This window comes from Cydia strobilella, chromosome 20 (assembly GCF_947568885.1).
Source record: "Cydia strobilella chromosome 20, ilCydStro3.1, whole genome shotgun sequence".
In the NCBI taxonomy this organism is placed as follows: domain Eukaryota; kingdom Metazoa; phylum Arthropoda; class Insecta; order Lepidoptera; family Tortricidae; genus Cydia; species Cydia strobilella.
The window spans coordinates 8,621,458-8,686,707 of NC_086060.1; the positions used below are offsets into that span (position 1 = coordinate 8,621,458).

General features: G+C 37.9%; 1 protein-coding gene across 1 annotated transcript; it reads left to right on the forward strand.

Annotated features, from left to right (window-relative positions):
* The first annotated feature begins 23,198 nt into the window (after nt 1-23,198).
* On the forward strand, nt 23,199-59,263 carry LOC134750645 (probable sodium/potassium/calcium exchanger CG1090). The gene is made up of 17 exons (XM_063685865.1): nt 23,199-23,848; nt 43,866-43,964; nt 44,375-44,465; nt 45,007-45,158; nt 47,394-47,450; nt 48,378-48,519; nt 50,421-50,531; nt 51,227-51,404; nt 52,440-52,586; nt 53,260-53,354; nt 53,923-54,032; nt 54,461-54,592; nt 55,027-55,114; nt 55,693-55,857; nt 56,967-57,069; nt 57,828-57,958; nt 58,477-59,263. The coding sequence occupies exons 1-17, from the start codon at nt 23,837-23,839 to the stop codon at nt 58,674-58,676; spliced, it is 2,013 nt and encodes a 670-aa protein (XP_063541935.1). The 5' UTR covers nt 23,199-23,836; the 3' UTR covers nt 58,677-59,263.
* The last annotated feature ends 5,987 nt before the right edge of the window (nt 59,264-65,250 follow it).

Genomic DNA, 65,250 nt, shown 5'->3' on the forward strand with positions numbered 1-65,250 from the left:
GTATACCGCCTGTACCAGTCGTATTTTCATTTACCCTTAAAATAACATCAACCTGTATACTGTATTCGCGATATCCTGTGTGGTCCCAAATTCATTCACCACTTATCGCCCAACTCATAACCAAGAACAAACGAGCCCATAAATCCAAAATGGCTGACACGCATTGTTAGTTTCATTCATTCGCTCATTCACTCACCTAGACAAGATGACGCCACGGCGACAATGCACTTCGGAAGGCATTTGGGTCATGTTTGAGAATTGTAATTTATAGTGTATTTTAAAGTGTTTGGGTATGATTACGATGTTGGTAGTGAGTTTTTTTATGCTTACAAAAGTTAACTCGCATACCCACCTCCTACGAGTGCGTATACTTTGACGTACCAAAAACCGAAGCATTTGAGTTTCTAAATTTACGATTAGTTTTTTTTTTTTTGGTAAAAGTTTTTTACTTACTAATAAAAGTCTAAAATAAAGTTCAAAATTATTTTTAACAGTGCTGGCCTGTGTGGATTGTTTATTTGAGTACCAATATGTTAAGCACTGTTAAGAACGTAGGATCCATGATTTGGTTCCAATGATTAAAAATGTTGTCCGTACCAATGATATTATATAACAATAAAAATACTTCCATATGTATTTCTATAACTACGAAAAAATCTATTATTTTTGATTAATTTTCGCATTCCATTCATCTTTTGTCATACTCGTTGTTAAACACGAGCTTGTCTCTTTCTCTTTCGGTGAGCGGGAGCTCGTTAACACGTGCACATTTCTCGCTTGCCCAGGTGCGAGTAAAGGCAACTTGTACAATTTTTCACAAGGTAAGCGCTTCAATTTTGAAACGCCTATAACATATCTTGAGTTATAATAAATCATTGGTCCGCACGGGAAGTAATAGCGTACCAAATGATATTGTATCTAAAAGCCTTACCTACTTGTAAGATCATAGATGTTTACATTATTAGCAATATCCATTTAACTCCACTTCTACGTTTAGTAGTAAATGGAGTAGGTAGGTATAGTCACGTCTAAAAATATCGGTACCATAAAAGTGCCAAAAATATGTATACCCGACCTTATCGCCCATATATAAGGTGTATACATATTTTTGGCACTTTGTTATCCGTATCTATATTTTCAGACGTGACCGTACAATCAACAGAAGAATTATTTAGCTAAGCGGGTTAATGTTAAAGATGATCTGATCTTCTGATTCTGAGCTTGTTGTAATTCTGTGTAGATCATTTCGACCACCACACTCGCTTAGCTATTTCTGCAGAAAATAGAGCCGGTAAAAGGCGCCATATCTGTCTGTGTTGACTGTTGACATTTTAAACCCATCATAGTGTAAAGCCGACCTAGTAGCGATCCATCACGTAACCCTTCCCCAGACAAATTGTGATGGAATGGAGATCAAATAATACGAGTAAATATACCTGACATAATGGCTAATGGAATGTCACTTTAAGTCCTGGCTAGTTATTTAATTTAGATACGTGGTAGCGTCTCCAGCCAAGTACAATGAAAAAGGAACTGGTGACGCAGCAACCGTGCACATGAACCAATTTGAGCTACTTTTGACCCCTTCACAACTTGAAACCTATTTAACTTACACACATGAATTTTGGCACATTTATTCAAACTACTTAGCTTGTCTAAAACACAAAATTTCATTAACGTAACTCAAACAGTTATTGATAAATTAACGTTTGAAAACCGGCATTTTTGTAACTGACTGACTTATAGATCTAAAACCTAACTCACTTCCAGATAACCTAGAAACTTGATACTTGGCATCAAGGTAGATTATTAGGTGTACATAGAGGAAGAAATCTGAAAACTGAAAATTATTTATAATTTGATGAAAAAAAAATTCATATACCTATTTATAATTTGTTAGATTAATTAAGACTTGTAGACCAAAAACCTACCCCACTTCTAGATATTTGGTATGATGGTAGACTATTAGGCATATACAAACGAAAAAATCTAAAAAAAATTGACAATTGACCGCGCATTAGCGATGGTCTCCTTTTTAGCTTGGGCAAAACTGATTTCATGATGAATACTATAGTAATTTTTGTACAAAAAGTAATGATATTCCAATTAAAACATAAATGTGAAATGAGAGCCAAGTTCAATATTAAGAATATGTGTCGTTGTTAACTCGCCGACAAAAGAATTGAGATCTACCTATATGGGTTCCAAGTTCTATGCTGTGTAGAAAATCCCTAAATTTGCCTTGGCTAGTTTTTACGTATATTTGTCTATGTTACTTTTTCTAAAATTTGGTTTGTTGGTAAAAAATAGCCAAAGTCAAATCCTTTATAATTTCAGGATTTTCTACACAGCACAGAACTGGGCACCCATATAATCGTAGATCTCAATTATTTTGCCGGCGAGTCAACAACGACACATATTTTTAATACTGAACTTGGCTCTCATTTCACATTTATGTTTTTGTTGGGATTATTTCTTCTTCTTCTTCTTCTTTTAAAATTATGGCTTCAGCCCAGTGGGACTATTTCGCCAGTATCAAGGTATTGAGAGGTTTACAAACGACAAAAATTGTACGGTTGTACAAGACAGTGTACGGTGATTTGTTAGCTCTTGTAAATCGATAGCTAGTCTTTACAAGAAGCACGTGGACTACCGGCCGTTGACTCCAAGATGGTGGTTAAACGCGCTTCAAAATTAATTCTCCATTCACTGCACACTACCACATTAGTTTACTGTATAATAAGCTATCGATATTACACTTTAAACAATATTAATAAGCAAAAAACAAAGTAATTAATCACGATGCTAACTATCAAGATGGCGCTCGAACCGGAAGTCCCGTTGGGATTATTTATACAGGCAAAAATTTTGGACTTTGACATTTGACAGTACGTCGACAGGCGGGGTACCTACTTGTAGACGTAACGACGCTTATTAACTCTGTTACTGTCAGCGAAAGTGTTGTTTTGGGCTCTTAGTGTTTATGGTATGGATGGTATAGAAAGGATGCCAATCTCTTATGGCAGAATTGTTGCAAAAGTGACCGCTTTCAGCTTTAAATAATAGTTCCTAATCTCTCCGGTGGCGCTAGTTAGGCTCTGGGACATGAGTATAACATGAACCAACAAATAACCCGACCAAATTACGTAGGTTGTTTTTGGTAGTATTTCGGTGTATGGTGGCGCCGCCTAATTACTGTTTTTTGATGGACACTTTTCATACATAGAGGGCTCCTTTATACAGTCTCCATGGTTTATGGATTATGAAAATGTCAAACCGATATGTTATAAGGATAAAAAATATTAAATAACGTCACTACTTTTGCCGGTTTTCACGATCTCTGTGGAATATAGGTATGTGGCTTTCCATCAGAGATCAGATCTTATGCTTCATGTGTATAAGGACTCTTCTCTGATGGAAAGCCACATATTTTCAGCAAGAAATAAACTTTGTCTTCTGTTTCTGTATATTATCGTGCCACGTGCTTTAAACATTGCATTTAAAACCACTTTATACCTACATAAATATTCCAACTATAAAGTAATAATAATCTCAGAAGTTAACCCTCCTGCTGCGCCCCCCTGGCTCCTCCCCCAGATCGATGCGGTTAGTTCGGCGGTGACGGTTAAATCAGGGATGAGCGGCGGTGGAGGGTTAAACGTTTGAATAATCACAATGTTTATCAATGGGCTTATCAAAAACTAGCTTCTACCCGCGACTTTATTTGTGTGGAATGAAGATGATGATAGATAAAAACAATACTATTGACTTCCCCGGGCCTCCATGCCGAATTTCATCGTAATTGATTCAGCAGTTTAGGCCTGAAGAGGTTAAGACAGACAGAGTTGTTTTCGCATTTATAATATGAGTAGGGATAACGATATCCACTTTATAAAGAATAATAATAGGATGCGTAGGAGTGTCATATCTGTTATAACCAGTCCAGTGGTATTGAATGTGTGATATCATTTATTAGGTTTACGAGGAGTTATCAACTTTGCAGATAGCTAATCAATGCCGGCAAATAAGTATTAACTTTAGTATCAACAGACGCGGCGTGTTTAGTTGGAGTTAAAATAGTTAAATGGATTTATAATTAATGTTACTTACTTATATTATGTGTGTGTGTATATATATATGTGAGTTTAGTAGATTTAAAGTTCAGTTGGATTAGTGTTTGTGAATATTATACTTATATATTGAAACACAGAGCGCTTGGCGCTCTACAGAAGGTAAGCTCTACATACTAATACTTTGTACAAAGAAAATTGATATTATAATTTTCTTGTGGCAAGGAAGGTCACTATAATAGTATGTCTAAGTATGTATGATAGATAAAAATACCTTTAACGCGTTGTTACCCGATAAAAGGTAGAGAATACCTATTAATTCGACTGTGTTTTTTAATGTTGTAACATTTTAATTCCATCATAATATATTAATATTAATCAATTTAAATAAAATGATTTCAATAAGTTTTAAGGGGCTCACTGACTATCAGTCCGCCGGACGATATCGGCCTGTCAGTTGTTCGGAACTGTCAAATTTTTGTTCTAACCGAAAGGCCGATATCGTCCGGCTGACTGATAGTCAGTGGGCCCCTTTAGGGAATATTACGCGAAACTCTGCGTAGGGGGCGCTAGGGCGCCACTACCACAATCTGTCACACTTGCATATTCGAGCGATAAAGAGGCAGATAGAAAATTTTTGGATTCGCGTTTCCCGGTAGGTCCTCTGTAAGCAAACCGCCTTGATGCATCAATGTCATATTTTATCATCTCTGAAAACTTGTCAAAAACCTGTTAAAGCATTGTTAAAGGTACAGTATGTAATAAGTTACTCCATGGTTTACTAAAAAGGCTAGTCCTGCACTCTGGTGGCAGAACATAGCAGTAATATCCCCTATTATGCATCGACCTTGACATAACAAACTGTGAAAGTGTCACTATCAGCGACATATCTATATATATAGCAAGTAATAATTTAGATAGTGACTTTTATCGCTCTGTACTGATTTTCTTTTCCGCACCAATTGTAAGTTTCTGTTAGGTTGACTAGTAGAGAATGCCTTATGGCATTAATTCAAATTCAAATATAATTTATTTCGGAAACAATGTCCATAGTTGTTAGTAACAAAAGTTTACTTAGAGCTAGTATTAGTAGGCACCTTAAATTAATATATACATAATAACACACTCAAGAACAATCATACATAACCTAGCGAGCAATGCAAAAGGTTCCAGTGCTTCTGGAAGCGCCTCTCACATCGCTCTGCAATGGTGTTCAGTATGCTGTTTGGGCTGCCCCGCAACCTCTTCACTAAGGATGCCACTCTTTTGCGCAAACACTCTTTTGGCATTAAGTATGCCATTTGTACTTTCTTGTATTGTGCAAGAAAGGTTAAATAATTAAATAAATATCTTCATAAAAATTTGACGTTTACATTTCCACACGTCATTGTGCATTATAGACCGCGGGCCAGGAACAGATTTCCATGACCAATCGCCTCTCGGGCGAAAACTCGTATAGTGGTTTACGGCTATTTATGATGAACCCTCGTGAACGTCAGCTGCCGCTCCGTTGGTGGGTTGAGGAATGGCAGCAAATAAATTCTATAAAAACAAATTTAGTCATCGCCTCCCGCTTGATACTTTGTCAGATGATAGTTTAGATGCTATTGTGAATAAACAAAATCGTCAGCCGATTTTATCGCTGTGGAAAGACCGTCAGCTGGTCACATGAACATGTAAAAAAGAAAATTCGTTTCAGTCATCGGCGTCATCGCCTCCCGTTTGATACTTTGTCAGATGATAGTTTAGATGCTATTGTTAATAAAACAAGTCGTCAGCCGGTTGTATCGCGGTGGAAAGACCGTGCTACGCGTTTCGGTGGCTGCCATTCCTCAACCCACCAACGGAGCGGCAGTTGACGTTCACGAGGTTTCATCAAACATAGCCGTTAACCGCTATACGAGTTTTCGCCCGGGAGGCGATGACTGACGAAATTTGCGCCTGGCTCGCGGTCCATTAGCTATTGTAGATAGGTATGTTAGCTTGGCTTACTGTAGGATTGTTGTCAAGCCCACTGTAAGGTTAGCATTAACACAATCAGTTTATTGAACATATATACCTGTAGGTACATGATATATTTTTATTGATAATTGGTTTTTATTTTTGAATAATGCACGGAATTATGTAGGTAAGTATATAGTCATTTATTAATGTTGATCGCCAGTTTAAAGTCAAAGTACACTGCAATATGTATATACAATTTTACATTTACAGTATGCTATGATTGACTTCTCAAGTGCCAACCACTCAAACAGTTTCAACACACATAACGCTCCACCTAAAAAGGAGCTAAGAAATGATCATACAAACACAATCTTTTTTTGTAGCAGTGACAAAATCAGCCGCGCGAATTTACCGCGATAACCACATTTGAAAGCTCATTCAAATGATAACCTTAACTTATTAGAATATGGTTTGAAATTGCATGATCCTTTAGATGGCTGCGTAGTGGTAGAATCACGCATCTTTCCGCTCGGCTGGGCGGACATCTGTGTAGGTGTGGAGAGACTGAAGAGAACAACAGACCCACAGACGCCGTCAATCGCGCCGCCGCTCCGCCCCTGTGGCTGTCGGCGTGGTATCTAACAACTAAAAGTCTTGGTACTTGTACACGTTAACTGAGCGAAAAGGCGGAGAAAGTCGGGGACGCTAAAGACTAAGCGAAAAGGAGAAAGTTGGAAAGGTGACCATGTTGGGTTCCTAAGAAGCTGAGGATGCAATCTAGATAGGTACTTTGATACGTAGTTCGTGAAGGAACACGCTGTCGCTATACCAATATTGTTGTGCCTAGAGTAATGATAGGATCCGGTTCAAATCAAATTTTGGAAAAACAGTACCTTACCGAAAGGGTTTACTGTAGGTGACAATTGTTTTTTAGTAGGTAGATGGTCTATCTAAAGATGGCAACGTATATACCCGTCTATCCATTCCATTGCCCGTATATACACGGTGGCTAAAAAATAAGTGCATTCCCGTTGCCAGGGAGGTTTTGGGATTATACTGAGCAACTTTTACTACAGGACCAACTCCGAATTCGCGGAAAAAAATTTGGCTGTTTCATACATTTTGGCTGGTTCATTTTCTATGGGAGGGTAAATTTTTTTTTCGCGATTTCGTGGTTGGTCCCATAGTAAAAGTTGCTCAGTTAATTCCAAAACCTCCCTGGCAACGGGAATGCACTTATTTTTTTGCCACCCTGTAGATTACGGTAGGTAACCGTTTACCATTAGGCACTCCATATGCATCTTCGCATTATCATTAAAAGCATCAAGAAGTATCTGTCCGAGTAGTCGCAAAATGTCAAAGAGATTGGTTTCGCAATAAAGATAACAAACAATATCAAGGGCACAAAGCAAAGGGCCGACCGCTATACACGTCAGCGCGACGTCAGTGTTGCGTGACAAGTCAAAAAATTAACCCTTGCCAATGCGCGCGCTTATATACCTAAGTTATGTGAGCTGTCAAAAATCCTGAGGATGAGCTGAGTTTATCACATGACACTTACTCGTACGCTCAAAGATAGGTATTTGAGGTGTGCAAAAGGGGAGCCATCGTGTGTATGAACATGTCATGAGTGCTACAGAAGCTGTACCACGAAAAGCTGTATTCAGGAGGTACGGTGGGCGATTATGTCTTGAAATAATATATTGATACTAACGCAAATAATTTACGCAATCACATATTATTTCTAAACTTCCAATGACACTTGACATCAACAACGATTTGAGTACATTTTACTTTTATTTGAGTACGTTTTGATGTCAAAAACGATTTGAGTACATTTTACTGAGACTGATCATACAATAACCATAACTTATAGCCTCATACTAATAAAAGTTTTTGAGCCATTAGATGATGAGTGAAGGGGCCCTCTGACTATCAGTCCGCCGGACGATATAGGCCTGTCAGTTAAGGGGCCCACTGACTATCAGTCCGCCGGACGATATCGGCCTGTCAGTTAGAACAAAAATTTGACAGTTCCGAACAACTGACAGGCCGATACCGTCCGGCGGACTGATAGTCAGTGGGCCCCTTGAACAAAAATTTGTCAGTTCCGAACAACTGGCAGGCCGATATCGTCCGGCGGACTGATAGTCAGTGGGCCCCTTTTGTCTCGAGGGCATTTTGTATCCAAATCCATCCTCAACGGACTTCATTCTGCATTCGTGCACGTAGCCAATAAGTTTCAGAAATCAGCCCTAGATACCGTGACGAGCGTTCGCGTTTGCGTTAGGTATAGCTATTTTTGTATAGGATTTTGAACAGCGCGCCAAGCTTGCTTTTGTGGCTCTCCTTCTTAAAATTTTGCAAACCCCTGCCCTAGACCAGTATATTTTTTATACGTAGGTACCAGATATGCTGAATCATATTAGGGGTAATACAGTAGATGAAAATGATTTTTTCAATGATTTTTGAATTATTTTATTAATTTCCATTTTTGTACCCCACTTACAAATTTTACGAACAATTATCTGATTTGAAACGTATTTTTAAACAGCGATCAGTTACTGGATCTAATCATTTTAACTTATTTTTAAACAGCGATCATAATATAATTGGGCCGTAATGTTCTGTACCTCATAAGAGTCATAAGGTTGCAATAAGTGCTGCCCTAGGTACATCTTTTTGACATTAGTGGTCCGCAGGAACAGAAAATGTGCATTGCAGTCTCCTACGAATCCTAGCAGTAATTTTAACTAAGTCCAATTGAAGTCCAATATTTGCTCTCACGCGCATTTGCAACGCCAATATCACACCTCTATCAACCCAAGTGTCCTTTACCCAATACACAAGCTGCCGACAACACAAACCAAACAAAAATTCGCCACATCAAGGCACCGACGATCTAATTTACAAACTCAACTGTCACTTCACAATAAAATAACTTACAATGTAACAAACTTATCGATGTAACTATAGACGCCGCTTCCATCAAAGGATACGCTTGAAATTTCTATCCAGTGGTGTGAAAATAAAGTTTCGCGTATCGGTAACCGTAACTTGGTCAAGCATTGTACTTATTATGTCTTTTTGACTCTTGAGCCATTGATAGTATGGACTGGGCGGGGCCGGCGGCATGTCATAGAGTCACTTTATTTGTTGCAAAGGCACCGCTCAGGTGTCGGAGGTTTTGAAGTATTGTGATGGCACAATTTCGCAGGCCTTTACGTGTAACGAGATCGTGTAGTTGTTTGGTAACTTTTTGATTTGCGAATGACAATGTATAGTCGCCATCAGATATATCGGAGCGGCCAAGGCGCTTACAAATATCTGAACGCGTCTCTATTGTCAAGGCGTTAGAGTGCGTGTTCAGATATTTTTGAGCACCTTGGCTGCTCTGATATATCTGATGGCGACTGTACCTATGCGAAATTGTAGATCAAACGAAGTTTTCATATGATTCTATCATCACTTACTTGTTCCAAGGTTTAAGTATCAACTTATGCAAAAAATTGTAATCAACATTATAACCCGCCGTTGAAATTAAATATTATTTTAACATAAGACATTATACAACTAAGACAAACTCCTTAAGGAATCCAAAATGTTGCAATATTTACAAAAAAACAATCAAAGCCATCTGAAAAACCGAGAAATCTATCTAACCATCATCCTGCAATAAATTTACCATCTGCGCCAGTTTGTGGCCAACGGACATTGATTATTGAGCCGCCCAATATAACTTTAACACTAGAGTTATACAGAGATAACCAGAATGACGGCTAGGTGCATGGACGACGCGAAGCATAAACTGCCACTTTGCTGGCTGCTGGCTGGCTTATATGGCAGGCATATGTTATGTGTGATTGAACTAACTTGTCATAAGTATTTAAAAAAAATCGTTGCTTTTGTACCCGAAATTTATGGATAGCCGGGGCGTAATTTCTGGTTTTGACTTATTTCGGCCAAAACCGGACCTGACGAAGCTTTGGGATGTACAAAAATTGTGGTCATTTGTTTCATATTATATGTTCCTAACTTTCGGGAATAGGAAAGACGAATTAGCACCGAGAATTGTGTATGGCCGTACTGTCTCTCGGTTGGTTTCTTTTATCATTATCATTATCATTTATTTAATGCAAAAACCATGGTTATAAAAGGTGTTACATAGAGATTTGGTACATGGTCACCCTGCAAGGGCGTAGCAATGTCTTAAAAACGAGTTAAAGCTAAAAAGTTAATTTATACAAAACAAGATATGTTTAAATTGGTATCATACAGTTGCGTAGACTCTGATGATTTTAACTGCCTCACTTTTATCGGCGCGATTTGGCTGTAGATTCTGGTGGTATTTTTTGATTACTCAGCGAGTGGGTGGAAACAGATTTTATTGATTGTCAGCCACTAAATAGTATACTGTCACTTGCAATACCTGATCAATCTTACTCAAGACGCAAAATATAAGACGCGCTATTACAGCTCTACATCTGTTTCATGCTAGTGTGTGTGTGTGTGATTTTTCCGCAGTCTCTACATAGCGAAAACTAGATAAATTGAAGAAAAGAAAATTCAAGAGGACAGTCTTGATCGAGGTCCATATTACCGCGAAGTCGTCCTAACCATGCAGGTATGCAAGCCGCATGTTTTGGCCCGTGTGGTTTTTTCAGCGGCAGCTGCGGCTATTGTCCCGTGCGTGGCCACATGTGCGTATATTATGTAGTTTATCAAATGATTTCCACTCGATTTAACAGGTTTCAGAAGCGGTCAGCAGCTTGGTTATAAGAGACTTGTTTGTGGGGTCAATTAAAACTTGGTTAGATGATGCTTGATTTATTAATTATTAGTAAGTTGATTTGGCAAATGGTTTCGTTGTTGAAATAGTTAGGTAAAGACATTCCTAATCTCATAGAAATAACTTACCTGTTTACTTGCTAGTGAGAGGTAGAGTTAACTAAAATTTCTTCATGTTTATTATTTTTCATTTCCGAATATAAACTACCTATTACAGAATATTTACCATTAAATAATTGCACGCAAGTACTATTTAAAAGGACTAAATAAATAAAAATATGTATTGCGACACGACTTGGTGGTAGTACTTAAAATACATACTTGTAATTCGTAGAATATAGCTAAAAATGTATAGGTACCTAAGTAACGATAACTAGGCATTTTGCATCTAATCAACATTTTTAACTAATCAAAAAGTAACTATATAAATAGGAATGTTTATAAACTTTACTAAACCATCTCCAGTTTAAGATCTGTGCCAAACTAAACTTCTAATCCGTTTAAAATCACAAATAATATGATATGACATTCTTGACAAGGCCCGTTCTAATATCAGTTTTTATTTTTACCCAAAAACCAATCTCACTTTCAACAAAAACAAATACACTCGAATCCCGTTGGCCAGCACACCTGTTAAACCTGATTGGCACAACAAGACAATACAAAACGACATACAAACAAACGCGTAAACACTCATCTCATCTCTAAGCCGACATAATGCCTTTAAAATCCTAACCCAATTTACCGATCACGCAAAAAAAACACCCTTTGTAACTTTCACCGACTTAAACGTACCATCCATACAAACGTTATTCTTAACTTAGTAAGGATTATTTTCCAACGTTTTGGGTAGAATGATATAAAGGTTGTTTCCTTTTAGCATCGTTGACATTTACCATTTAAGATGCGTCTTTGTATTGCAGTTTACAATAGCTAATGCACTCATGATCTTTTCAACATTGTCATCTATACTAAGTACGAGTAACCGCACATTTTTATTTGCGCTTCCTAAATTCAAATTGCACTTTATTTGTAGTCTAATAAGGTGGTGTAAAGAGTTTAGTAAGTTGGTATAGTGTGTTGGCAATTGAAATTTTGACTTATTTAATGTGTGACGGGGCGAGGTGGTGTGGCGAATCGCTGATATTGTAATTGGCATTTTGCCAGCTCAGCTGGTGACAGAGAAAGTCATTGTCGCAATTTTGACGAATATTAATGTCTGTTACTTTAACACCGTAGACTTCAATTTCTGCTATTAGAGCCTACTTTTAAAACAGATATTGTAATAAACATGCCTCCATTCCGGCCCGCTGTCGGGTAACAAATATCTCAATGACTTCCCATTTGATCATATGATTAATATAGTACTATATTGAGTCCTTCTATACATCTGGCACAGATGAAAAGGCCTATTATATATAAGTAGCAGGGTCTACTATAATTCAAAGCGTTTGTGTAATTCTCATAAGGTATTGTAAGAACCTACAACGTCACATAGATAGTGAAAGCTAAAATGGCATGTAACACACCTTTCTAACCATAGGAATAAGGTTAGAACAATAAAAACCGGCCAAGTGCGAGTCGGACTCGCGCACGAAGGGTTCCGTACCATTACGGACACGAACAGCAAAAAAATCACGTTTGTTGTATGGGAGCCCCATTTAAATATTTATATTATTCTGTTTTTAGTATTTGTTGTTATAGCGGCAACAGAAATACATCATCTGTGAAAATTTCAACTGTCTAGCTATCACGGTTCATGAGATACAGCCTGGTGACAGACAGACAGACGGATAGACGGACGGACAGACGGACAGCGGAGTCTTAGTAATAGGGTGCCGTTTTTACCCTTTGGGTACGGAACCCTAAAAAGGAAGATATTACATACCAGATTGGATTCATAACTTATTAAAGAAATATGTATCTGTAATATCTGTATTGCGATTAAACGATTACAGTAAGGTTGGGTAAGACTATCACCGGGACAAGACTATCACTTGTATGGAATTATCATTGTAAAATTATTTTGCCTTACAAATTAAAAAATCAAATAAAAGTCACACCTAAACGAAGATATTACAGTTAAATTTGGACCATAGTTGGGAGCTTTCGGACTATAGTTGTGAGGTTTTACGGTACTGTTAGTCTTGCCCCGAGAAAAACAACCTATGTATCACCCCACCTTACCTTATAGCTAAATTACTGTCACTGAATGGATCGTTTTTCACGATTACAATAAAATAGATTGATTAATTAACTTTGGCTTAGCCGCGATAGCTAAAGACGCCGGATCGTATCCGGCCTTCACCACTGGAGGGCTTCGTCACTTTTTCTTTAATATATGACATCTATTACAGTTTTTAACTTTGGCTTATTTAAATTAATTAAAGCTTTGTATTTTGATACTCGATAGGGTCACGTTATAAGGACCTTTCCGTACAGTAGGTACCCTTTTTTTTGGTCTTGACCCGAGTACTACAGCCTCTACGAATTAACCTTTCACTTGACTACTAACTGTCATCATTTATATTTGCTATAGGTCCCCTTAAAATCCACGAGTGTAATAGGGTCCCAGGTCCCAGCGGTACCGTTTCGACACGGAACACAGAAACCGTGCAATGCCCAACCCCAGCAATTCCAAATTTGAAGCGAAAACTGTCATCAATATTTTCCCCACTTAATAGAACAAATAAATAAAGAAAACAATTATTTATGGCCCCGCATCTGTTCCGCCCCACCCCACTGTCCCCTTATCTAGCCAAGGCACAATACTCCTTATTTCTATAGCCTTAAGGTCCTCGTTGTCAATCATCGGTAGTTTTATAAAGTCAAATGTAACAATTGGTATCAACCGCAGGCATAAATGGTGAATATGTCTTTTGTGGCTTTGTTGACTTCGATGACGGTACTATAATGAATTCAATTATTTTTTGCGAGAATAATAAAATAGATAAGTTCACCGGTGCCGCTGCTGTTATTGTGAACACACAGAAAAACAAAAGTTGTCTCTTCTGTTTCAGAAAGATGCTAAAACTGGCCCGGAATCAGTCTTAGCCTAAATACTCGTATATCCAGTCCAGGCTGTGGACATTTGTTTCACCAAATTCCTTAGTTTTTTGGGACAGGAATGACAAGCTCCAAATAGTACATTTCGATGCTAGTGCGGAAAGAAATGAAGAATGACATTTCCGCGCGTGTATCGAAGGACGTTTTTTAATACAGTTGCGAAAAAATAAGAAAAACAACACGTAAGGAATTCGAAACTTTTATATTATTAATTCTGTGACATCATTGACATTGACATTATGAAGAGGTGTTTTTTAGCTGGGTGTTATTATTATTGACCCCACTTCAATGAAAGTTTTTTTTAAATGCATGTTCTATAAGACAAAAACAATTGTAAATATAAAACATTGTACTATTATTACCCAAATATGGTAATATTTATAAAAACAATATCGAATGTTGCCTTTGGAAACTTAAAGCAGAAAGGAAAAACGCCTCTTCTTTGACAGGCGTTCCGTTCCATTCAGACAACTTATTAAGAACGGTTTTTCAATATTCAATATTAAAAAAATAGACGTGTTATAATGATGAAGAGGTAAGTAATAAAATATGAAATATGTATATTTTTCGTATTCTTACATTAACAGTAGGTTTTTATGTTGATTACGACGTTTAAAGGAAACTAATATTAACACTCATCAATAAGTAGTCATGAATTGGCACAAGAATAAATTTTTCCCCTCACTAGCTCGGAAAGTTGTCGGTTATCCTTCAATACAAGCGGGGAAAAACGCGTTTTATCCACTAGTGGGGAAAGTAATTTGACCTTGGATGGAGCGTGTTTAAGTAGCTTGACAGATAACAAAAGGTAAAACGCTCATGATAATGGTTCGTTCGATATTAATTATCATTAAATAAATGGTTTGAGAATCTAACAAAAAATACCAAATTAGCTTTATTTAATGATTTTAAGTCACAAACCTTAAAATTCCATAAATAACGTTTGTTTTTTAATAATTATGTTAAATATAATTCTGAACGCACAAGTTAAGTCGATGCAATTTCAAAACGCATCATTAACATTTCATAATAATTTCATACGTCAGAAATGGCAACATTGTCAAAAATTTTTTACTTAAAAACTTCTCACGTTCCAGTTTTTTTGTTATAATATCGTAAAAAAAATGAGTGAGTCCAGTTGATGAAGATGATCTAACGCCTGTGGATGTTGCACTTTCCTCGCTATAGTGAGGGGAAAAGTTTTGTGTTACACACGGGTGCAAATGTATTTTACTTCTCGTGTGTTAAAATACAACTTTGCACCCTTGTATAACAAATAACTATTAAAAAATTGGAAAAGTAAAAAGCACTAGTTCGCGAAAACCAACTTTCCGCACGCTAAACAGCTACGTAAAGTAGCACTTTTTGAGCAACTGTATTAAAAAGATAAGAACAGCTCTTTTTACTCCCCGGTGAAATTATGAGTATTATGACATTTTATGAACAACAAATCATGTTTTAATTTATTGACTCTTACATTTTTAGCTATTATATTTACATAATTTAGACTTATACCTTAACCTTTCTTTTGGTAGGATTACAGGCCGCTTTATTACTTAGCATAGCTAGCTAGTTAAATTTTCGTTAAATTATCATAGACTTATCTTATAATTTGTAAAGTTCCAATATGTTTCAAAACTCATCAAAATTTCATTTTAGAATAACCTCTACTCATCATCTTCCTCGCGTTGTCCCGGCATTTTGCCACGGCTCATTAAATAATTAATTGAAAGTACCTACGCATCAAATTAAAACCTCACTATATAACTGGGAAAACATTCTTGTAAAGCTGCTCATAAAAGTAACGACTGTAAATTTAGTCAAACCAAATAAAAAAGCATTGAGTAGGTTCAATGTGTACACATTTCCAATTTCATGGTAGAACGGCATATCAATTACATATTCAATAAAACGAAAGCCAAAAAAGGTAAAAAGAATAAAGCTCTGGTTACAAAACGTATATTACATTTGGTGCCTGCATGGCAGTTAAATTTAGATGTAATTATTTAACCTTTTAACCGCCAAAAACGTCAACTGACGCGCGCAGCTCAATATCAACCTTTGTTCATTTTGACAAGGTTTACGATGACGCGACGCACGTTTACTAATCCTGCCACTGCCTGCCACGGAGTTTAGCACTTCATTGATATGATAAACGAATTAACTAACTGCGACTGCTAACGACATCTACCAACCACTAGCAGAACTAAACACCCAGCTTCCACCCACCCCTCCACAGATGGCGCTATGTCACGTTCGCGAGAATGTAAGAGGGAGTCATAATATCTGTGCTTTATACAGCATTGAGTTCCAATGAGAATGGAATGCTAATAAGACGCGACAGACGTCTGATAAGATTAGATTAATCCAGTTTGGGTGATTTTACAATATCTTATCAATAAAATTGGTTTCAAATCTGCTATCTGATTAGGCGATATATATATATTTTTTAATTTTTAATATTAAGGATATCTGTTATGTATGGCTTATAAAATAGGTAAGATAAAAAAAAGGATATCTGTTAAAATATGTGTTAAATTGTTAATTAGATTTTGGTTGCCATACTTGCCATCGCATGACTGATGGTCATAATTCGAAGATTAGGTTTTCAAATGTACAGAAAAATGTATTTTATAATTTAATATAATTATTAGAATCCATTCAAGGTTTCTACAATATTTCGTACGTAGTCAAAATTTGTCGAATCAATAGTAAAAATGCCATGTGGTAGTACTATGTAATGATATGATTTAGGTAAATTGTTAAAGCATATAATTCACAACAAATATAATACAATTAAAAACTAAACTAAAATAAGACAAACTAAATCTAAAATAAAGTCACCTGCAACAACATCTTGCACAATAAAGTACACAAAAATATCTAACAAAATCATAGTATTTTAATCCATAATAGCGAGGATACACGTCCGTTCATTTTATTTACTTATAACATAACATAAATCCAAATTCATAAGAAATTTTATTTATAAATATCTGAATCTGAATCTGAAAACTTGAAATAAAATGGCACACCTACTATTCGATATTCTATGATGTAATTTTACCAGGGCCGGCAGTGTTTGTCCGGGCAATCAGTGCCGCCATCTTGAAGCTTCCTTTATCTTATACGTGCTGTACCAACTTACGTTGAGTGAGGGTTGCATTAGATAAGTAACCGAGTAACGTATCTAAATGAGATATAAGAGGGCCGATTTTTGAATTTGGAGCGCTCGATTTCGTCACTCGAAAACGGCGAATTGATATTTTTGAAATATGAGCAATAGAAATTAATGGAAAAGGTAGTTTGCATGCAAATGACGGACTACCTTGAGGCAAACAACATCTTGCCGAAAAAACAATCAGGCTTTAGGAAGTCTCGAAGCACTGCAATCGCTCTCCTAGATGTTGTAGATGATATTTTGGCTGCACAAGATGCTGGCGAGACTACATTACTGGTCCTGCTTGATTTCTCACGCGCATTTGACACAATTGATACCTCTCTCCTCCTATCTAAAATGGCTTTCTACGGGTTTGACAATTTATCATTGAAGTGGTTTCACAGTTATCTCAGCGGTCGTAAACAGTATGTTAAAATTTGTAATGATGATGGCACAGAGATGGTTTCTAGAACCCTGCCGGTCACCAGAGGTGTTCCTCAAGGCTCGATCTTCGGACCCATCCTGTTTAGCTTATATAGTGAAGATGTCATCAATCACATAAAACACTGCAACTATCAAATATATGCGGATGATATACATTTGTATGCATCGTTTAAAGTAAATGATACCAGTGCGGCTGTACAAAACCTAAATAACGATTTAAATAACATAAACTGGTGGTGTGGCCAAAATATTCTACACTTGAACCCATCAAAATCAAAATTCATGTTGCTAGGCACACGGAAGCAAATTGATAAAGTTGCAGCACTTGATCCTGTAGTTTCTATAAAAGGCGCTCCTCTGGAAAGAGTCGTTGAGACTCGAAACCTGGGTCTTGTGATGGATGAATGTCTAAGGTTCGAAAAACATATTTCTGAAACTATGCGTAACTGCTTCTATCGGCTTAAAGTGCTGTACGGGATTCGCGAGTGTTTGTCTGTTGATATGCGCATCAAATTATGTGATGCCCTTATTTCTGTCGAAATTAAATTATGCTGATGTAGTGTTTGGCGAGTGTTTACTAGCTAAGACAAAAAAGGTACTGCAGCGAGTACAAAACGCATGTGCACGGTTTTGTTTCCCTGTCCCACGACGAGCACATGTTTCGCCGTTTTTAAACCAGCACGATTTCCTAAATATGAATTCACGTAGACATCTACACTTTTCCACATTGTTGTTTGGAGTCATAAAAAATAAAGAACCCTCGTACCTACATGACAAGCTTAACTTCTCGCAGCGCGCCATAAGACACGCATCACGACTCACTTTTCCTCCACACCGCACGGTTGCCTTTCGTGGCAGCTTTCGTTTCGCTGCCACCAAGTGTTGGAATGATTTGCCACCACCAGTACGTAATTCGAAAACGTGTCCACCTTTAAAATTCACCTCCGTAAATTCATACTGGCTAAGCAAAAATGCAACACTTAGGCAACCGTGCACACTCAGTCACACACACAAATCGCATAGACACTTACATACATACATACATACACACGAACATTCATAAGACTTAGGTATAGGCTAATTTTAATTAAGTAATTTGATTGTTATTTGTATTTAAGCTTTCCCTTATTTCTTTTTCACATTGTGTTTACTAGTCCACCTACTGGGCCTTACTGAAAATCAGCGTCGCGGAGTGTGCCATGTTAGCTCACACAGTGACACCAAGCTGAGTAAGGACCATTTAGCGCAACCTCATTCTGTTTAATTATTTCTAGTTTTAGTCTTGTTATGTTGTGCTAATAAATGCTTTTTCTTTCTTCCTTTCAAATTAGGAGTCTAGAGTTAGACCAAGAAAAGTCTGCAGAGATTTTGACATCACACCCACACGCAATGTCAGTGTTATTTATACGTCATAATTTCATAGAAGTTTGCCATTTAAAATAACACCTGCACTGCGTGTGATGTCAAAATATCTACTAGAGTACTCTATGTAAATTCTAACACTGATTTAGCAGTGAAAATCGATGTTTAATTGCTTTTTTCCAGAATCAATAAAAAATTATGTAACACGTACTATGTTATATTGAAATTCAACAAGTTAATACATGAATATGGTGAGTCTTACCAAAAAGTTGTATATAACCTTTTTTGTTTAAAATTTATTAAGGATCATTTCATACCTTGACATTTTTTTCCTAATATTTTTCTCAAAAATTAAGAAAAAAACGTCAACCGGGTCATCGGGTCATATTTCATCCTAAAAGGGGGGGTTGCGTCAGGGGTAAGGGAGGGGACGCTAGTGTGCTTAAAGCATCATACCCAAAGGTATCATACCCCATAAATTAAAACATAACTTGACCGAATCAATCACGAATCTATAGCATAGATATGATATATGATTAATTTATTTCATATTTTATCATATAATAAAGTTGTCATCTTGTAAAGTAGTAAATATTCCATTGTCTGGCAACCCTAGAACCGCTTAAACCGGCGCGTTTCAGGCAAATGAAACGAAACATAAAAGGGAAATTGCTACGAGCGCAGCGCGTAGCCGCAGCCGCTACGGCGTAGCGAGCGTAGCCATTACTCTGCCGAGGGGCGAGTTACGAAACTTACATTTTAATACCTACTAACGACGCGATTAGGGAAATGAATTAGAGATTCACTATATATGAAATAGTAAAGGTATGTGACGTCCCACGGGTAAAGGTACCTTATGGCGGTTGGCGCTTACGCTATTATTAACGCCGCTCCAATTAATATTTGGACGGCGCTTACGTCGCATAGCGCCGCAATAATTAATATTTGGTGTATGAAAATTCAAAAATTCCACAATAATTCCGGTCTCTGTTCATAACCATCAATGGCGCAATCGCATACGTATTATATTGAAATGTAATTTTCGTTTCTGAATAACTCGTCGAGTGCCAAGCGGCACTTGTTCCATTCGTTTATCTGAATGAGAATAAACTGAGAACGACATAAACTAGAAAACTTGCTCTGAATTATTTAAACCGCCTTGTTTATTTAATCGTATACAAACCTTTTGAGTTATTTTACAAGGTTTTTTATTAACTTGCAATGTATTTATGTATGTTTGTAATGGTCAAATCTTGCAAGTAAAATTTGAACCACTTCCCGACTTCTAATGAAACTGAAAATTTGCATGCATATGTAAGTCGGGTGACAATGCAATGTTATGGTATCATCGAGCTGATCTGATGATGGAGACAGGAGTTGGTCATAGGAACTCTGTGATAAAACAACGAAATCTAATTCTGTTTGGGGTTTTTAGAAATGTCTCGATGAGTATTGGTTGCTTGTGGAAAGAAGAGTACAGTCAGCGATGAAAGCTTCTACCAGAACTTAAATTTTTGACAAAATCTACATAACAAAATAACATTCATAGAATAACAGGTCAATTCGAACGTACACTGGCAACAGAATGATATCTACTGAATGATGTCATTTAGATATCATGCGCGTCGATCACGTCAATACATGTACGGTCAAGTACCTACTAGCAAAGAGAATTAAGAAGACATAGAGTGCTCACTCCATACATCAGTTTTGTTACCAAAACGACTATTATTTTCGTAGTCTACATCTAGCGTCAAGTAGCGGAACTATCAGTATCAGTATTGATACTAGCGGAACTATTTACACCTAGTCGTGACGGTAATAGGTAAGTAATTCTTATCATAGAGTAACTTATACTAGAGCGTTACTGTCATAGTAAATTTTATAACCCCAGTAAATTTACTGCCATCTGTCGACACACTTTAAAACTAAAAATAAATATTTATAAAAATACGATAAAATGTATTTAAATATGGATAAATGATTTTTTTATTTGCATTAATTATTTTTATATGATTTTGACCCATGTTCTTTCACTGGTATGCGTTTAAATTATAAATAACAAACGAAATAGTCAACGCCCTCTATACGAGTGTAGGCCAAAACTAGTGGCGCCATCTGATCGAAAATCAAATTTTCGTGATTATCGAGGCACGTTTTTTCCTTAGACTGTATCCATCTATTACGGAGTTATATCTATCTTTGTTCTTATTGATTTATTGTTAGCAACTGTCGTCTTTAACAATAGGTTTGTGTGGTTGTTATCCACCCACGTCCCACTACATTAAAAATAAACTCATAATTGACGTCACCTGTACGGCTACCATCAGTTCGGCACTGACATAAACGCTAGCGTGAACGTAACTTACTTTCCATGCATCTCGCTCGTACTGACATATTAGTGCGAGCGAGATGTATAGAAAGTAAATTACGTAGACGTTAGAGTATATGTCAGTTTTGACACTGTCAGTGACTCATGGTACGGGTACTGTTCAGACGTCAGAAAATAACTTCACTAACAGGCTATTCGAACGTACACTTGGCATCAGAATGATATTTGAATCATGATGTTATTTATTAAATATATTAATAACGGGTCACTCACGTGTTTTCAGTCGAAAACGTTCGACATGTTTCACTCCGTACCGAGGAGCGTCATCAGGAGCTTGCGTCGACGGTGACGGACCGGCGCAGACTGCGGGCCGCAGCCCTCCGCGCCCGATGACTAGGCGCGGGCGCCGGTGGCGGCAGGGGGGCGAGAAACTACCCTCGTTTACGGCATTATTGTCAAATAATGGGTTGCACACAACACTCACTACGTCATTCGCTAATGGTTCGTCCACACTGTCCACCGACGTAGTACCCAAAACAGTTTTCCAACTCGGAGGCACTGACCAACCACAATCACGGTTAAAATTCGGATGACGACCAATTTCGATAGCCTCCCGTACTTTTCGCTGAATCACAAACTTTTCTTTCGCCAGCACAGTTACCTTATCGAAACGTATATATAGGTAGTGAGTCGAATCCGAATCCAACCGTGTTCCGTCACCGCAGAACCCCGGCTATCCCTGTTCTTCATACTACGTATGTGCTCGGACAATCTGGTGGAAATGTTTCGGCCCGTCTCTCCTATGTAGTTTTTCCCACAGGAGCAAGGAATCATGTATACACCCGGACTGTTCAAAAGCTCCCTATCCTTTGGCGAACGCAGCACCTGTCCTAGCTTCATATGAGGACGGAAAATCGTCTTAATGCAGTATCTCCGGCGTAATAAGTGTCCGATTTTATCCGTCATGCCCTTAATGTGAGGTAGGTATAGGGGCAATCTCTCTGCCGTAGTTAAACGGGGACGCGCTGATGCGTTCGCAACACGATAACTCTGCCTCCAGTTATAGCCATTGCATTCCAATACCCGCCTCACGTGACCCAGCTCATGGTCCAAGTACTGTGGATCACAGAGGTTCAAGGCCCGATTAAACAGTGTTCTGGGCACAGAAGATAAGTGGCACGGATGATGGTGCGAATCTGCCCTCAGATATCGATTTTTATTTACGATTTACGATACACTGTGGTTTGTATCCGCCCACAAGGTTTACGCATAACCAAGACATCCAGAAACGGCAGCTTTCCTTCGTTTTCTTCCTCCACTGTGAACTGGATCTTGTGATGCCTGGTATTGAGGTGCTCCGTGAGATCCCTTAGGCTGTTTTTCGAGACAATAGCGAAGACGTCATCAACATACCATGATGTTATTTAGTTAGTTCGCTCGTATTTCTTTGTACATGTATTGGCGCGGGCGAGACGCACAATAACTAAATTACATGATTCTGATATCGTTAGTGTAAGTTCGAATTAGCCTGTAAGCAAACGTTACGATTGTTATTTAAAGGTCAGTTTTAATCGCGCTCTGACGCTGTTTAACTCATTTTACCCATTTAAAATGGATAATATTCATATTTATTCAACAAATATATGTGACGTTTTCAACCAAAAGGTACCACATTGTCGCTTGGCGATAAGATTGATTTCAAATTGAAGCTATAAGGAAATAGCGCCTTATTGACAAACGACAATAAGTACCCTTTTGGTTGAAAATGGCACATATGGAGATAATTTAGTTGATTTGAAAAGGTATTGGTTTTAACTGTCAAATTTTAGCTGATAAAAGCTTCGTCCATATCTATAAAAGCTTTGACCTAAAACAAGTAACATTGTAATATAAAGGTATCGGAAAATTTTCCTTAAATTGCCGTAAAAAATTTCACTATCAGATGACAAGCTGATAAAAGCGTTGACCATATTCGTAAAAAGAGAATGTAATCTTTGACCTAAAACACGTAAAATCATTACCCACTGTAAAACCAGAACTATTGCTTCCCGTGACATCGCAGACAACGCTCGCTTCCGTCACTGTTCTATAAAACACTTCATACTATCATACAAACATAAAACGTAACTTATACAGGTCAATATAGACTTTAATCGTCTTGAAATAAGTCAAACACATGCGCAGTACAACTTTGCTTACTCATATTCAACTAAACAATCGATTTTCAGTCGTAGATGTAATGTGTACGGTTGAATTTACGTTAAAAGGGCAGAAAAGGTTGTATGTGTGAGGGGACGCCGCGCAGCCGCCCGGCAGTAGTCCCCGGACGCCGAAGCCGCTTGCCGTGCTAACCCACAGTGAAAACCTTTTAAAAAAACACCCTAAGTCAATTTTCGCCTTCCATTTACAACCAAAAACACCTAACGTGCCCCTTTGAAAGCAGTATAAAAAACTAAAAAAATATAAAAATATAAAAAAAGCCATTTAAAACGATTAATTTAATAGTTAACTGTGTATAAAAACAGTTTAAAGTTGAAATGTGTGTTCAGTGAAACGTCAGAAGCGCGAAACCTTTGGCAGGTCTGCGTTACATAACTGTTCCGGGCAAGATCGATACCCTGGGCGTATTAATAGCGACCTACGGTTGAGAACAGCTGGCCGGCCGCCAGCATGCAGACCACGGTATGCATTCGTTTCTAAATATACTTAAGATCAGCCTTTGAAATTATCTACTGAGTGCCTTTTTTTGACAAAAAATATGTCCCGCTGTTATGAGTCTAACAGACATTCTTTAAAAAAGATAACCATACATCCAAATAACTATAAAAAATAATAATAATGATTTACACTCAAAAGGCCTCTTTAAGATTCAAAACAGGACTGAAAACCATCAGCTATTGAAGATGGACTATGATTCTCATACTCTACATAGTCTACATATCTCATAACATTTTCCTTTGACTGTTGAGTAGACTCTTTAGTCGTAGGAAAATGCAGAACAACGAAAAAAAAAACCTTAGTAAAAGGTAATTGGCCCTGATTTATACCTACACACCTCAATAACTTGTATACAACCTTTGTAATCGGTATCGATTAAGCTCCTCCTACGGTAAAGGTTACGAGATACAAATAGGTACAAATACAAAATAGTTTGTTTGGTTTAACTAATGATACACTTCACATTAAGTATAACAATACTTGTGAAGGGAGAGCCCGCTCTTCCATTAGGCAATAGGGTAAGAACCAACAAACTGTACTTAACTTAATTAATATAATATTAACAAGTTTGGGAACAAATCAAATTATTTTTTTTATTAAATATTTTGATTTGTGTTTTTTTTTTTTTTAAGCAGTCACACTACATGGGTTCATGGCGTTAGCCGCGATAGCTAAAGACGCCGGTTCGAATCCGGCCTTCACCACTGGAGGGCTTCGTCACTTTTTCTATAATATATGACATCTATTACAGTTTTTAATATAATATTTACAAATTATTATACAATTTACAATTTATGATCAGTTTTAATTCTGTAATTACAATTAAACATCTTTAGTAATCGATAACAAAATTACAATACCTAATCATATTTCAGGTGAAAATGCGTGGGTGTGTGTGTGTTTGTGTGTGTGTGTGTGTGTGTGAGATCTCAGTGAAAAATGAACAAAATGTGCAGAAACCACAGGTTAAGTAAATATCGCCATTCATGGTAAATGTAACATGTCGTAGGATCTCATTGACTCGGTTGTTGAAATAGGCTAGATGACAAATTTTCATTAATGGTATCAATAGATCGGGTTTGTTTTTAGGGTCAAATGTCTATATGGGACTCATTGCATTAAAGCGATACAAAAGCCAGAAATTATAGTCAAAGTCCGACAGTCTATGCTTCTTATGCTGATTATATATGATTATAGCTGATTGGTGCGTGCGAAACGAAGTGTAGTCGTGCGTGAGCACAGCAAAGCCAATTTAAAACCATAACAACCCTTTAAAAACCTGTACACTCCTTTTTTGAAGAACCCCATACTGTAGCCCCTCGGGAAAACCTCGGCTCATTCCACAGCCGAAGCGTCCGCGGGAGGAAATTCCTCTTAAACCGCACAGTACGCGACCATTTAGGTGCTAGGGTGTGAGGATGAACGCCCTGCCGATGGCGAGCGGTGCGGTGATAGAAAGCGGCCGTTGGCATCATGTCAAACAATTCTTCAGAGCACAGCCCATTGTACAAGCTGTAGAACACACACAAGGAGGCGAAGTCTCTCTTTAGACTTAAAGGTTCAATACCTGTTATTCTTCAAATTGTTCACTTCAAAACACTAACTCACACACTCAACACCCCTGCTGTAAGACTCGACCCAGTTTTTCAGACTCTAGCTATTAAGAGTCCCCAGCAAGCTCGGCCGAACTTCGCCTTCCCATACGAATGGAGTTTCGTTTTCATTTTAAAACGACGTGACGGATTGTAATAAAGTTTTCCACATACAATGACGAGGTATATCTAGGTCTGTAATTAGTTTATATAGCTCTAGTATATACAACAAACGAAATAGAGCAAAAACTAATTTTGTATGAAAAATTTATCTTCGCTGTATTTTTTTTTACTATTGTATCTGAAGCTACTTAACTAATTCCAGACCTAGATATACCTTATCCTATTGTAAGGACAAAGCTCAGAACAATCTAGCTACTCGTTTTAAAATGAGAGCGTAACTACGTTTGTATGGAGAACCGAGCTTGCCGGGGACCCTTAAGTCTAAACTTGAGTTCTTGTCGAGACCTGAATCTTTTGACCCTTTTGCAAATATTTGAGTCCTTTTGTAAAGGTTTGAGAACTCTCAAATTATGTACAAAAGTTTTCCAAAACCCATTATCTCCACAACAACGACTACTTTACTTAGTTTACTTAGGGCCACTTGCACCATCCCACTAACCCGGGGTTAACCGGTTAAACCTGGAGTTACCATGATTACCAGTACAATTTGACACTGGGTTAACCGTTGAACCGTTCATTTAGATAAAATTTACAAAATTATTGACGCAGTCTATCTGAACTCTGAAGGCTTGAGTCATTTTAATTTGCGATTGCGCTCTTAATCTTATCTTAAAAGACTCGATTTTTTTAAAGTCCAGAGTAGCGTTAAAACGAGTCGAAACTTTTCAATATTAGGCTCAAAAGACTCGTTCCTCCAATACTATCTAGTATGAGTGGATAGTGGATATATGTACCTATGTGTGAGAAAATATATAATAATCTATGTAAATGCGGAGTATGAGCACGTACAAGGCATTTATAATCGGAACCCCTCAATATCTTCACATCCCGAGCATTCGCCGACTCTTCACATTTTCATTTTCTGCGACTTCTGATAAATTAGAGTTTTGAATGATTCACGGTTAGTTTCACTAGACTTATATTGACCGGGATATAGACCGTGATTACCTTTTGTATTATTTGTGAGCTCCCGATATTTCGACGCAGTTACATGCATCATGTTCACGGGTGACTGAAGATAGCGGGTGGGCGCGACCGGACCAACAAGTGTGAATGCGACCGTTGGTAACGTTGAAAGTGAACGCAGCCGACGCGCAAGAATGAGGGTAGACAGAGCGCTGTCTACACAACTTTGACACCCACCCGCTATCTTCAGTCACCCGTGAACATGATGCATGTAACTGCGTCGAAATATCGGGAGCTCACAAATAATACAAAAGGTAATCACGGTCTATATCCCGGTCAATATAAGTTCTGATAAATTGTTCTCAAAAAGTAATATCAAACGGGTCTGGGACGAGAGCCGAATTTCTAAGTGTCTAGACCATCGTCTACGTCTTGGTCAAAGTTTGTATATTACATAAGTTACATAAAAAAGTGTTTAAATACCCTTCAACAATAACATACAATCAATCATTAAATTACAATCATTTATATGTACATATTTATATATGTTATCACTTATACATTATATGAGGTGGATTGTAGTAGCTACAAAGGCGGGGTAATTCTTAAAATTGTAAATATTTGTTAACAAAATGCGATTTTATTATATTACTTAATGACTCGTATTAATAATAATAATGTGGTGATCTTGGACACGGCGCCGATAGTCCGCCGGCCCTGACCACCGGCAGCTTGGGCCTTGCCCCGCTGCTGGCGGCACACTAGGTTAGTTTTTTTTATAATATGTTTATAGGTTTATGGATATGTATTGTATATAGATTACAGGTTTTAATTATTTACGTTTGTAATAATTGAACCATAATTTACTTTCTGTTCATAGTATTCGTTTGTCTATCTTGATCTGTTTATTGTTTCATTCTCAATTGCTCAAAGGTTGACTGGAAGAGATCCCTTATAGGGATAAGTCCGCCTTTGTAGATTGTATATATTTTTGTTCTTTTATTGTGTTTGTAATCTGTCTTATGTACAATAAAGTGTTTACATACATACATACATATGTATTTTTGTATTATTTTTGTATTTTAATTTTTATCCATATTATAAAAACCTAGCCTAAAATGAAAGATAAATAAAGAGAATAATAATAATAAAATACTCTATTGTGCACTACAAAGAAAATACATGTTACAAACAAAGACAGGACATAAGTGAGTAGGTAACAACAGGCGGACTTATCGCTAAAAAGCGATCTCTTCCAGGCAACCTTCAGATAGAGATTCAGTGGCTAGAAATAAGTTATACTCGTACGAACGAAGACATACGAACGAATTTACAAATTAATAATCTTTTTAAATAATGATTTTTTTAACCTTCTATGCTCATAAATCGATTCAAAATTGGGTTGCTAACATCGTTGAAAGTGTTGAAACAAATCGAGCTCACTCATCGCATCCTAATTGAATTGTCATCGATTGTTTGCCTCGAGCCAAATCGGTTCCGAACTCCTTTTGCGCACTTCAATTAATCAAATGTTCAAGCAACTTTTTACCGATTCTCACAATTAAATAGTATTAGTGGATCAATACGATCACGGGCGTTTTTGGACGTATAATTTCTTTAGACATCTCGGCGGCCGATTGTAAGATCAGGCATATCGTGAAATTCATCGTTAATCTTTGTCACGTTGAATGAGTCGACGGACAGATTTCTGGACATTTGCCCTTCGGACATCTCAAGCAACCTAACGAACCTATCCTACTTATCTATTTAATTGGTTTAATTTATTGTGACTATAGCTCAGAAGTCCAAACTCGGGGTTTGCCAGAGAGCTATGGAGCACAGCATATTAGGTGTAAAATAAAGGGATCGAGTCCGAAACACCACGCTGCGCTCTAAGACTCAAATAATAGACGTAGCTCGGAAAGCGGCCAAGTTGAAATGGGACTGGGCTGGTCATGTCTGCCGAATGCCGGATGACTTGTGGGCCATGTTAACCACGGAGTGGGAGCCCCACGAGTCTAACCGGGGATCCGACAGACCTCGTCGGCGATGGCGGGATAACTTGGACTCCTTCTTGACAGGCTGGCCAGATATAGCATTAAACAGAGACGAGTGGAAAAAGAGGGGGAAGCCTTTGCCCAGCAGTGGGACACAGTGGGCTCTGAATAATATACCGTCAAAGTGTTTACACAGGAACATTACGATCTGCCTGATATTACGATCGGCCGCCGACAGACACATTTTTATATTTTAATGAATATTCCGAAGGCGGATTCCAGTTGTTGTGTCGTGTGTGTTGTGTATGTTGTGTAATTGTTCTGTGATTGTAATAACAGGTTATGAATTTGATCTGAATTTGTGATAGTAAGTATCTGTCAGTGTTAAAAATGACGTTTGTGGTAGAAATTACGTTTCTGGTTGAAAAAATGTCACTTCTGACATTGACAGATCATATTCCTAAGTGACCCTAACAAATCCAGATCAAATTCATAACGTTATTACAATCAGAACACGCCTCCTGGTTGTTTAGTATAGTCAGGGAGTTCTACCAAATAATCAAAAATATCAACAAAATGTAGAAACGGTGGTGTGGATGTGGTGCGGTGTGTGAACGGTGCATGGCGGTGTGATGTGGAGCTTAGGGTCACCGGCAAGCTGCTCCATACAAACTTAGTTACGCTCTCATTTTAAAACGAGAAGCTAATAAGTTTGCACTGAAACTTTGTCGTACAATAGGGTAAGGTATATTCTATGTCTGCAATTAGTTTCTGTTACCAAAGTTTAAAAAATACAGCTAATTTAATTTATTTCGTTTGTTTCATGTTATTGTATGCGCAAAGTTTCATTACAATCCAACACGTAGTTTTAAAATGAGAACGAAACTCCGTTTGTATGGGAAGGCGAAATTCGGCCGAGCTTGCCGGGGACTCTTAAGTTACATGATTGGAAGCTCATACAAATATACGCATTGAAGCTAAATAAACGCGTGTAAAATCACATTCCTTCTTTCAATTCAAATAATTTTGTTCAAACAAATCGAGCACTCGCAAACGTGACGGTTTATCAGACGCTAATATAATTGTTGTATTGAATATTCCAGTCCAATTTGAGGGCTTTACGAAATTCCGAATGTCTTCATTTCCATATTGTCGTCGCTTGAAAATGAACCTTGTTTTAATAAAGTCAAGGTCGCTGTTACAATAAGTGCTGGAAATGAGAGCTGTTTCAGGGAGAGGATAATGTCTTCCAGGCCAATTTGAGTTTATGTTATTCGATCTGTTTTCGATATGATACTGATCTGTCAGTGTCAAAAGTGACGCTTTTGGTTGAAAAAATGACACTTTTGACACTGGCTGATTATATCGGAGACAAATCGAATAAAAAAACACAAACGAATTGGCTTTTTCGATTTTCTGGCGCGGCTGAAATGTTAATCCCTCCGTCCACTAAAATCCGTTTGGTAGGATCCATTACGGATCCAAGTGGACGTTTTCTGCATTCAGATCTATCAATGGATTTGAGTAGACTTTATTGAGGACTAGGATCCAAATAGATTATGTTCAACCAAAAAGTTTCCTTAAATCCATCAATGGATTCATGTGAACTTTTAGTAAATACATGTATAAATTTAAAAATTGAAATTGGAATTTCTCATTACTTGTAGGTTATCTGGTTAGGTTATTTCCTTCTTACCCTAAATCGACGGAGCTCCGCTTCGCGGGGCTCCTATTTCTGGGCGGTTTGCCCTTAGGGCATCTGAAGCTACCTAACGAACCTAACCTACCTACCTATTGACTTAGTGTGACGTCCGTAAAAACATTACAGTTTGGGGAAAAAAGCGTAGGTAGGTAGGTAGGTTAGGTTCGTTAGATAGCTTCAGATGACCGAAGGGCAAAGCGACCAGAAATAGGAGCCCCGCGAAGCGGGGCTCCGTCGACTCAGGGTAAGAAGAAAATAACCTAACCAGATAACACAAAATAAAATAATAAAAAGTATAGGCATAGTGCGAAGTTTCTCAAAATCCACTGATGGATCCAAAGGTACAAAAAGTCCACTTCAGCACGTTGTGGATTCTAGTGTCCAATAAATCCGTTCAAATCCATTGATAGATCTGAATGTACAAAACGTCCACTTGGATCCGTAATGGATCCTACCAAACGGATTTTAGTGGACGGAGGGATGTTAATGTGTTCATAAATAGCGTCGTTTGCAGGAGTTTATCTGTTTAACTGTATAAGGACTAAAGACAAGGTCATAATGTGAATACACACTATAAGTATAAATTAAAAATACTCTACTGATATTCCATTATATACCTGCGTTAAATCCCTATTCCCATTCTGTCCAGTAAACTTATGACTGGAGTCTGAGAGGCATTTTGAAATAAACATGGAATTTTAATTAAAAGAGTCCGGCGTTCATTTTAAATTATAATTCTCGTTTAATCGAGATTTGAATAAGCTCGCAGCCCGAAGAGTTATCATGTTTAAAACATTAAGTAATATAATATGTACCTACTTTGGATTTTCTTTGTGGTCTAACCATACTAATTTTCCTGATTGAACCCTTATCTCGATAAAGGGGTATTTCTATTAATATGTATCCTGTGTAATACAATTGTTACTTATATGCACATAAGCCGTTAACTTATTATCTACAGGACTGATAAATTCAATTTAATTTAGGATTTATAAATAACACATCTGTATATGATATAATATAACGAGAGGAACTGAAAAATCAGCACGCAATTTTAATTCAGCTTTCTTAGTTCTTTTCACGTCATCTTACAAATGGCTTCAGCGAAAACTCTTTTAGATAAAACTCTTGTAAGTAACGTTGATGGCTCAAACGGCGGGAGATTAACGACCTGACGCTATTCAGGCCATTTCAGGCCACTCGGGCTAAGTCGAGCCAAGCCAGGCCAAGTCAGGCCAATTCGGGTCGGCTCAGGCCGCGTCAAGGTGACCTATTACCTAATCCTAATGCTTTAGCGGGATTTTGTAATATGAGAGGTTTGTTTTTGGGAACTTTTCTCATTTAGGTTCGTGTGAAGTTAATCGTTGTTATAATTAGATTCGTATTATGGAGTTAAGGATTCTTTGTCTACCATTTGTAGTTACCTATATAAAGTTGATTTTAAATCTAATAAAAGCATAAAAATTCAAGCGATAATACAAAACAATTCGCCTTTTTTGCTAGAAGTTCCATTGGCACACTCATCGCATATTATGGCTCCTCTACACGATGGCCCAGCGTAGGCCAGTCCAAGGGACGCAGCTATGCGGTGGAATGAGATAGCAATATCACTTACTCCCTCTAACGCATAAAATAACCTCAAATCCCACAAGAAAAATATATGAGCGTAGTTGGCCGTTGAAGGCATTAAGAAGATCAAATTTAAGAACAACCCTGTATATAAATCCGGCACAAGACCAGACGATTCAACGGAGCCACGCAGTTTTGTCACCTAAATAGTGTTTAGTTTTTAAGTTTATAAAATGCATATACTATATGTTAGTCTGTAAGGTATTTTTAATATGGGCCTTTTTGCCTGATTTAAATTTTTCAATAAATAAATAAAATATACTCCATTAAAATCAAATAAGTTCTATTAGCACACTGCATAATACCCAAATTTATAACCTCAAACCCCACAGGATATATCCGCGCTAACCGTTTGTCGTTGAAGGCATTAAGAAGATCGCTTTAGGACATTTGGAAGGCTAAGGAGGGCACGAGGTCGGTCGCGGTCGCGGTCGCGCCAGACGACTCGGCGCCGACGCGACTGTTCCTACATAATAATTTAATATACATTTCTAATCTACATGCCATTTGGGAATACCTACTACCTACTCAGTATTTTTGTACGGATATTTACTAGATTCAAATGACAACATCCTTGTCGTACTTTCTCTATTTACCTGATATTTTTTATTTTATTTATTAATTTATAAATAATCCTTAAATTAAAAATAATCCTTATTATTACTTAACTTAATAATTCAAATTAAAAATTCAATTTATTACAATTACTTACAAACACAATAGTCAATTAGATTTCAATATGTCATTACACAATAATTCAAATTTTTCAATCCATTACATAACACAATACATATAAACACGTTTTTGACAATTCCCACATAGGGCAATAAAAAAGATCTGTTTTGTCGGCAACGAGATTCAAACCGTGTATAGTACGGCTGAGAGGTGCCTTACGGAGCAGATTCGTCCTGCCAGTTGGCTCGGCCAGCAGCTGTGGTTGCCGCCGCCGCTCGGTGTACCTGTCAGGCACGCAAAGCTTGAACATTTGTAAAATGTCCGGGTTGCAGATACTACCGCGGAGAACTCGAAGCAAGTAGCACGCAAGCGCCAGATTCCTGCGAGTTTCTAATTTGTCGTAACCGACCATGCCAATCACAAAAAGTGTGGGATACATCAGCGGATAGAAAGGATACACTCCATACCGTTTCCAGTATAAGTATCTAGTAAACTTATTTTGTATCCTTTCTATCATGATGCTGTATTTGGCCTCATGCGGAGCCCATATTGCCGCGTTATGTTCTAATTGGCTTCTTACCAGAGCATTGTACAGCGCCGAGACGGAATATAATATGATGATGATGTTAAAATAAGTGTCACACGCAAAATAGGCGCAATGGTTGTCGATGTCGAATATGCCCGGGGGCCTAGCCAAGATGACAACTATCAGTTGTTCGGAACTGTCAAATTTTTGTTTTACTTCCAACTGACAGGCTGATATCGCCCGGCGGACTGATAGTGGGCCCCAAAGAGTAAAGTAAGTATTGGGCCCCTTAAGAGACAGTCACTGTCATTATGACGCATCTCGTATAAAATTACGACCATCAAAAGTATCGCAACCGCACGACTTACGAATTATCATAGAGTAACTTATACTAGAGCGGTACTGTCATAGTAAATTTAGTAACCACAGTAAATTCACTGCCATCTATCGACACACTTTAAAACTAAAAATGAAGATTTATAAAAATACGATAAAATGTATTTAAATATGGATAAATGATTTTTTTTATTTGCATTAATTATTTTTATGATTTTGACCCATGTTCTTTCACTGATATGCGTTAAAATTGTTAAATAACAAACGAAACCGTCAACGCCATCCATACGACAGTAGGCCAAAGCTAGTAGCGCCCTCTGATCGAGAGTCAAATTTTCGTGATTTTCGAGGCACGTTTTTTCCTTAGACTGTATCCATCTATTACGGAGTTATATCTATCTTTGGAATTATGTAAAAGCCTGTACAGGATTGGAACCAATATGTGTATAATATTTGGAATCACGTCAATAGTGTAATCCATCATAACAAGTAATCGTGGTGAACGTTTTAGTCTCGGCTATAAAGTATTTACGACAGTAGGAGTAGGCCTCGGCTATTGTGAATCGATAGTATTGGTAGTTATGCTGTTCAATTATTAACCAAAATAAATGTTGATGTCACGAAACTTTTAAAGTATATTTGGAAGCGATCGATGTGTTTACGCGTGTTTGTGTTTTTACACAATTACACATTAGACATTAGACTTAGTGAACGTGCTAGAAATCACAAGGTTTCAGATATGTGTTAAAGCATCAAAACCAGATAAGTTGTTTGCAGAAATCGCGAAGCGTCTGGTTGACGTAACTGGTGACCGAAGAGCTAGCGGCTTTCTCGCACAACGTATCAGCATTGCGATACAGCGGGGAAATGCCGCCAGCATCCTTGGTACAATGCCTCAAGGGCCTATTTTAGATTTAAGCTAGTTATTAATTTTGTTTACGTAGTACCACTGTATATATCTTGTATGTAAACCAGATTAAAATTTGTGTCCCAAACAATTTAATCGTCCCAAACCCACCCACCTAAATCGTTTTCATCATATCGCATCTGAATACCAATCCAATTGTATCGGAACAGCGCAAAATCGCTTTATTTCACCGAATTTTGCAAACTTATCTAAAAATCTAATATCAACCCTAAGTAGATAATTACAAAGACTAAATTTGTACAACGACATGCTCACCTGAAAAGCGTTATTTGAAAATGGTTTTATTGACCAATGAAAAGAGTTGAAATTTCAATGGAACGATCCTGGCCTGAATTTGTCGGTTGTATTTTATTCGCGCACCATCTCGATGAGAATTTGTCAGCTTGTGCTTTTAATGGCCCTCTTTGCTTATCGATTCACAATGAGCTGTCACATTTTATTGCACAGACTCCATACAAAGTATTAAGAGTCAGACGATATCGCCGCCAAAAAGCTGCTCTCATACAATCGATTAATTTAAAACGATAATGCTTATAGTTATTTGTTTTACAAGTTGTTGTTTAACCTCTCGTGCTAATATTGATACCCGAGCGAAAGATTCCACATTTCGAACCACTCGCTACGCTTTTGTTTCAATTTTGGAATCTTTCGCTGTTTCGGTTGTTGTATCAATATTAGCACGAACAACAACAACTTTGCCCCCATGTAAAACAATAGTTATTTGTTAGCGAGTGGTTAGAAAAATGGAATCTTAAGCGTTGCGAGGGTTTCAAGGCACGATAAACAAATTTTGCCACCGAGTGAAACACATAATTTTTTACCACACTAGCACAAGGAAAACACTAAATGTGAAATATCAAACAAAATCAAATCAAAATGAATGTTATTAAATATTTATCATTAAAAAACATAATTTAAAAGTCAATTCTAACAGCCTATATACTAAGGAAACAACTCAAATTTTGCATTTGATTACTTTGCCCCACATGTGGATAAAATGAAAATAACTATTTTAGAGTAATAAAGATGAAAGGTAAAAATCACCGCGACGGCCATACCTTCCATCGAAAGTTTCACGCGACGCGCCATATCTTTTGTTTCCTTCTAATTACCTGAGGGCCTACCGCGAACCACGTTCGACGTGTTGCCTCCCTGTCACACTTACGTACGAATTTACAAGTGCGACAGGGAGATTTACACCCCTTATTGTTATTATTAAGCTTCATAAATTGCTGTCTTGTGAGGAAACATAAATGGACTTCATTGTATTTTACCCGATTGAATGACAACAAAGAACAATAAATCAATAAGTAATCATTGATGGGTTTTCCATGGCCGTAAGTATATTGTATAGCTGTACTATTGTAAAATGTAGAACACACTAAAGAAATTCTACGAAGTATTATAAGCCGCGATTTTGTAGTGCCTCTGGTATGTTTGCGGAGGCACAAGTTGACAGCTTTGCGGCGATAATGCGCAAGAGGTGCGCTTCACTGATGCGTCGCCTGCGCGGCAGCCCCAACAGCATTCTGGGCGTGTTCATGGAGCGCGAAAATGGCCCCATGCTCAACCGTTGGCAGGGGCTGCATGCACTCGCCGTCTAGTTTTTAGTTTTAGTTTTTAGTTTTAGTTTTTATGCGCTACTAACACTAGTAATAGGATTGTAATGTTTGCTAACCATGTATGGACCTTTTAGTCTGCAATAAATGATTTTTATTTATTAGTGTAGCTGCAGAGATAATTGACCCCCTCTGCATAGAAATTTGTTCGCAGGGGGGCGAGTTAACTCTGCAGCTTACTGGACGGTATATATATACCCTAAAATAAGGAATTACTATGACGTGTAAATTAATGCGAAACAGTGTACGCACTTAACACTAATCAATGTGTAAACAGGGCCTAACACTTTTGTTGGCGCCACATAAGTATATACTCTATAGCTAATTTCGTCCCACTCTTCTAGATACTTTGTTTAACAGCCACTTAAACCTAACAAATTACCCGTTTTTGTCAAAAAGCAGTTCTGATGATGGGATCCATGAGGAATCGAGGGAACTCCTCAAATGTTAAAGGCATACATATAGTGATTTTAGTATTTTCATCAACAAACCAAGCAATTACATGTAAGAAAGTGACATTTGATGAAGTGGAACTGCTGATGATGATCAGAACGGAACTCTTCAATGACGCATAGTTCACGTTTGGCGATTTGTCCTCTTCGTTATGTTTGTTAAGCAAGTTAGGTTTTCAACAAACATTTTTGTCAAGCTCGAGTTCTGATGATGGGATCCATGAGGAATCGAGGGAACTCCTCAAATGTGAAAGGCATACATATAGCGATTTTAGTATTTTTATCAACAAATCCAGCATTTCCATTTTAAAAAGTGACATTTGATGAAGTGGAACTGCTGATGATGATCAGAATGGAACTCTTTAATGACGCATAGTTTACGTTTGGCGATTTGTCCACTTCTTTATGTTTGTTAAGCAACTACAGTACAGTATTATTCTCAAATCTATGTATTTTATTGTCCGTCATGTTTGGCAAGCCTCTCTAGACCTCTCTGTAGACCTCTGGTCAATACTAATTGGTAGATGTAATACGACCACTACATCCTGAGCTGGCCCGCCCCTGCTTTTAGTGAAATGCTCAACAGGCGGGTCCGGGTCCAGGGGTCTTACTAAATTGGTCACACACTCGATCAATACTACGTGATGTTTATTTATTGTCGTGTGTTGTGGTGTCGGTTTGTACATACGTTTACACAGACCCCACAGAGGTGCCTTTTCATCATCATCATCATGGTGACCTTTTTTAGGGTTCCGTACCTCAAAAGGAAAAAACGGAACCCTTTTATAGGATCACTCGTGCGTCTGTCTGTCTGTCTGTCTGTCCGTCTGTACAGCCTATTTTCTCTGAAACTACAGGACCAATTAAGTTGAAATTTGGTATACATATGTAAGTGTGTGACCCAAAGACGGTCATGTAACGTAAACAAATGAATTTTAAACACGGGGGCCACTTTTGGGGGGTAAATGAGAAAATTAAAAAATAAAGTTTTTCAAACTATATCGTGTTACATATCAAATGAAAGAGCTCATTGTGACAATCTCAAATATATATTTTTTTATAATTTTAGGATAAACAATTTAGAAGTTATTCAAGAAAATAGGCAAAAAATTACCTTTCCCCCAGGGTCTAAAATTTTGAAAAAAATACACAAAATAGATCTTTACCTATAGATTACAGGAAAACCTATTAGAAATGTGCAGTCAAGCGTGAGTCGGATTAATTACTTAGTTTTTTGATCCGACCCCTACGGGTTTTTAAAGGCATTTCACTCACGGTTCACATAAAAATACATTGATTAAATTGTGTAATAGGAACCCTTGGAACGCGAGTCCGACTCGCACTTGGCCGATTTTTTTTGTCAGAGGTGGAGGTCATCCTCATTGGATACTGTCGGCCCGGTATACTGCAGCATGCCCGACTCGGCTGCTCTGGATATTTAGCCGCCTACGGACTAAACCCCTCCACCCTGTAAAGTGTTTTGTTGCCAGAAACTCGGCGCTATCAGTATACGCGTTGTGTCTGGGTGTGTAGTTGTGTGAACCGGGAAAGATTTAAGTGTCTAGATGTAAGTGTGATGAATTGTGAAGTGTTATGTGTGTGTTGAGTTGCGGTGGTGTGCGAAAGTGACAGGCATAGTGACATGAGATAAAAACGGAGCCATGCTGCCACCGCTCTGGTGGGCTTTCGAAGGCAGAAACTTGAATTTAACGAGAACATTTCGTCACTATTAACATAAAAATCAATCAGCTAACCCTTATTTAGAACGCTTTAAACAGGTTATACTTGCATACTAAAAATACCTACGAAATACATATTACAGTGGAATCCGTTTATTATATTGAACAACCGCTTAATATGACGTAAGACGTAATTACTGTGCGAAGTTTGATTTTCATATAAAATTCGTTGTGACAAAGTCGAAGACGACTTCGCTTATACTGAAAAATCGCTTACTATGACCAAAGATAGATATAACTCCGTAATAGATGGATACAGTCTAAGGAAAAAAATTTGATTCTCGATCAGATGGCGCCACTACCTTTGGCCTACTCTCGTATAGAGGGCGTTGACGGTTTCGTTTGTTATTTAACAATTTTAACGCATATCAGTGAAAGGACATATAAAAATAATTAATGCAAATAAAAAAATCATTTATCCATATTTAAATACATTTTATCGTATTTTTATAAATCCTCATTTTTAGTTTAAAAAGTGTATCGATAGATGGCAGTGAATTTTCAGTGGTTACAAAATTTACTATGACAGTACGGCTCTATCTTATTATATCCCTCTTTGCTATGACCTAATAATCCTATTTTCATGACATTATGTCCGGTTATACTGACACATTAGCTGGTTTTCGTGGCCGTCCCCACGTCTCCCTGCGAGGACGTTTGGTGCGTGCGTGACGTGTAAGTTGTTTTAGTTGTGATTCTCAGTGACAAGTTGATAAAACAAGCTCAATAAAACTCTTCTCTTACAAAGGAATTTGAGATTAATTTAGAAAACTTAATATATAAATAAGAATGAGTTGATTAACTTTGTTTTATATGACATCCGCTTAGTAGTCTTAGTATGACGTGTTTGTCACTTCCTTTCGAAGTCATTATATGCGGATTCTACTGTGATGGGGTTGGCCGGCCGAAGTATTTAGATGGCGCCAGCATAGCTTGCCCTGTCAATCCCTAGAATTGTGTCAATTTCTTGTTTTTTTATTGGAATTTTATGCCCTGGATGTCAGCCCTTTAAGACAATTCTCATAGAAAAAGGGGCAAGGTATGATGGCGCCATCTCTGCAAATCTTTGACAGTTGCCAATCCCATATCACTAAGTACTTGATTTTAAAAGTTAGAATTAGCCTACTTCTCGTAAAGATTCCTTGAACTGACATATTTGACCTTTACAGCCAACTTTCAATGTCTCAAGTACCCTCTCTCACATCGACGTTATTTATTCCTTCAATATAACAAAGGCACGCCAAGATAATCACGGCATAATCAATCTCATCTGATGTTATATTCTCCATCCCCTTCACTCACACTCTCACGAGAGAGATAAAAACAGTAATTCACTTTTCGATCAGAATGACATTCGATTTGCGACTTTAACGCGTTGTAGCAAGGTTGGAATTTTAAGTGTGTAATGGAAGCGCGGAGCTACGGATCGTAGCAACGCTACGGCGTAGCACGTACACGTAGCAAATGGGTTTGACAGTTTAAGCTCGAGGCGCATTCGAATTTTGAAAATTCAACTTTTTTTTATATTGATTTGATATTACATTGATATGACTCACATCAGGGGCCCATTTCTCGAACTATATTAGACGTGATTAGACTAATAATATTAGTCCACGAACTGTCAAATCGTATCACAAATTGAATTGAGATTTGTAATTTACTAGCGACCCGCCCCGGCTACGCACAGATTAAGAAAATTTTACACACCCAAACCTTCCTCAAGAATCACTCTATTGATAGTTAAAACCCGCATGAAAATCCGTTCAGTAGTTTTTAAGTTTATCGCGATCATACAGACAGAGAGACGTGGCGAGGGACTATTTTATAAGGTGTAATAAGGTGTATTGATAAAGCGCGAATGCAGTTCTCGACTGCATATCTTTGTTTTATTATATTTATAACTGTAGTTTCTTACATTAATTTGGTACCTGCTTAAATTTAATATCTCAGATTTATTGTTATAATCAATGACCTTTTATGAATAATAGACGCGTCACGTTCATATTTAGTTGACAAAACTAAAATGCAGCCATTCTTTACGCATTGGCGTCAACCGTACGACTTACTCGATATAGGTTCCGGAACCTATATTTGATGGCTCACGATCGAACGCCGGGTGCCATATCTACCTCCCTTTACTTACATTCATGGTTATAATAGACTACAGTGTAAAAAATCAACGTTCCAGCCAATCAAGCGTTTATTACGTTCCTTTAACACCCCAAACAAAAAACTTCGTATTTCACAAAAAAAACCACGTCGGTTACACCTTTTCTACCGTAGATAAAGGTTGTTTCTCGTAAAAACGTGGATTTATGGTGAAAATCTCGCGTTCATAAAACGCGGGGAGTAACATTTTACTGTCGATAAAATACAACCCACTTTCGACTCTTGAGAACATACGAGAAGATATAAGATTCCAAGAGATGAAGTCAAAGCCAGCTGTCACCTTAGCCTCACACACACAGACACATTTTAATGTACGATTAATAATGAAGAACCAGATGCTGTGGCCATATCGATAGTCATAACGATAAACTATCGGCATTTTTTACTATTTTAATTTTACTTAAAAGGATTTAAACTACCTAAAATGAACAGATAACCATTACAACACAACTTTATATATTGTTATCAACCAGTATGTTTTTTTGAATTCTATATTATAATAATCAACGGCGGAAATATATAAAAGTTACATTACAATTACAACCCAACAGGACCTTTGTTTAGCACATGTCAGTATTTTGGAGCGGAATCGATTGAAAAGTGATTTTCTAGATTTAATTGCGATTCCGCTTCCAGATACGCTTCATCGCTGGGATGCTGTTAGCTGGCTTATTCCCATTCGAGAGCAAAGTGTCTTCAATTGGTGTCTATAGTTCATCGTCCGATATGTAGTATTTGTCGCTACTTGCGTCGGATCCAGCGGCACGTAAGTTTCATCATCTAAAACGAAGAAGAAATTTCGACTGCTGAGAATGTTGTCCTTGTAAAGCTTAGCTACACCCTTAATACACCGGTCAGGTCGATCTGCTCTTGATTTTATTTGGGGCTGCGACTTTTCTTCCTGCTTCGAGTCCCAGCTGCTTTCTTTACTCGCCGATATGAAGACAGGGTCAAGCCAAGTTCTCGTAAAGTGACGTGGTCAGATTTGCTACGATTTTGTCTCGCCTTTAACACTTTCTTTTGCAACCTGGGCGTGTTAATTTTAGATTAAATTTTGACCAGGAAGTGGCTTGAATCGCATTTGATGTTTGTCTAAGTACCGTTTGATCACATTTCGGATGGTCCGGTCAGGTACATTTTGCTTGCGAAAGTGATGCAAAGTCAGTACACGTTCTTCAGAATGGCGTCTGTAAAATTCTATTATTGACTTAACTCGGTATTCGTGCTCGGTACGTTTCATTATAATTTTTTCACACGATTTAATTAACAGAAATGCAAATTAGGATAATTTTACAATAAAATGCATTTAATATTTAATCCAATTGTTTATTCTCGTAGTCATATAAAGGGCTGCAAAAAGCAGCTTCTATCTCTGGACCACCTTTTAAATGTAAGAAATCATAGGTATTGTATTTTGTTCATCTTTTTATGCTATTTTCTAACAACTGGATGTCTATTTTTTTTGCATTGACTGATTACGCCTCCTTAAGGGATTTCTCTTACTTATGTTTGATTGTTTAAAAAAAAACAGGTGTAATCTATACCTATGGTAAGTCAATACTGACACTTTATTGTTTACAATTTAGTTCACTGATGTATAAGTAGAAATATGGTAATAATAAAAAATATTGTGAGGGCGAGTACACCGTCTGGCGGAAATAAAATTTTATTAGGTAGGTTGTACATCTTATAACTAGCTCAGTATTTAATCCATCGCTTTCACGTAGCTTTGTACATTTTTAGATTCCATCAACTCGCAATAGTTTATAGTCCTTAAACCCCAGCGGGTGCTTCTTCTGCGTGCGTCCCATGACACGGGCACATCAAAATAATATTATAACTCCAGATAGGTACATACGTTATATGCGTTCCAAAATTGAAGCGGTTACCTTGTACAATAGTTATTTGTTTTACAAGGGGCAAATTTGTTGTTTAATCTCTCGTGCTATTGATACCCGAGCAAGCGAAAGATACCAAAATTGAAAATGGAATCATGAGCGTTGCTATGTTAACCCTCGTGGGTTAAACAATTTTTTCGACCGAATGAAACACAAAAATGTTCACCACACACAAGGAAAATACTAACTGTAAAATATCAAACAAAATCAAAGCAAGTCGATTCAAAATGAATGTTATTGAATATGTATCATTCAAAATCATCTCTGTCATCATTTAAAAGTAAATTCTACCAGCAAACATAAGAAAACAAATCAAAATTTGCATTTGATTACTTTGCCTCACATGTGAATAAAAAGCAACTTTCTTATCAGTTTTTGAACAATCAAGAGAGCCTTTACCAGTTGGTGTGGTGAAAAATAAATTGTAGTTGCCTTTAGTTTAGTAACGCCTAAGCAAGCGGGAAATGTGCACGTGCTAACGAGGTTCCGCACAACGAAAGAGGATTAATTCGTAGGTACCTAATATGATGGTATATATATGAAATAGTTGGGAGTTTTTGGACTAAACTCTAAGAACAAATTAAATTATCTACTTTCTATGAAAATATATACTACTACTATTATATACTATTTATTTCGCTTTTTTTAACTAATGTATATGTGGCTAGTTTTACGCTAGCGATTTATCCGTTTTGAAATCATAAAAATCGCTATCCTGGTGTTCACATTCCCAGATTGCGATTTCCTTTTATTACTTAAACGCATCATTATCTAGACAAAGATAAAGATAAAAGACATTTATCTGTACGTACTTATTATCTTTCTCTTCTACTATCTAGGTATCTCCTCGAGTCCTTTCATGTTGTAACGGAGACTCCGAGGACAATTCAAATTAGGACTAATGAAGGTCGAGAGTTAATTTGGCTTCGGAGCAAGCGGAAATCCCCTTTTTAGGCTTAAGGCTTGATTGAATACTATCGGATCGAGTAGTTTTACGCATGACATCCCAAAGACTAAGTATAAGTAATAGGACTTATCCTTTGATAACACGTCAAGTTTAGTATTATCAACGTTATTATTTTAACGAATAAATTATTATTGTTATATTTGATACAAACGACAGTGTAGTCCCAATATAGTATTATTTATTTATTTATTTCGGATAACAAGATGCACATTGCAATAATTACATTCCATTATTAATACAACAATTTAATGAAACTAAATCTAAATCTATTTCTTAAATAGCTAAATTAGCCCAACAGCACCTCTATTGTCCATGTGCATAGCGTTCCATTTAATCATAATCATTTATTTGCACATAAAAAGGGTTTTACATAGAAGGTATTTTAAAAGTTACATGTCCTAGCCCTTAAGAACTAATAACTATGGGGCAATCTAAATTGTCAATAACAAGTGTTCAGAAGGCTGTTGGGGCATCAGGGAGGCCACTCTCTGCGCATTATGACTTAAAAGCCATCCACGCGAGCTTCGGCAAACATCAGCGACGCACTGCAAAATCGAGGCAGCCCCAACAACACTGAAACCGTTATTATACTTTGATAATACTACTATTGCTATTTATGATTTACTGAATAAACATTTTATCTAGAATGTTTTGTTGTTGCAGAGGATGCAGCGGCCGCGGCGGCACCGCTGGCTGACGGTGTCTGTATTCTTCATCGCGTACTCCGTCGGCCAGGCGCTCATGAGCTCAACTGGAGACGCGGTGAGTCAATTTGTCTGTCCAAAAAGCTATAAGTTCATTATTGACACGCGTTTTTGTTCTCTGATATTTTTATTTTTTTAGCTATTACCCACGACCACCTTATGATTGAAAAACAGTATTCAAAATTGCAAAAATACGAGTATCTGATTTCAGTATTCATATTCATGGATTGCGAATAAAAAAGCAAATACTTTCCAAATAAGCAAACCTAAATAATGTACAGTATCGGCGGCAAGGGCCTATACTATATCCATCACCTTGCTTACTCATAAAGGTCATAGGAAATTTCTGAAATACCCAATATATGGCAATATATGGGGAATATTCATAAATGTATATAAGAAACTATTATATACGAAAGCAATATTTTTCACGGCTAAAATTCTGAGGCATTTTGTTAATCATTTAAGCCAAAAGAGGGGTCTACGCTGCCCGAGCCAACTCCCACGAAACTGACGTCGAAAAAAGAAACTGACTTTACCAAGGAAACCAGTGCAAAAGGTATTTAAATGCTCACATATTTAATTTTTTTTTATTAATGTTATCTTTTACTTTTAATATTGCCAGTATAGCGATAATATTGATAATGTTATTTTATGTTACATAGGTCATATGGTAACTGAACCATAAAAGATTTACCTTAAATAAAGACAAGTTTGACCAACTGTAAACTATTATCATAAAAAATAAATGGTCAATGTAAGGAAAACTCCATAATTCTGACAGAAATATATTGCCATTTTTGCCACAACTTCACTCTTAATCTACGTAGGAACCAAACACACAACAACAACAGTACAGTCGAAGGCAAAAATATCGATCCAGACAAATGGCTCAAAAATATGGCAACACGACTTTATTGTCTAAGGTGTAAGAGCGTACACATATTTTTGAAACTGGGAATGTATATATATTCATGCCCTTGACTGTACCATCAGCCGTAAAAGTGCATGGCGTCTTTATCAATGAATTCATTCATAATTTCTCCATGCACATTCGCAGCTCACTGTACCTTAACATAAATATTTTAACGTTTCCACAGAAACAGAACCAACTCCCCCTGGTGAGAAAGAGAGAGTGCCAGAGGAAGAAGAAGACAAGGGTAGGAAGAAATTGCTGAAAGGCACCGAGGAGCCCGACGAAGAAGATGAGGGAGAGAAGAAGAAGCAGAAGGACGCTGGATACGAGCCCTCGGTGAGTGCCACACTGTTCACTGACAATTCGTAAATAGGCCAATTGAACTAGATCCATAAAAAGCGTTTTGAGGAATTAATTTCCAGTAAGTTGGAAATCGTTTTAATACCTTCATTTAGTCCTAAATGCGTGAAATCTGAGTTTGCGCAATCCCATCAGTGCATACATTTTGGGAGACTTGGGAGATACATTTTTCCTTGGATTTCCAAACCACTATGAAGGAACCCACCATCATCTGCAATGGCACTACCAGCAAGGTTTGGTGGATCAAGACACTGGTGAAAAGGCTTTCTCTTAATAAAAAATAAGTTTGCAATTAATTGAGATTTTTTCCTGTTTCTAACTTTGATTTCGGTTGTATACCACTGAACCGAATTTGATAATTATTCGTATACTAATTTATTAATATAAGCTATTCTGTTTATTTTGTGGATATATAAATATTGTATTAAGTTATTTCCAATTATAATTTAATATAAAAAACTTGAACTTACCTGTATTACACAACTTTACACAAAACCTTACCCTAACCATTAATTTGTTGCTTTCATGGCGGGGAAAGGCATCGAGATCAAAAGAGGGCTTCAGCCGAATTGTAAAAGCTCCTTGTAGATGCTGTATGCAAATCTTAATCTCATCCTTCGTACAGGATCTCATCGCTTGGGAAATGTAGCATATAGCATGCAGAGCGTAGGTTTGTCAAAGGAGTGGCGGATTTACCAATCAAATTAAGCAGTTGCTTAGGGAGTTAGAGCACTAATCTCAAGAATAAATCGAACCTAATGATGAATGACCACGAAGGGATAGTGCACGATGGTCTAGAAATCTTTAGGGCTTCAGAATATACCTATTAATCCGGCACTGGCTAAAAAGTCAGCAGACCAGTCTAAGGCTGCCTTAATGCCTTTCGACTGAGACTAAGATGAGAGTAGACTCAAACCATAGCACTGGCGCCGTATAAAACATGCCAATTTCTAACGCTACTTAGCGAACGAAACGCAACTGTCACTGTCACACTAATACGGAAGAGTGATAGAAAGATACAAAGAGACACAAATAAATAAATAAATATTAGGGGACATCTTACACAGATCAACCTAGCCCCAAACTAAGCAAAGCTCGTACTATGAGTGCTAGGCGACGATATACATACTTATATTGATAAATACATACGTATATACATAGAAAACACCCATGACTCGGGAACAAATATCTGTGATCATCACACAAATAAATGCCCTTACCGGGATTCGAACGGACCATCGGCTTCACAGGCAGGGTCACTACCCACTAGGCCAGGCCAGTCGTCTAATAATAAAATGTTTTTATTAATTGTAATATGCTAATATGTTTTGTAATGTTATTAATTGTATTATGTATTGTAATGCTTTATTTTAGAAATTACTTGTAAATGTAAATAGGTATTTACCAATAAATATCATACATAGCTGTTTTCACGTCTGTTAACTGACGGATCTTGCTCACTGCAAAAGCTACAGAATTCAGTCTATTCGAGAGATTAGCAATATGGACCCCACTGTAGTTTAGAATCTAAAGTTACGCCAAGAAAAACTGTACGATCTACTAGTTCAAGTTCCTCATCGTTTACAACGACACTTGTTTGCTCTCAATCCTTTCTCATCATATTTTCTCGGAATTGTTCGTATTTTGTCATGCTATATAGTCAGTACTTTTTGTACTGCAACTGTTTCCGTAAAAATACGATGGGAACGGATTATTCGCTACTTACATCTGTACAGTAATTTGTAATGATTAGTTTCATAGATTTCAGTGTTTAGGCTAGTGGGGGCTCATTAGCGCACTGTTTGTAGCAAACTTTTCATGCCCGTGTTGATCTTAATGTTTGGCCCAGTTTTCGGAAACTATAGAGCCGGAAACTACTCGTGTTTCATGCAATAATGTTATGTAGGGTAAACATATAAAGTTATGTGGTGATCGTACTCCTAAAGGACCTATCTCCTTCTGCTCTCACTAAGAAAGAATAGCTCTCTGAAAAAACAGTGCACGCTGATGTACATCTCTACTTTTGAAGTAATAGGTACTAGGAATAAAGCTTAGAAATCTAGTATCACAGAGCCGACCTAAAACTTAAATACTTATTTCACAGCATCTTTGGTTTATGTCTCATTATGGGTACCACGTCCATGGTAGGGGTGTTTACTATATACATATCTGATCTGACATATCTCTAATGTTTGTTTTCGTTGGTTGCAGAATGTAGTGCCCACGGTCCACCCCTTGAGGAACTGTACTCCCCCAGCTATCGAGCAGGTAACATGCCAGTTTATTATTAGACAAGTTCAGTTGTTTTATTTGCGTTAATTTTCTAATCAAAATGAAAAGCGATATAGGTTTTAATTTTAATTTTATACGAGCAAAAACGTATCTAAAGATTAAAGGTTGTCCACCGCAATTCAACGTGGTAACGCGGCTAGTGTGATGGGCACCTTTGCGCCAGGGACAACTCGGGGGGGGGGGGGGGACTTTTTGACTAGGCTTAATTTAGTCTTAAGTTATTATTGAATTGTTTTTATTTTTATACTGACATTTATTGAATAAAATTTTATTTGTGATGCTAGTAAATAAAAAAATCTAAAGATTTAGTAAAGTTTTCTATATTTTCATTTATTTCCTAGATACAAGGATTAGAATAGATAACGTCATAAATAATTAAGATACAGTAAGCCGAAGAATCAAGCCTATCTTGTTTGTGCAAAGACCTGACGTTTGGAACGGTTCCAATGGTACGGTAAAAGGCCAGTCCAGACGGGAACATTTTTTCACAATCTGATTAAATTGTCTGTTCAAATCAGATGGTGTGGGCGCATGAATGAAATTGGCTTGCCGATTCCACTTTATTCGATTGTAAGATTATGACCGATCAAATGGAGGTGCGGACGCGAGAATACCAATTTTCGACTATAGTATGTGCATTTGAGAACATTTTTAAAATTACGAGCCCTCGAATTCACCTTAAATCTAAAATTGGTGATTAAATTGTGTACGTGTGGAAGCTACATGAGATTGACGCCAATTTATTTTCTGACCATATCAACCGATTTAATCATCCCGTCTGGACTGGCCTTAAGTATGCCTTTTTTGTTTGTTTGCTCGACTTGCGGATCATGCCAGTAATTCGTAGGTGTAATGTGTTATTATTACAAGTATTTAAACCGTAACTGTTATGCTTGTACACAGTTCCCTAAGCCACTGATGGGACAAAACGCACGCAAGCATGGAGGCCTGATATTACACCTCCTAGTGGCTGTGTTCACGTTTATCGGACTCGCTATCGTTTGCGATGAGTACTTCGTGTCCAGCCTTGACAGGATCTGTGAAGGTACGTAGACTAAAGCGAGGTTTAGACTAGCAAGAACTTGCATGCAATTTACGTTACATTGCCGACTAAACTGCATTCAAAATGTTTATCAGATACCGCAATGTAATGAAAATTGCATGGAAGTTCTTGCTAGTCTCAACCTTGCTTAAGAGAGCAGAAGACTTCTCGCCAATAAGCAGGTGCTGCCTCTATAAATAAAAAATAACTTTCCTAACATATTTTAATACTTCGTGCCAATAATCAGAGCGCTTCTGTTCTACCCCGTAAAGTTATAATATGTTATAATCACTCGTATATTTACCTATACGTGAATTTTTCTCACAAAAAACACACACAACAAGATTGTTCTTAAAATCGAGATGTTATCGACAATTTCGGCCTACAGCTTCAACTGAACGTTACCTAAGGTTACAGGGCTATAACCGCGAAAATCGAAGTTCGCAAATTGCGGGCATCTTTCTCTGTCACTCTAATTACGCCTTCATTGGAGTAAAAGAAAATCCCCGCAATTTGCCAATTTCGATTTTTCCTCTAGGCCCCCAGAGCCTTCAGACGACCACGTCACGAGCGTTCAGAGGACCGCGTTAGTCGCGTAGCGCGTACACTTAAGTTCGCAAAATGCGGGCATCTTTCTCTTCTCAGAACGCGACCAGAATAGTTTCTCCCTAGCATTCACACTGCAGACACTACCGTTATATAATAACAGCTTGAAGTTCATCCAAGGTCCCTATATAGCTTACTGTAGGACAAGATTGATTTGTATAAGATTTTTAAGCTTCATCAGCGCGACTTTGCTTGCCACGGGCCCATTACACCTGCCAGGCTTGTGGTCATGTCACTCGTGTTTGCCAATCCCGTATTAATTACACAGCCATAATAGTACATTATTGTCGAGGCTCGGAAGTAGCTACTTGCTGGCTGAGGATTCGTTTTAAACGGACGACCTTGGGAGTCCGTTTAATTGAATCCAAAGCCAGCAAGTAGCCTTCCAGCCGAATCATATATAGTGCTTTTCTCAAAAATGGCGCAATAAATATAAATATAATATAAATATTTTACAGAAGCAACGTTCTTATGTATATATTTTCACAGAAAAAAGTCAAAAGATTTGCTTTGCCGCGTTTTTATTTTTAAATTAAAAATAGAAGTGTATTTTTCTGCTGAATATTTTTGCCAACCTATTTGAGACACCTAAATAGTCGCGGTACCAACATTATAATAATAAGTACTGATCATCTGTTTTGCTGTTTAATGGACCCATGCCTTCATTTGATATGGCCACTTCAACTTTTAAAAAGTTTGGAACTCGACAAATAATGGAATTTGTATGCAACATTGCAGTCCCGAAATCGAGACTGCAATGTTTTTAACTTTTTAATTTTTTGACTCACCATAAACTACGCACTTCGCGACCTACTTTTTAACCGGCAACGTCGACTTTGCCGTCCATTTTTGAGAAAAAAATCTTGTCTCCCTAACCTATCTTGTCTCTTGTGATGCTACTTGCGTCAGTCTTTTAAGGGTTTTCCACGAGAATGCTGAGAAAGCAATCCTATTGGGTCTAGTAATATTTCATGACTTGGCTAACAAATTGGCAGTATATTTTCGAGTTCGAGCTTATCTGATTTTATTGAGGTAGCTGCCAATTCTGCCATACAAGGCAAAAGCGTTACGTAAGCGACATTCTCCTGGACCTGCAATGCAATAGACGCGAAGGCCATTAATGATTTAACTATTATAAACTATGGCACATCCAGTTTGTCAGTAGAAAAAGTCGGCATATTTTAAATATGTAGGCGCGTGACCTCCTATAGAAAATTTGTATTTCGCGTCTTTTTTTACTGTCACAGTGGGTGTGCCAGAGTATGTACATAATTGATTTGTTTGTGATATTGTTACAGAGCTAAAGCTTGCGCCCGACGTGGCCGGCGCCACGTTCATGGCGGCCGGCAGCTCGGCGCCCGAGCTCGCCACCGTCGTCATCGGCGTCTTCTGTGCGCGGGACGATATCGGTGAGGAACTTTATAAGAATTAAGAATAATAATCATTGATTGCCACACATACATATTCAAAACATTATGCTTAGACTCTTACAACACACACAAAGGATGAGAAAATAATATAATAATATTATGACTACCTTTGCTACTATAAATTGTGTTACTGTACCCACAAACATTAATTGTAGGTAAGCGTTTCTGTGTTAATCTTAACTTTATATCCTTTGTTACTTAGCGCTATATATTGTAGATATTTTATAAGTAACCCAGTAATCTGTGGATGATAATGTTGGTCTCACACTTTTTTCCTAGTACCTATTGTAATTCTTTGTTGAAACCTTGTGTTGTGTGTTACTGTTTTTTGTCCCAAATAAGTACACAAAATAAAAATTGGGGGTAATTAAACACTTTGAGGAGACACAGTAGATTCCTCGCCGAACAGTTGAAGGGTTAGTAATAGCAATAGCTTCCTAGGACCAAGATATTTCAGTGCTCTCCCTTTTGGCTCCTTCATCAGGTTTATATAATAATGTTAATTTGACAATTACTCCTGATTAAGCCAAAGTAAATTATTTTTCTGTCGACATTATTCCCGCAACGTTCTCTTAATCCTCTTAGATGATTAAAGAATGACGACAAAAGAAAAACATTCCTCAATCTTTGGGATGCTTGCATGGAGATCTTACGTACGTAAATGTATATTGCAGGCGTGTCAGGCGTGATCGGCTCCGCAGTGTTCAACATAATGTTCGTGATCTCGGTGTGCGCGCTGTGCGCCGGAACCGTGTCGCACCTCAACTGGTGGCCACTGTGCCGCGATTGCTTCTTCTATGCCATCTCTATACTGGTCATGCTGTGTACGATCGCCAATGGATACATCTCTTGGTAAGATATAACAAAAAACAGCCTGAAAGCCACTGATCCTGTCAGTCGGTGTAAAGTTTGCTAAAAAAAATGTGTATAAGTGGATGCTGCATAGTGTAGGTAAGCTTTTAAGAACCAGCATGTGACGTAGATACGTGTCTTGGTAGGAAACTATGACCCCTGGGCTGATGCTGCTAGAACTAAGCACTTTGCACTACTCCTTGTGATCACCGTGTCCCACCTCAGCTGGTGACCCTTTGTGCCGCGACTGCTTCTTTTACGCCATCTCTATACTGGGCATGCATGGTACCTACTCACCATCGCCAATGGATATTGTGTCCTGGTAAGAGAATAATGATATTAAACGAAGGTGAATTTAGCAAAATTTGTCTAAAAGCAGTCCTCACTAACAGCTGCCTAAACGCTATTGATCCTGTCGATCTTCCTAAATATGTATTTCAAGAAAGATCATGTAGAAAAGTGTGCAAAGATTGGAGTTGCCGTAAGCTTGAAAGAAACCGCGTTAGACCCAGATACGTGTCCTGGTAAGGAACCATGATCACCACTGCGGCAATGGATAAATTGAATTCAATTCAATACATTTATTTCATGTAACCAAGACACATTTCATTAGTAACACTTACAAGACTAAGGGGTTAGTAGGTAGGTACAGCTAGACTTAAATTTAAAACAAAATAACACTAACGGGAGAATGCCATCCCTCGCAGTGTGACAAGTAGGGACAGTCAACCCTGTCCGCTATCAATCGCAGAATGCTGTTGGGACTGCCGCGCACCCGGCGCACCAGGGATGACGCGCGTGCACGCATGGTAGCGAAAACAACTTCGAGTAACATTGCTTGTACTTCAGACTCCTTTTGATCATTTGGTTGTCATCCAACCCAGACCCAGGAAACTAGGCAATTGGAAGAAGTCACGATGTATTTCGCAAACTCGTATGTGTCTTGGTAAGATATCACCAGTTCATATAAACGTTCTTGAAAGTAGGTAGATAACGTCAATCATTCTAATGCACTATTGTAATCTAATCTTGCAGGCCTGAAGCGCTGTTCATGCTGATAATGTACGGCGTGTACTGCGTGGCTCTGCGGTTCAACAGCGAGCTAGAGCGCTGGGTTTTGACCAAGAAATTGCCCTTCAAGCTGCCAACACGGGAGGAGCAAGCTGCGCTCGTCACATACAAGTAAGTCTTAATCTGGCTAGTTTGCCAGACTCAGACCAGCTACCAACGGAGTGAACGAAAGGCTTCATCGTCAACTCCAATTAGCCATCATGTGTCATTCATCTTCATCACGTGGACCGAAGCTCTTCCTCTAATGAATCCTTCTTGGTATTCAAAATGCTGAAAGTAAAGGTAGATTTACAGAATACCACGGTAGAGCTCTTCCATGGTGACTTCTCAGTTTCAGTTACTGGTCAGTGAACTGACTGGTACTCCTTGAATCGATGCAAATTGTCAGTACCTAACTGTCTCCAGCTTAAGGCCATTCGTTGCAAGACAGGCGCCTTCCATAAAAACGTCACTAAGTATATTGTTTACGTTCGATGAACTCTCTTGATACCCATGATCCCAATTCCAACCTGCAAATCCTACAATCTTCTAGGTATACGTTCAATTCTAGTTCAGTGAGGAGAAGAGGATGCTGACCTCTGCCTCATATGAAACCCCCATATTAAATAAGACTATCTTGTCATATTTACGAAAAAATCAGGGTGTTTTACTTGGGATGAAGGATGAAGAGAAAATGTTTTGCAACATTTGACTTGACTCTAATTTGAATTTTCACAATAAGTAGTAGTAAAACAACCTCAATGATATATATATATATATATATATTTACTCATTATTTTTGCAGGAGCGCGGCTGGGGCGGCAGCGGCCAAACCCGCGGGTGACGAATACACGCAGATGGAGGGACAGACCAAGGAGACCGCCCTGCAGAACCCCCCACGTAAGGAACCAGGAATAAACCGCTCTTTTATTCTTATAGTACCTATTTCATTATTTTGCGCTCTATTCTGAACCAACTTACAATAGAGCAAGATACCTTGCTAGAGCGCATAAATTATAAATCATGTCGATAGCACCCCCAATCTACCTACCTACCTAAACCTACCTACCTACCTACTCATATGTTTCTCCTTAAATCTTGGATCTGGCACGTAGGTACTTTAAATAAGTAATTTTCTTTTAATGTCATCTCGCTCGCTCGCCGCACATCGAGGCTGCCACGCGAGCCCGTGCCCGTGGGTGGAGACTTAGAATAATTTTACAAATGCGTGGTTACTCAACACACGCACACTGATTTCTCCGTCTTACGTTAGTTTATTCCCTTAGATACAGACAGCAAAGTTGTCATAATTCTAGACTATCGTATATAGTTTGGAAAGAATCCTTTTTCAGGGGAGCAGAAGCAAAAGCAATCATAGTTTTTCTTATGCTAGTATATAGAGAGATGGATATAGAATTTTTTATTCTAAAAAACTGTTTGCCAGACTAATGTATTAATTTGTCTTCAGCATACAACCCGGATGCTGCATACGACAACGCAGCGTACAACGCTGACCCTGCTGCCCAAGCGTGGGACCCCAACGCCACCTGGGATCCTAACAGCTCTTGGAGTGGCCAGGTAGGTACTAACGCTACTGACTTCCGCTTCCGTAAAAATTTACGATTTCTTCAAGCCATGTTAAGCAGAATGTGTCCCCTTTTATTACATAAATTAACTTAAGATCCACATTCAAAAATTATATTTCAATATTAAAAGACCAAAGGGCACCAGCTACATTGTCTGGCCAAGAAAAAACACCTCAAGCGAATTCCATAAAACGGTGAGGGCAACGCAGATCGAGACCGATGGAAGTAACTCGCCAAAGCTGCACAATCAAGTGGTCTCAGTAAACGGGGCACGACAAGAAGAGAAGGAGAATTCGAAAAGACTAGCGTAATTCCTTGGACGTCTTTTATGACATAATCAATCTAAAAGCCTAAAGACTTATCTTCTAATTTCTCACGGCTTAAAACAGTTCGGTTTAGATGATAAGATGATTTTTGCAGTCCCAGCAACCGGCGGCTCCTGCTAGCAGCTGGGGCGATACGTACAACTCTCAGCCGCAGCAGCAGCAACACCAACAACAACCTGGTTCGGCTGCTCAAACGCCAGGGCAGCAGCCACAGCAGCCAGCGCAGGTGCGCTACATAAAACAAATATTCTAATAAAAATTCGAAGATCAGTTTCTAGAGCTACAAAATTCATACCTATCCCACAGCGCCTTGATTTAATAATAAAACGGCAGATGTATAAACTTTTCTTTTCAGGACAATATAAATCTGCCCTTTTCAGTGGCAACAGAGAACTTCTCTTGTCAGAGCAACTGTCACTGTTTCTCTGTTTATCACGGAGTTGTCAGTCGATCACTCAATCAAAACCGTTCTTATTGATGCACACGACGTCAGTCGATGTGTAGATGTAAGTGTAACTATATATGTATGTTCCCACATATTCTATGGGTCTTCTCTTTCCGCACAGACTGAATATAGAACACAGGAGCAGGTAGACCTTACTTTGTCAAGCCTGGTGAACTTTGGATATATAAAATGTACATTTCGTATCTTGGTTGCAGGCGGCGCCCGCAGCCCCGGCGTACTACAAGGCTAAGGAGTACAACCCGGAGACCGCCATCAACCCTCTCATAAAGCCCATCGGAGCAAGTAAGTAACAGTATATGTACATACCTTACGGCAGGAAAGTAAGAAATGTCTCACATCTGTCTCAAGTCTGCCTGAGGCTTTCTTATGTACTAGTCGTGGAGTGAATACTATTTTTCTGTTCGACGAAGCCGGACAGCGGCAACTTCGTTTAGCGCGGCGGGCAGATAGTTGACTCTTTCCGTCGTCAAACATTATATACGAATGTGACCACACATGCGAATTAACTTATTCTTGCAAAGGAGCATAAGCCGTGAACCGTCCATTGCGTCTGATGAGTCGTTTGTCCATCCTTGACCTAACCATAAACGACGAAAACAGCACGTATCTTGAATTGAGCCCCCTGAGTATGGTCTACACAGAAGAGACAAGATAAGGTACGAAAATTAGGAGGTCCGTTTATTTTATCATCCACAGGAAAATCGAAGTTTCATACATAACCTTAATTAACTCATACTAAGAGAGATTTTGACTTTTTAGTAGGTGATCTACTTAATAATAAATATGTGAATGTTTACTATATTTCTTTTAGTTAACGATTTTAAACTCCAGATTTAATTTGATTTAATCATTTCTTCCAGACCACTTCCAACTAGCGGCGTGGGCCGTGGCGTACCCGGTGCACTGGTCCTGCCGGCACACCATGCCCGACTGCCGCGGCCGCTGGTACCCCATCACCTTCCTCATGTCCATGCTGTGGATCTCCTTCTACTCCTACTTCATGGTGTGGATGATTACCATCATCGGTAAGTTCCAACTAGCAATGGCCTTGACACATCATGCTCGATTGCCGCGGCCGCTGGTACCCCATCACCTTCCTCATGTCCATGCTGTGGATCTCCTTCTACTCCTACTTCATGGTGTGGATGATTACCATCATCGGTAAGTTCCAACTAGCAATGGCCTTGACACATCATGCTCGACTGCCGCGGCCGCTGGTACCCCATCACCTTCCTCATGTCCATGCTGTGGATCTCCTTCTACTCCTACTTCATGGTGTGGATGATTACCATCATCGGTAAGTTCCAACTAGCAATGGCCTTGACACATCATGCTCGATTGCCGCGGCCGCTGGTACCCCATCACCTTCCTCATGTCCATGCTGTGGATCTCCTTCTACTCCTACTTCATGGTGTGGATGATTACCATCATCGGTAAGTTCCAACTAGCAATGGCCTTGACACATCATGCTCGACTGCCGCGGCCGCTGGTACCCCATCACCTTCCTCATGTCCATGCTGTGGATCTCCTTCTACTCCTACTTCATGGTGTGGATGATTACCATCATCGGTAAGTTCCAACTAGCAATGGCCTTGACACATCATGCTCGATTGCCGCGGCCGCTGGTACCCCATCACTTTCCTCATGACTATGCTGTGGATCTCCTTCTACTGCTTCTTCAAGGTGTGGATGATCACCATCATCGGTAAGCTTACAGTTTTATAATTTTATAACACTAATGTCAAAGACCGAAACGACCAAGATACCTTCAGGCAGAAGAGTAAGATACGTCAGGTAAATCACGACGTTAAGAAAAAATTCAAGCTGTCATGGTGATAAAAACCACATAAAAACCTTGATGAGTAAATTAACAAAAAAACTACATTGAAAAGTTTTGTTAGGTCATTGACGTTTTTACTGAAGACCAAATTTAAAAACCTTTAGTGCCCGTGGTTGAACTTAAATCAAACCATTCAATTCGGGGCGACACCACCGTGCACTCCGGCCAACGCGGACTGCAGTAGATTTGAAAGTCATGAATTCTGTGATTTGAAAATTTTCCAGGAACTTTCTGTGACTTGTACTTCTGCATGGTCAAGTGTACTAACTTCTAATGATATTGTTTTCCGTCCAGGCTACACCCTGGGCATCCCGGACACGGTGATGGGGCTGACGTTCGTGGCCGCGGGCGTCTCCGTGCCTGACGCGCTCTCCTCGCTCGCCGTCATCAAGGAGGGGTGAGAAGAAAGAACCATATAGCGTACCTAGTTTATTGTTTTTTCCTGAACTTGATTAAAGTCAGGTTAACACTAGATTATGCAATGTATTAATGGACTCCTGCTACATCTAATCGACAGATTTATCATCACAAATCACACACAACCTACCACCTACCAACCTTAGAATTAGAGAAATATAAGGAAAGAAAGAGTGGTAACTCCATACATCAGTTTTCTTACCAAAACGCGAGTTATTTCGTAGTTGACATCTAGCATCAAATCGCGGAATTTAACAGTACTGCTAGTTGACAATAGATAACGCGACGAACGAAAACTAATGCTCAAAAATTTTCATAAATTATAACCGAATTAAACGATATTTTTTAACTCCTTCTGCTTGTAATATTAGTTGTAAATTGTTTTAGCAGTACATTTTTCGTCAGTAGCGATACTTGTGACATCATCTGGTGTCAAGTAGCGGTACTGATAATTCCAGTGACTTGACGTTAGACATCGACTACGAAATAACTCGCGTTTTGGTAAGTAAACTGATGTATGGAGTTACCTACCACGCTTTCTTTACTTATATTTCTCTATGGTCTCAGTGCAGTAGGTAAATTTATTGGGAGTTCGCGACAGTCAGGCTACCACGTTTTTGTTGTCTCAACGAAATATTCCAGTGACACTGTCATTCCATAGACGAAATTCATAGTAGTAGTTTTAACGATTCTGACGCATTAACAGTACAACATCATATGGCACTGAAATCTCGACAGGTACGGCGACATGGCGGTCTCGAACGCAGTGGGGTCCAACGTGTTCGACATCCTGGTGTGCCTCGGCCTGCCCTGGTTCATCCAAACAGCCATCATCCAGCCCGGCTCACACGTCAACGTCATCAGCAAAGGTACTCGTTTATCAGGGCTACTGCTTCCTATCTTGAAAATATAGATTGGGGTACATGAATTTACCTGACGGAAACTAGACATCATTTGGAAAGACATATAAATCTGGATTCAGGATAGATCCACGTTACCCTCTACCTGTAGATAAGGTTGGGGAAATGTGACGAGAGCAAAGAGACATTGCCAATAAAGCCCCCCATTCACGGCAGTCCGCCTTGCCGTCCGCCTCATTATGCAGGATTGTAAATGTTGTCGCGACCTGTATGGCGTCCGGCAAAGCCTCCCGTTCACAATTGCAGTCCGCCTCGCAGGATAGACTGTCTTCTCAATACGTCCATTGAATGCTACGAGTAAGTTAACTATTTACTTGCGTGAAACAATGCTTGCGCAAGCTTGAAAACGTAACAAGTATTCTCCAAATTAATTTCTTAAGTACCTATGCGCCAACTTTAAATCCATTACTACCCTCAATACGCCTACAAATTGCAACAATTGTAGGTACATACCTTCTGCTTTTCAGGTCTCGTGTATTCTACCTTCTCTCTCTTCTCAACCGTGATCTTCCTGATTGTGGCCACCCACGCCAACGGCTGGAAGCTGGACAGGAAATACGGCATCGTCCTGATGATATGGTACCTTCTCTTCATCACGTTCGCCAGTCTGTACGAGCTCAACATCTTCGGGAACTTCAACCCGCCTGACTGCGAGTCTTTATATTAAATTGTCTATGGTAAGTGACCTTTGTCTTCAGTTGGCTATGCGTCCGTGTTGCCAGTTTTTTAAAAGCATAGAGTTTAGTTCGATGTTGAAATGTATTCTTAAGCTCACCACAGTTGTGACGGAATTCAGGTAGCGATCTTTATTCTTCGGTCTCTTCCAACGCATTTCAGTTTGTTAGTTCGCTCAAATCTGTGTGGTTAAGTCTGAATTTTATCGTGACCGTGAAAGAAATGGCAGATTTTGAAGAACTGGCAAATCATTCTGGCAGATAAGACAGAACCATAGACACTTCGACCCGAATTCCGTCGGGTCTGCGTTGAGATAGATGTTCTCTTCTATTTTACGTATGTTGGCTATGAAATCTTTGTAGATACTATTTTTGTGACTATCACAAACTTTATGCTGGTATAACATATTATATTATATACTAAGTTTTCTATTACATAATACCATTGTCTTATGATGAATAAAACATCGATGTTGTTCTCGCTATCTGTAAATTATATTTTATGTTTAAGCATTTAACTGTTCTATCTTATTCTAATTACGTAGGTTATTGTACCTAGATATTTTTAAAGCATATTAAATGTTTTATGTGCAGTCAAGTATAAAAGTATGGGAGCATATAACTTACTCAAAAATATGTCCCATAGTTCTTAATTCGCTGACATAAGAGCTATGGGGCATATTTTTGAGTATGATGTGATTGATATGTGGAGCCATATTTTTACACTTGACCGTACACTTAACTTATACCTATTAGTGCGAGCGAGGTGTACTTATAAAAAGTAAGTTACGCAGACATTAGCGAATATTTCAGTTTGACATTGCTAAGACGTCGTGGTAAGGCTACTAGTGTTTTTTTTATCGCAGCTCGTTTAAAATGAACTAAAGGAAAACTTCTGGTATCTGGTAACATTCTGTAAACCGTCACCGTCTTAATGAAGCCGCATCAGTGCAGGGTCTTGAACAGTGTCGTATGCAAAATTTTCATACCGCAGTGTATAGTGTAACTTCCAAAGCTTCAAGAAACCCGATGTTACCAGGCCGAAGTAATGCCGTTACCCTCTGAGATGTTTCTATTCTTGTTGTACTTATAATATTAAGGATACGGCGTATTACGTTTACGACTTATTGCGATGCTCAAAAAATTTCGACATAAAATGAGCTCCAAACGCCATAAAAATGGATTTTGGGGCACTTTTTACGAAAGTTGACTCACAATTTGAACTACCTACTTTTAAGTATTCTCCAAGCTATAGCAAGTAATTAATGTCCGTAATAAAGTCGTTAAAAGGCCTAAGATTTGTAAAGTTTCCTATGAATAGAAATGCTAGACGTTTTCCTGAAAATACAATAGATTATTTGATAGCTTTGCACTGGATTCACTTGGAACACTAATTAATTATAAATTCGTTTTTAAAATTAAGCAAGTTATTAAACATGTGGTGAATGAGAAAATAGGCAAATGTTGTTAACAGATTCACTGCCAGCGTTTTTGTAGTGCTGCGCTCGTAGCCGATCCCAGCGTTTTCCCGCTTTGTAGAGCAAAGCTACTACGAACAGAGAACCGGCCGTGCGGGTTCCCGGCACTCAATGTGTCTAAAACAGTAAACACACACAGCGAAATACAAAAGACTTGGCCAGATTTCTTTCTCCTTTTAAGCAGCACACTTATGTTATTAGGCGGTCTTGAGAGGCCGGTGTCGATTTTAATTCGCAAAAATGTAAGATTGATAGATTTAGTCTGTGAAATTGTACACCTTTTCTTACCTAATTGAAATAACAAGTACTGGATTCTATTAGCACGTCTTCTCATCTTGCAATTTAATAATGAGGTCGCGAGCATGCGTCGCCGGTAATATATGAAGAGAAGGGGCAGTTTTTAAAAATTCATCAAAAAATTATGGTGGTAAATTATACAAATTGATGTATAAGAATAGTTTCAGCAAATGTTGTAGATTGTTTAAGTATAAAAATTACGTCGAAAATAAGTAGATTTTCGGAGAAATTGTCACTTGCTTTGAGGTAATTTCTGGAGAAAATAGAATTCGTTTAACTTTCATTTCCTCGAACTCTACATATAACAAAAATGTAATCTGATAAAGGTCAAGTACAGAATATATGTAATACAAATTTACCATTTTTAGCAGTGCAAATTTTACGAAATTTACAAATAAGAGCGACAAAATCAGTGCTTTACGCGCGTTTACCTAAACGTCCATCAGAAAAAAAAAACATTACTAATTTTGTGTCTGTTTTCAAAAAATTGATCTGATAAAAGGCAAGATAAGAAGACGTGCTAATAGAAACCAGTACTTGTTATTTCAATTAGGTAACAAAAGGTGTACAATTTCACAGACTAAATCTATCAATCTTACATTTTTGCGAATTAAAATCGACACCGGCCTCTTAACTTTAGATGCGAAATCGCACACCGTTCCGTGGACACTGTCACGCTCACACACCGGAGCGACGTGCAAATCGTATCAATGATAACAGCCTTACACTATGACACGATTCACTAGTATGTACTTACAATAGGTTCTAGACTCGTAGTAACCAAACAAAACGTAAAGAACAAATCAAATTTATAATTATGTTCGATGGAACGAAATCATCGAAGTATCACGAATTAACAATATTAAATTGTATTTTTATTACAATATAATTAGTAAAAACCGACAAAATATATAGGTATACAAAAACTAGATCATCTCAATTCTAAATCTCATATCTTCCATCTGATACCAGCAGGTATGAAATAGACTGATAATAAAAAATCTGTTTCCAATAAAATACCTCAAAGATGACCAGATTCTTCCTTCTTTACCATTATTTGTACAACATTATGTAGTTGACAATAAAAAAATATCACATTTCTATGATTAGTATGTGTTAAGCTAAATAGTGTGCAAGATGTTATTTAAATCAATTAATGTATTTTGACGCTTGAAAACTTACGATGATTCGGAAATGTATCTCTAATAACAGTCAAGTATTCAGATTAAAGGTTTGGATGGCAAAATAAAATAATCGCAAAATAACATTTTAAAACCTAAAAATCGATGTCACAACCATCGCGGAGCGGCATTCGAATGTCCATTATTGATATCAGGGCATTTTCACTTAAAAGTGTACCATTTACTTTTTTCGAAAATCTATCAACTTTTGGGTAATTTCTACTCAGAATCACGAGGATCGATTTCAAAATGAAAAAAATATGACCCCTAAAAAATTACAGTTTTGTATCGCATTTTCACAAACATTTTGTATGGATTGTAACGGACACCCAAAATTTTGTAAAACAGATACCCAAAATTTGTATGAAAAACTGGGGACACTTATCATATCACTTTTTTTCTTTGTCTCATTCAATAACCCAATAATTGATGGTTTTTCGAAAAAAAGTAAATGGTTCCATTTTTACTGAAAACCCCCATCAATCTCTAATTTGAATCGGCCGCCAGACTTGCAGCAAAACATTTAGAAAAAGCATGGCACGACTTTCCAAATACGGAGCATTCCACGAAAATGTCGCTCATGAAATGCTACTCTTTTGATTATTATGACAATGTTAGGAAACCAAATTCTGGTCGTAGCATTTCGTAAGCGACTTTTGTGGTATGCTCAATGTTACATTTGTTTTCTTTACTGTCTACTACTCTGCTAGATCTACGGCGTAGCGCCTCGTAGCGAAGCAAGGCCCGTAGCCAACGTGTCATTTGTTAACGCTTCGTAGCGTATCGTAGTCATCTCTCTCTATGTGCGACAGTGACAGTTGCGTTTCGTTCGCTACGGAGCGTTAACGATTGCACGTTGGCTAGGCACCCAGCACCTTCAACAATTGTGTTGTTCCGTGTTCGCTACTACAGTCCCTATAGGTATTAAAATATGTATCTATATTTTAATGTATCATTTGGTTTAAAAACGGATGCAATTTTTACCGAGCATTTGTTAAATGACATCGTATCGTACCTATCTATATCATTAACAAATTAAAAAAATAAAGATGTAAATAAATATATTATGTGGTTAAATGTGATGCATTTATGCAGATAAACATAATAGTATTAAGTATTATAAGTAGTTACGATGAGAAAAGGATGCCACTGCATTAGGGCACTGTTTTCTTAACTAATTATTTCCGTAAGGTAGGTTGCAGATTTTGCTACGAAAAAGTCTGCAAACTACCCACATATGCCTATAATAATTACATGATTCTACTCATAGACGTAGGTACTATTTTTCGTGTAAAAAACGTATATTTCTATGAAAAGCCACTGATGCTTGATTCTCATAAATAAATGTTATTAGTATAATTATTTGTTTTTCGTATTTTAGTGCTTCTAAATGTTGAATGTAACGTGATCGCCTTTAAATAAAATATTATCATTCTGTAAATGTTTCGTAGGCATTACCTAACAATGCGACAATAATTTTGTCTGTTAATTCTTTATGAGAATAATCTCTAGTATTTCATTTGGCACGATGCCTGTTTAAGGTATGATGTACCTTCTTTAAAAATATAGGTGAAGATTTTATGTGTGTGATAAATATACCCTTACTATTTAAATAAATCTTCTCGTAAATAATATTTATGCTTAACTTTAATTGTCAACGTCCAGGAACCAAATATATTAGTATAGTGATTGTTTTGTCCTGTAGAGTTTCAACATATTTTTATATGTGTTATCTTATTAATTAATAGTAAAATGTACATAACTAGCGTTATGCTAGAGCTTAGTACAGGTTTTTCGAAAACCTGTAGGCATTAGTCAAAGAAATAATACCTAAAATGTAAAACGGACAGGAAACAAAAGTCTAGATAGCGACTATAGACTCCTATATAGATAGACGACTATAAGTTGAATCTGGGAAAGGCAATTTTAATGTGATCTAAATACTAGGTCATGATAAATACGTACATAATTAGGTATCCTGCTAGTTTATACTAGACTAGGCCATTGAATTACTAACGTATAGAACCGGCACAGAATACCAGTATTTTGCGCCATGAGTTGCTGTCGTTTTGACAACAAACCATAGAAGCGGAGCGTGAATCTCGCGACCTAAACGCGTAAGCGCCATGAATTTTACGGCGTTTACGACGTTTCGGTCGCGTGGTACAGGTTGCGATTGCGACAATTTCATTGTTTAGTATGACATCTCTATAGTAATAATTAATAATAACCCAATGGACTAGGTTAGTAATCAGTCACAGAAAATGGTCCAAACGAGAGTACAGATGTAATGCGTAATTGTTTTCCATCGTATTTTCTCGAAAACGTTCGTATTTGTCATACTACTTCAGTCAACCTCAGTACTTTATGTACCGAGACTGACTGAAATAGCAAGACACGTTCGTACGTTTCCGTTAAAACACGATGGAAAGTAATTATGCACTACATCTGTAACAAAACTGAAATAACTAAAACTATGTGAAAGGCCTTTTAAGCATGTCTATTTAGTTTAGGCCAGACTCGACGCCCTAGACTCAACTTTTCAGTGCAAGATCTATTAGGTTAAACCTGATCACAAATGACGCGGCAGAATTCAACATCTTGCTTCAATTAATAATGTCAATTTGATGTAAAATCAATTATTACTGCGTAAGAAATCGCAAGTAAACATGAAATGTTATCGTTTATTATAAAATCGATGGAAAATGTAATGGATTGTATGGTACAGTAAAATTATTATTAACTTGGAAACGCTTAAACGCGTAAATCTGTTTCAGAAAGGAATCATCAGTCGAATGGGAGTTGGGACCGTTTGAAAAATCTCTCAAGTCCCGCGGACGCGATATCGCATACGCGATTTCATACAAAATGAATGAAAAATCATAATCCCCTGGGACTTAGAAGTGTTTTAACATAGTATATGGCTGGGACGGGACTCGAGGGGTTAAGAATCAGATAAGTAGGTACCTTTTCGAGTGATTGTTGAAATAAGATGTTCAAATTCATAAGACCAAAGTTTAAAGCTACCTATTTCAAACTGATGGATCTTTTCTTGAAAATATTTTAATGTAAAATATAATGCTCTCTTCTCTGCATGGTTCGCATATTGTAAAATATATTTCGGCTGCGCCACCAGCCAATAATCATAGGAACAAAATACACAGTAGTGGACCATTATGTAGATAAAACGTAGCCTCCCTGTACCTATTTGAATGATAAATAATAAACCAATAGGCTTTCTTATTATTTTATATTCTGAGTTATCTAGACCTCCTGATGACTAGGTCTCAAAATTTGCTAGTCAAACTTTAATTGAGGCCTGTGGACTAAAATATCAAGTGAATCGCAGTAGTATAACCTCAGTAGTTTAGTGTTATAGATGTTTTCTACTATGACAGAGCTTTATTCATATCCTACTACTGTAAGTACCTAGGCGTTTATTTAGCCGCTTAAACTGTGAATAAAAACTATGCGAGATCAGCTGTTAACGGCATTTTCAAGTAAATCGCAGTAAAAAGATAAAAGTAGATAGTCTTGATACTGCATCGCTACCGATGTCGTGTACATGGCAGGAGTTACCTATAAGTTAAGTTATTCTATATACTTAAGTA

Coding starts and splice junctions, on each gene's coding strand:
- LOC134750645 (XM_063685865.1), top strand. Junction 45,159..47,393: donor ACGCTGGATACGAGCCCTCG/GTGAGTGCCACA, acceptor CGTTGGTTGCAG/AATGTAGTGCCCACGGTCCA. Junction 57,070..57,827: donor CTCGCCGTCATCAAGGAGGG/GTGAGAAGAAAG, acceptor AAATCTCGACAG/GTACGGCGACATGGCGGTCT.